Genomic DNA, 71,371 nt, shown 5'->3' with positions numbered 1-71,371 from the left:
GAAAAAAATAGCTCTTTTGTTGACTGTATCATCATTAAATTTCCAATTTTCCATGACCCTACACACATATGGTTGAATTCTCTCTTTCATAGCAATTGGGACCTTAATTTTTAGAATTGACTAGAGGGATTCCTTGAAGGAAATTTTGTGTTAATTTCTACGTAAATAAGCTGATTCAATTATATAAGAAAGTAGTTTCTTGGTGTAGGTATTGAAGAGTTTGGAATGGACTTTGTTTTCATTAATTTCTATGAAAGCAACTAAACATGCATATGTTTTTTTTTTTTTTTGGGTAATACAATTAGCGATATTTTCAACTTTTATCTAAAATTAATCTCTTTTAGGTCGATCTTAAAGATGTATATTTCATAAAATATTTAAGATTTTACTTTCAGTATTTGCATAAAAATGATAATTATTAAAAATGCACTACTTAATTTTAGGTTTGTTATGCATACAAGTCAAGCTAAGGGCCAATATCAAGTAAGTCAACCTAAGGGCCAATATCAAGTAAGTCAAGCATTTAGACTGACCGTATATAGCCAAATTATCTTATAGAGGTCACTCTCCAATCTCTTTTTTGGTAAGAAGAAATCTCGAAGAAAATAAGCTTTTTAATTTTTTAAATTAAGATAAAATATATCATATCTGATAATTTAAAATAAGTAATTGTAAGTCGTACATTCGAGATGATTTCAAGAAAAAATTATCGACAAAACTCGAGTCTAAAATTTTTTTATAAAAAAAAATAACTTTAACTAATTGAATCAATCACTTATCAATCACTCTCCAATATTTACTTCTACAAAAGTCAACGCAAGTAAAGTAGCATGTTCTTAAAAAAAAAAAAAGAAGTAGTGGGATTTATACTTCTTCATCCTTCCCAACAATAAATTTGACCTAGTGTCACTATCATGGTAAGTGTTATATTAGGGTGGTGCATCTTTTTCTGTGAAGTATGATTTCTTTGATACATAAAAATCTAATTTAAGAATAGAAAAAGATATCACATTAACAAAAATTTAAGTCTCATACTTATCGAATAACTATTCAATCATTTCATAGGGAAAAAAAAAGATTGAGATAGTGTATATGCATAGGAACTTGTTACTTCTATTTTTCTTGGGCATTAATAGGGAAGAAGGTGTAATACTATGGTGAAGGAATTAATAGCAAATAACGTACGCCTTCTATTTCGCTAGATGTGTATTACAGATTTAAATGTATAGTTAAAAATCCAGTAATCTCAAATCTCTAACCCAAATATAGAAAAAGAATTAGTCTATAAATGTCTATCACTTCCTATACTTCTTATCTACTACTATTTATAATTTTTCTTTGAGTAAAATATTTTTTTATGAAAATATAAGTTATCCAATTTTTTTAAATCAAAATATATCATATATGAACTCATATCTTAATCTAGTTTGTTCAGGTAACCGTTTTTAAAAATAACATTTAATAGCTTTGGAGTTCAAATCTTAGTAATTGCATCCCTTCTCGTATAGAGGTGTAAATAATACATTATTACTCAAAAATTATTCGAATTCGATTTAAATTCAGTTTGATTATTATCGAGTCAAACTCGAATAGCTCGACTTATTAATCGAATTAAATTCAAATATTTTTATACTCGACTCGAGTAACTTGCGAGTCTAATCGAATTTTTATATTTTAATTAGTAAAATATCTCGAATTTGAATTCAAGCACAAATAATCAAGTTTTTATCAAATATAAAAATCGAATTTATTTTTACATGTTAATCGAGTCTAATCGAGCAAATTAGAATAGTTTGATTTTTATCTCAAGTTGAATTTGAGTTAAAAAGATAAAACTTGATCGAGCTTGAATTGAGTTTTGAGCATCGAATTTGGAGTCTAATTCAAGCTTGAGCTTAATGATGAATCGGCTCAAACTCGATCGATTACATCCCTATACTTATATTTTTAAATTGTGATTTCATTTGTACAATAAAATTATCATATATATCTTATAGGGTTATGAATTTCAAAATTAATACCAATTAGATTCGAATTTAATTAAGACTAATTATTAGTATATCAAAATGAAACACTAATTCAAACAATCTCTCCAATTTTGGCGAGTTTTATTCCTTGTTCTAATGATATATGGTAATGTTAAATTACCTTATAAGCCAAAGCTCAAACAAGAGATTTCAAGCTTCCTTGAATTTTTAATTGTATATTTTATATTTTGATCTAAAATTTTAAATAATTAAATATTTTAATGAATTCGAATATTAAAAAATAATATTTATTTAAACGGATTCAGATTTTAATAATAATGATAATTTTAAGCAAAAAAATCAAACGAATTTAGATAAAAATATCTAAAAATAATTGATATACGTTTCATTATCATCTCTACTCACAACATGGCCAATTATTTTTAGATGATTTTGAAGTTTTGTAGACACCTTATTTAGTCCGAACTTGAACCAGTTGGGCCTGGCTCAATAGAGTTCAAGCAGTTAGGCCCCAACTACTTATTATTTTATGTTTTATATTTATTTAGGTATTTTTAATTTTTTTAGATTTTTTTTATTATTTACTTATTTATTTTGATGTTTAGTTGAGAAATTTTTTTTTCTTTTTTCATTTTTAGTTGATTTATCTTTAGGTTAGGATAATTAGATAAAAAACAATGAAGATTTCTGTCGGTGGAAAAGTTATAATTTGCAATAAGATAAATCCATGTTTGGTGATAATATTAAAACCTTGTTAGCGATGGATTCTTGGTTAATTAGGAACTATTCTATAAGGCCCTATAAATACACAGAGAAATCAACAAAAAAAATTTGAAACAGAAACAAACAAAAAGCAAAAAAATACACATGAAGATAGGCAAGAAAATATACAACAGAAAGCAGCAAGATCAACAAAAATCAAAAAATTTTTTTAAAGATTTCTAGAAAAATTTAAAAAATTCCTAAATTCCAATAAAATTTTTCAGATTCTGATGCATTTTTCTATGCTGGTTGAATTTTAAAGTGAATTTTTCATAATTCGATAGAAGTTTTCGACGAAAGTTAAATTTTTTGACTAAATTTCGACAAACGAACCTAGATTCCAGTGAAAATTTTAGAATCCGGTGAAGATTTAACCAATGTTCTTAGAGAGTTAAAGAAAGGGAGAGAAAAATGAAAAAAAAAAAAAGAGAGAGGGGAGAAGGAAAATATGGTGAAAAAGGCCAAATTCTCTTTTATATCAACCCCAAAATGATGTCATTTTTACCTTAATAAACCCATTAGGGTCCGCGTGTTTTTATTCTAGCAACCCGACTTGAGCGCAACCTACTTTTGCTAACCCGCGTTCCAGTCAATTCATGCAGTCGAGCCAAGTCTCTAAGTCATGTCTTCAAGCCGTTTTCTATGCCTATAGTTGAGCCATTTCAGCCGCCAAGCTAAGCCACTTTTGTTTTTTTTTTAATTTTAATTTTGTTTTGTTTATTTATTTATTTATTTTATAAGTTTGTTTTTCTCTTTTTTTTTTTTGCATGATTAATTTTAGGAAAAATAAAAAATATAAAACAAGAATAAAATGTCTTTTGAGCATAAATAATAATTATGCAATGATGAAATTTTTAGAAATTTTAAATGGTAAATTTTTATGTGAGAAATTTTTTCTAAATTTGTCCCAAATGGTAGAATGATTTAGATAAAATTTCAATAATAATAATTAATATTTATTTTCAAAAAAAAAAATTAAAAAATTAAAAACTAAAATAGAAAATTAATTAAAATTAAATACTAATTATCCAAGGAGGATATTCTTATAAATTTCAAATGATAAATTTTTAAGAAATCTCTAAATGAGAAATTTCTCTAAATTTGTCCCAATGGTGAAATAATTTAGATGAAATTTTAATAAAAGGAATTTTATTATTTTTAAAATGTATAAATTTGGTTGAAAATATTTAATAATTATCCAATGATAAGATTTTTAGAAATTTCAAATAGTAAATTCCAAAGAAATCTTCAGATGAAATTTTTTTAAAAATTTATCTTAAATTGTGGAAGAATTTAAATGAAATTTCAAGAAAAATAATTATCATATTATTTTCTTTCCAAAAGAGAAAAAGAAAAATAAAAAAAATTTCTAAATAGATCCAAATGATAAAAAATTTAGAAATTAAAAAAAGAAAATATTTCTAATTTGGCCTAAATGGTAGAATAATCAGATATATTTTCAATAAAAAAAATAAAGAATAAAAAATATAAATTTTTTTTAAAGACGGAGCCTCTTTAAGGAAACAAATGAGATTTTTTATTTTCAATAAAAATAAAAAAATAAAGAATATAAAATATAAAAATTTTTCGAAGACGGAACCTCTTTAAGGAAACAAATGAAATTTTTGAATACTCTTGAGGTGAGGATATAATGTTTAAGAAATCTACCATATTAATGAAAAAGTTTAAGAATTATTTTTAATATTCAATATTAAAATTAAAAATCATTAGAGTTAAGACCTTATGATAAATTTAAAATAAAATGATACCCTCTTTTGAATAGGCATGTGGGGATACTCTAACTTTTCTCATGTGTAACTAAATTTTTGAATCCTATTTTATTAGTAAACTTAAACATATTTTTTTAGAGATCTTTAATTAAGTTTAAGAGTTTTTTAAAATGATAGATTCATTAGATAATCAATCATACTTAGATAAAAAAATATTAATGATTACTCTTTAAATTAAATCTAATTATAAATTTACAAATTTATATGTTATGACAAGCTTTCCATAACTATTATAGACTTCCACTATTTATATGTATGAATAAGACATTGATAGAATAAATTTGACTTTTTTTTATAGATAAGATTGCATAATTCATCAGAGAAGGGGAAGGAAATTTTGGTTTGAATTGAAAATTTCTATGTTTTACTAAGAATTCTTTAATTATTATTATACCAAAGAGCTGAGGATTAATACATTTTTCTTTCGGCCCCAAACGAGAGGGCCATGTCTCAATCAGAGCAAGCATGACGACACACTAATAAATAAGCATTGGGAGATTAGATAGAGACTTTGACAGGTGCGGGAAAACTTGTCTGAAACCTTTATTATATATATATATATATATATATATATATATATATATATATAGTTTAAAGTTGTCAATCTTATTTATATTTAATAAAAAATTTAATTTTTTATTCAAATAAAAAAAAATAATATTACATTTAATGAATACGAGAATAGTTATAATTTTAAATCTTTATTAAATATAAAAATAAAAATGAAGATAAATACTATAGCATCTATTTTGTATTTACATTCGTACCTAACATATATATATATTTATATATTTTAATATATAAAATTTTTATTAAATAATAAAAAATTATTATTTTATATAAATTAAAATTAATATATTTTTATTAAATATATATTAATATACTTTTATAAAATAAAAATTATCTAAATATATAAGATAAAAATTAAAAAAACTAAAAAAGGTTTAATTTTTAGTTTTTTTTTAAGTTATGAGTATGGGTAATGAAAATTACTCGTATCTATTAAATATTTATAAAAATTAAAATAAATTTAAATTTAAAATATTCATTAAATATTAAATATAGATACAAAGATAAAAAAAAAATTCTTTTCTACTCATTAACATCCTTACTGTAGCTAATTAATCCTCTATACATGTGACTAATTGCTTCTTCAAGAAGTTTTAATTCTACTTTGTCTCATTGACTTTTTTTGGATCTGTAGCTTTAACTGCATGATTGTATCGGTGGTTTTTTTCAAATTTGAACACCTAAATGGTTTGTTGAAGGGTTTTGGGACCTTATCTTCCTTCTTCGTGGCATAATTCTTCTCAGGGAATATTAAAAAATAAAGTATGTATCAATCTTTTAATTTTGTATATAAATTAAAAATTTTCATTAACGGTGTATTAAAAATAAACTCATAAATTAATTAGTAAAAAAAAATCGTTCTATTTGAAAGATAAGAACATAAACATGTATTTAACATATAAGATTAAAATAGAATGATAAGATGATATTATAAATAAGATTGAATTAAATAATATCATCTTATTTTGAGTTTGGTGTTTACAAAAATTAAAATAAAATAATTTATTTATTCATCAAAATTTTTTTCTTAAATATATACAACTTAAATTATTGATATAATTTTTAAGGGTATAATAAGATATACAAGTTCAATCTCATGGATTAAAACTAATCATTTTTATTTTGATATGATTGAATCATCTTATACTAAAAGAATAATTAATTTTTCTTGTAATCATATTATTTTCTTTAAATACAAATCAAATATAATATAAAATAATTATCATTCTATTCTATCTGTCATTTTAGACATCAAATATAATCTACGTGTATATTTGATATACTGTCAGTGTAATGTAACTTGTCAAGTAATTATTAAAAATTTTAAAATTTTTAGAATTTTTAAAAATAAATACTTTTAAATTTTAAATATTTACTATGTTAAAATAAATTAATGATATGCCAACTTAAGATAGTGTGTAATATTTAATATTGATAATATATCAAATATAAATTCTAAAAATATTATAAGTTTTTAAATTATTGGTTGAAAAATAAAAGTCTAAGCCTTTATAAGCTGAAAATAACAGCTTGTTTAGTCTCACTCTCATCCTAAAATTTTTAATTAGCTTATTGAAATTTCTAAGTATAAGGTTAATGCAAGTAACCGTATTATTTATAAAATAATCCAAGTCAATGGAAACAAATAGCACAAAGTTGAAAATTGAAATGTGCAGAAAGGGCGGCATTTGGCAGTGACAAGTCCTTTAATATGATTGAAAAGGAAGGCTGCAAGTCAAGAGATAACACCTACTCAACTCAACCCACACACAAACCAAATTCCTCTCATAATTCCTCCCAACCTTTACCTACACCTTTACCACAAATCTTCATGATGCAACCAACCTATCCAAACTCAACCTTCCCTCCTTTTGAAGAATTTCATAAAGACCAATACAAACACATTCCAAAAATCCCCACTCCCACTGACAGAGATGAATATGGAAACCAAAAAAATATTTCTCGTACTGAAGTAGTTTTAAACTGGTAAACTGAAAATTCTCTCCAGCAAAATTCCTACTTGCACAGAATTGAACATAAGTTGGACCAAATCAGTCAACACTTTGATCAGAGTAAATCTGATAATTAATGCAGGGTTTACAGATGTGGATAAGTCCCCTTTAATTAGTTAAGTATTAATTATTAATTTTCATTTGAGTAACACTTCATTTTTAAGCTAAGAATGAATATATTCAATCCTAAAGTAATTAGTGAAATTAAAGTTCACATCTAAAAACATTGGGAACCACACTTTTTTTAAAAAAAAAATTTTATTTACTCTTAATTAAGGATGACATCGAGTTGTGTTAACAAAAGTTTTTGCTCAATCAAATTCGATCCAATTTTATATATTTAATACTCAAGCTTGATTCAATATTAAAATATTATTTTTATATTTGACTTGTATATATTTAAATTTATAATCGATTCGAAATTAATAAAATATTTTTAATATAAATATAAAAAATAAATTTAAATTTAAATAAAAAATAAAATATTTTATATATCAAGTTGTGATGGGTTTGTATAAAATCTAATATCGACCCTACCCAAACATTTTTTTAAGAATACTCGATCCCATCCATAACTCAATTTTAAAAAAAATGACCTTATAAATATGTTATGACTGCCAATATTGGAACCACAATTAAATAACATAGAGAAATTATCATGTATATTGTTCTTGCTGGCAATCACCATTCACATTGCTGGATTGATGCAGAGAGTACTTTGCATGAGACAATAACATGTTGCATGATCTACATACATATATATATATATATGTATGTATGTATATATGTATATTAATATCATGTTAGCAACATGGGACGTACAATATAATATAAAATTCTTTGATTGGATAATATATTGCATCTTAATATTACTTTATATTAATTACATATTATTCGAAATGAACTTATTTTTTACTCTCAAAAAGTGATAATAAATGTAAAAAAAATGTAACATAAGAATCAGACAAGATTTAAGGTAATTCACTTTCAACATTAAAATTACGTCTATTTGTACCTAATGCAAAATTTTTACTGCAATGAAAGAGAATACAAAAAAAATCTCTCTTAAAATATATATACACGAAATTTATTTTAAGAAAAAAGATAAATATTTGTGTGGAGAAATCATATTTATCCATTTATAGAAAATCATGCAGCTTTATTTTTCTTTTCTGTATCAACATTTTTAATTAACACCAATGAAATATAATTAAGACAATGCTAAATGTAATCAAGCTTAACAGTCCAGTTCTTCAAACTTCAAAGTCTATAGGCTCATGGCTTCACACTTGGCCCTTCCAATTAAATTTCTAAGATGTACAACAGTACAAGCAATTTGATGATTTTCGTGCCCATAGGTAGGGTTCTTAATTAATCCCACCATTCTTTGGATTTAAGGAAAATGCCAAATTTTATTTGTACTGCCAAACATACCATGATTCAAAATTATGACAAAAACATCACATCACACGTTAAAAGGATAAGATTAATTTATTATTCATTATAAGAAAGAGAAATATGTTAAAATTTTATTTAAGGATATTAATAGGTAAGGTACAAAAAAAAGTTGAATATTTTTTGTTTTTATTATTAAATTTTTATATTATATTTATTTTCATATCTATATTAATAAATATTTTAAATTTATCTTCGCTTTCGTCCTTATTAGGGTATTCAATGGTAATGAATAATTCTCATGTAACTTTTTTAAAAAAATAATAAAAATTAAATTTGATTTTTTAATTTTTATCTTATATATTTAGATATTTTTTATAAATATATATTATTTAATAAAAAATTAATGCTAATAATTTAAAATAATAATTTATATTATTTAATAAAAAATTATCTCATAAATATATATAAATATATATGTATGATATAAGTACGAGACGAATATTTTATTACTCGTCTCTATTTTTATATCTAATAAAAATTTAAAATCATATTCAACCACCTTACCATTCAAATAAAAAATCAACATCTCTAATTCTATGTACAAATAAAAAAAAATTAAAATAAAAATTGATGAAACCCTCTTACATTAAATGAGTATGAGTACATATTTGAGACTTTGAGTATCTTGTAAATAAAGGTGATTAAAATATACTCATAAATAATTTAAACCACTCATTATTATTTGAAACTTTATTATTACTACTATTTTTACTAATAAATAAATAAGAGATACACTTGAACATTTAGTTCAAAAGCAAGTGCACGTGTCTCATATTCAAAAAATTATATTTGATTTTTTTTTAAATAAAAAAAATTGTTAACGAGTAACCTAAGTTAATGTTATTGTATTAAATACAGTAATTGATAGTTATTCAGCGTACTGAAAAATAAATTACTTAATGTAATAATATTAAAATGTGTTTTTATAATTTGTTAGCAAAATGTAACAAAAAAAATAAAAGATGATAGTGTTTATGGCGCAACAATGTGTATGGTTTGATGGGTCTAGAAAATAACCAACAGGCAGAATTGATAGGGCCACAGCCCATAAGCCGGATCATATTTCAAACAAATGAAGCCTGTAAAGTCAAGTAATTGGTGATTTCGGTTCTGTTAATTGAAGCAATTAGGGCCTTGACCCATAGCTGTGAGCTTTCTTTTGGACGTTTCTCCTACCTACCATTACTACCTACCATTAGTGTATAGCCGAATGGAATGTTTGATGAATTGTTATGAATATGGTTTTGTTCCTTTATATTTATTTATTAAATTTAATAAATATTTTTATATTCGTAGATCATATATTAAATGAATTGAATACGATCAAAATTTTATTTGATTTATTTATATTTATAAATAATTTTTTTAAAATTGTTTATTTATTATTTGTTATTATTCAATAAATAATATTAAATTATATTTTTAACTTTTATCCTATTTCATTTTAGTATTCATTTATATTTGTTTAGTTTAAATTTATTTAATTATAATTTATTTATTGTTTATTAACATATATATTTATGAATATATTTATTAAATATTTATAAAAATATTTATTTAACTTAATCAAATTGAATATAAAAAAAAAAAATATTTTATCATTTAAATAAAAAAAATCGAACAAATGAAATAATTTTTTTTTATCGAAGTTAACCAAACATAAACAACTTTAAAATTAAACGAATAAATTATAGATACATGTTCATTTATTCACGTTAGATTCATTTACATCTGTGCCTGTCATTTCCCGCCATTTTACCCCATATATACAACCTGTAGCCAGAGAAATGAGAACAATAAATCTCGCCTGCTCTCGCCTGCCAACATATTTTGTTGTGATTAACGCTTATGTCTACCAAGCCGCACTTCTTGACCGCCACTGGTGAGAGTCTGTCTTGACCGCCACTAGAAAGATGTCGGGGCGTGGTTGATAACTGATTCCATCAATAATTGAGTCCCGTACACAGTTTCCTTAAGCTTCAACTATACTATAAAGAGTCCTTGATTCCCTCATCCTTTTGGTCGGTCAAACAAAAAGTTTATTTATATGATTTAGCTCAAGTCAATGTTCGGATAAAATGCTTTCAATGCTGCGTGTATTTGAACGGATCTCCAAGACCTAGCAAGAAACGCTTTACTCGTTATAATTTAAGACATAAGTGATATATTAATAATTATAAATTATTTAAATTTAATTTAAATAAATTTAAATTCAATTTATTTATTATCAAATTAAACTCATACTTAAATTTAAATAATTCAATTTATTAATCGAATTGAATTTTAAATTTTAAATTTTAAATTAAATTTAAATTTAAATTTAATATTATATTTTGATTAATTACATTCTTAATTATATTTATTTATATATATATGTTATAAGATATTATTATATTATAAAACCATTTATTTAAAACTTAATTTTTGGAGCTAATTGAAATATTAATAATTTAGATGACATGCATATTTAGTAAAATTTATGAAGATTATTGATTTAAAAGAATTTAATTACATAATATTCTTATCAAGTGAATTAAAAAAAGGTTAAAATTTAAAAAAAAAAAAAACATTTAAATAGGGGGAAAGAAATCCAACACAATTTTTTAATCCAGAGATGAGAGAGAGTATTTGTAATCATTAAGTTAATTGGATAGATGACCAAAACTTTAGTTGTTATAAACCACTTTATCTAATCATAATGATTGCTAAAATTATTCTTTACCTCTTTTCCAACATCTTCTAAATCAATAGAAGCTTTGATCTCGTTGCATTGTCAGAGTATTATAATTAAATTTATCACATTATCAAATAAATTTAAATATTAATTTTAAAAATAATTTATTTAATATAAATAATTAAAAAAATTTTAATTATAATAATAATAATTTTAATTTTAAATTTCATCAAAATTAATATCATCATTCATTCAACTGAATTCTTAAAAGCTTCCATTTAATTTAATTAATTCATTTTATTATTATTTTATTAATAATCCATTTATTCATTCTTCTTACAATCCAAAATTATATAATCAGTTCATCTCAAATTTAAGGAAACTTAAAGCTTAAATTTACTAATTATAATTTTTTATCCTTTTAGATCGTAACTTTCTTATAAAAAAAAAAATTCATAACATTAACCTCTGAAGCTCCCCCCCACATAAAAAAAAAACACATAAAATTAATAAACGAACAAAAAATAAAATATAACACGATACTCCATATTGTAAATCTTGATTACATGCCGAATATGAAGTAATAAATAAATTAAATTATTCTTTTCTCTATACACGTGTCACTCTGGTTTCATTTTGGCCACAGTGTCAATCTGATTCACTCCACGCCTCTTTGTTCATTATTATCCAAAAAACAAAATAAGAAAACACGAGCCTAAAATCCAAAGTGGCCGGCAAATCTATCCACGCCCCAAAAACGATCGGCTCAGCGATTCCTGCCGCCTCGGCTTGAACTAGACGAAACACTCCCTGCACTTCCGCTTCCATAGAACAAATCCGACCAGTAATTTCCCAAATCATCAGGGGTATATCTGACAAGTGAGTCAACCCACATTTCCTTCCTCGGCTGCACTCCACCGTATGTTTCGAAAAACTCCTTGTAGATCGGGACGATCCGTCTCGCCAACGAGATTTTTATATCATCTCGGAGTTTCGGGTCGGGTACGACCCAAGATGATTGCTTCTTGTAAGCTTCTTCGAAAGACAAATTAAATTTTCTGAAATGCTCTTTCACTTGATCAATGGGAATCTCAGCCGTTGGATCTTCAGGCAGTGACGCAAGCACTTTGCTCCATCCCATCCTCTGGTAATTCGAAGCGTACTGTTTCACTTTCAATTCGTGCTTCGCCACCCAGTCGTCGCCGAGAAGGAACTTCAGATTCGATTGTCGGACTTTTCCGACGATGTACTGGAGGTTATTTGCTAAGAACAAATAAGAAAGCGCCACGTCTTTGTACATCGCGGCTTTCCCGTCGAGCTTACATAGCATGACGAGGATAAGCCAAGCTAACCGGACTGAAATCGGCGACAAAATGCTCTCCTCGTTGTCAGGGCTGCCGAAGTAAGACTCTGGTAAAGGAGATGGAATCTTTAACTGCCAATCTGAGACGATGTCAGAGAGAATCCCGCTGTAGTCGGATAGGAAACAGATGTAATTCATGACGTAGCGTGTGAGAGGGTGGATCCCACCGCCGGTAAACTTCGACTTGGATGAATCCCTTTGAATCGCTGTTTCGAAGTCCGTTAACATCGTTCTCACGGCGTCACCGAGCCTGATTAAAGAGTTAACGGCCGCTGATCGGACAGTTGAGGTTGCTTCGAAGCTGAAGATTGATTCTATCTCGGGCCAAAGATCCGAAACCGCTTCATATAAGTCCAAGATGCGGAACATTTTCTCGGTAGTTTTCTTGCACTTTGCTACATTTTCTGGGAACCCAAACAGAGCCAAAGCTCCTTCTTTCGAAATTTCCGAGAAACAAGACTCCCTGATGGCTGGGAAAATGGAAAACACTTGATCACAGAGAATCCTCTCTCCAAAAAACAGCGTTTTAACCGCCATTTTAACAGCGTTTAACCAAATCTTAATTTTAACCTCCAAAACTTCCCATTCCATCTTCTGAATGTGCTGAAAAGTCAGCGTCCTTTCAACTCCGAGATTGTAAAGAGCTTCATCGACGATCGATTTCCGAATAATTTTATAAATTTTGATACATTCCTTGGCGTACCCAGCTGATATCATGGCTTCCGCAATGGCTCTCAAATCCGCCATTGCTGCTAACGAGACTCTCTTGACTTCTGGGATTGACTCATTCTCGTCCCTCGACTCGTTCTCACACTCGTCTTCGTCCGAGTCCGAGAAGCTAGACCTCGAAGCCGATGGTCTGGAAGATGAGTGATTAGAAACAGATTCCGGGTCAAGATAATCCCTGTTGGACTTCAAAATCTGGTAAAACTCCTTCTCGAGCCGTTTCATGGCGGTTTGCATCAGGGTTTGAGCTCGGACAAGCTTTTCTGAACTTGATTGGTGTGAAGCCAAGTATTGCATGGCTTTTTGCAAACCCTTAATGGAACTCAAATACTGCTTTGCTTCCTCCCTATTGTCTTCGGAAAAAAGGGACGCGGTTTTACAGTTGGAGGATTTGTTGTCCGATGAGGAGTCCCATTTAGTGATAATAAATTCTGCAACGTCAATGTTTTCTTCCATTAATGTCTCCGAAAAAGTAGGGTGAAGCGGAGAAGCAGGAGGAGTCATCCTGGTAGGTGATGGGGATTTGAAGAAGATGGTCCTCATTCCTTTTCTAGACATACAACACAACCAGTTCTTCTTCCAAACCAGAGAGTTGATGATGGTGTTCAATGATTAGACAAAAAGAAACTGATAGCAAAGATTCGTGTTATTGCAGAGAACTACTGATGGGGAGAGCATTTGTGGTGTTGGGGGTATATATAGAGAGAGTGGGGGAGATAGCTAGGAAAGTGCGGGGATGGTGAGGAGTCCACGCGGTGGAAAATCAAACTGTAGCGTTCGTTGTTGGATGTGCCTATTGCTTTTTGCGTTGAGAAATTGGATACAACATGTGAGAGGCTGGTATGACCAGTTCTTTTGTCAAAGTACAAGTTAGAGAATCGAAGAATCAGCCAATGGTCTCAGGTTCTTTGCTTGTTTGGGGTAACTAACCAAATCGTTGTTGATAGTTTCTTCGTCGCTTTAGAAAAATTATTTGAAATTCATTACTTTCATATTTTTCAAGGATTTTGAAAGATCCAATATCTTTTAAGTATAGTAGTAGTGTATATATATGTAATGGCCTCGAAACTCTAATTTACCCAAAAATAAAACATCTACTAAAATATTAATTAGCATAATTTAAAATTAATAAAAAATGTTAATCAATGCCTAATGTCTGGCCAAAAAAAATTCAATGCCTAATAACATGGATTAAGATGATATTTCAAGAATATGATAATTCCATATTTAATTACTTTAAATACGCTTTGTAATCATCTTAATTTCTATTATTTAGAACATAATTAATCTTGATTTCTTCCTTGCTAATTTGTTACTAGGTCAAAAACTTTGTTGTTGATTTTTTCAATCAATTCCTTCTTATTTTTGCAGCCATTTGTGCAAACATGGACAAAGCAACTTGGATGAGCCTTCACCATATATGTTGGTGTTTCACTTAGCTCATGGATTAATATGAGGAAAAATTACAATGTGGCAATGGTCGTCCAGCTCATTAAATTTATGTTTGAAAATTTCTTTTGTCCTTCAATGGTCGGAATTCAGAAACCGTTTGATTTATCAGTCAACAAAGATATAAATATTGGACGGAGGGAACATAGTTTTGGGGTACATTTTGCCCACAAGAAATTCAACCACTTTTTCTCGGGAAAAAGGCATTACTCCAGAGAAATGCAAGTTTACCGCTTAAAAATAAATAATGTTACAAGAACAACATAATCACAGTTGTATATGATTAATATTGAAATTAATTGCGCGGGACATTTCCAATTTGTTCCAATTCTATGTTGCTTCTTTCACCTAGCTTGTCTACTTCGATTTTTCAAAATTTTGGGGGCATTTCTTAGACCTATTCAGTCAATAATTTCAGCATTATAATAGTCGGATTCACCCATTTTATATGATTTGGTAAACTAAAATTCAAGAAATAAATTCAATGAATTTTGACATTAACATATATATATATATATAATACTCGTACTAATACCAAAAATTGGACATTTTAAAGCAGGAAAGTCAATACATCACAAGTCGAGACTCAACCTTTAAGTTTATATGACTTCAGGACCTAAACATACATTCATCTGATGTCTTAGATAAATTTATCTATCACGATTTTCATCATTACGAGGTATTATCTATTTTGATCTTATTAGCTTCGCGATTTTGTCTCACAAAAAACGATTATAAGAAAAATATGATGTGATTTCTTTTATATCCCAACGACTCTTTTTTCATGTTTAATGTGAGATTGGAATACTGGCTACTCTCCTTAGAGGACTTGGCATGACATTTTTTCTTATCTAACCTCGTGATGCCCTCGTCACGGAGGTTGTCCATAGGGTTGGCATCGGGTCGGGTTCGGGGCGGGTTTTGCTCGTCCTGAACCCAACCCGACTTAATGCTTAAAAAAACCTGAACTCGACCCGACAATATATAAATCGTATCCGATCCGACCCGAAATCAATAAAATATTATTTTTTAAATATAAATATTTAAAAATATCATTATATAAATATATATATAATTAAAAAAATTATTTTTATATATATCGGGTCGGGTAAGGTCGAGTTTGCCTAAAACCCGACCTCGACTTTATCTTCATGCTATCCGACCCGACCCGACTCCCGATTTTTTTTAAAAAAAAAATCGACCCTAAAAAATCGGGTCAGACCGGAACCCGTCAGGTACGAATTTTTTTGCCTTCCCTAGTTGTCCATCCTGCCTACGTCAATTAGTTAAGTATTAATTATTAATTTTCATTTGAGTAACACTTCATTTTAAGCTAAGAATTAATATATCCAATCCTAAAGTAATTAGTGTAATTAAAGTTCACATCTAAAAAAATTGAGAACCACACTTTTTTTAAAAAAAATTTTAAATTTACTTTTAATTAAGGATGGCATCTAGTTGTGTTAACAAAAGTTTTTGCTCAACTAAATTCGATTCAATTTTATATATTTAATACTCAAGCTTGATTCAATATTAAAATATTATTTTTATATTTGATCTGTATATATTTAAATTTACAATCGATTTAAAATTAATAAAATATTTTTAATATAAATATTAAAAAAATTTAAATTTAAATAAAAAATAAAAAATTATATATATCGAGTTGTAATGGGTTTGTATAAAATCTAATCTCGACCCTACCCAAATATTTTTTCAAGAATACTCGATTTGATCCCATCCAAAACTCAATTTTAAAAAAATGACCTTATAAATATGTTATGACTGCCAATTTTGGAACCACAATTAAATAACATAGAGAAATGATCATGTATATTGTTCTTGCTGGCAATCACCATTCACATTGCTGGATTGATGCAGAGAGTACTTTGCATGAGACAATAACATGTTGCATGATCTAAATACATATATATATATATGTATATATGTATATATATATATTAATATCATGTTAGCAACATGGGATGTACAATATAATATAAAATTCTTTGATTGCACAATATATTGCATCTTAATATTACTATTTATTAATTACATATTATTCGAAATGAACTTATTTTTTACTCTCAAAAAGTGATAATAAATGTAAAAAAATGTAACATAAGAATCAGATAAGATTTAAGGTAATTCACTTTCAACATTAAAATTACGTCTATTTGTACCTAATGCAAAATTTTTACTACAATGAAAATATAACACAAAAAAAATCTCTCTCAAAATATATAGACGAAATTTATTTTAAGAAAAAAGATAAATATTTGTGTGGAGAAATAATATTTATCCATTTATAGAAAATCATGCAGCTTTATTTTTCTTTTCTGTATCAACATTTTAATTAACACCAATGAAATATAATTAAGACAATGCTAAATGTAATTAAGCTTAACAGTCCAGTTCTTCAAACTTCAAAATCTATAGGCTTATGGCTTCACACTTAGCCCTTCCAATTAAATTTCTAAGATGTACAACAGTACAAGCAATTTGATGATTTCGTGCCCATAGGTTAATTAATCCCACCATTCTTTGGATTTAAGGAAAATGCCAAATTTTATTTGTACTGCCAAACATACCATGATTCAAAGTTATGACAAAAACATCACATCACACGTTAATAGGATAAGATTAATTTATTATTCATCCTATAAGAAAGAGAAATATGTTAAAATTTTATTTAAGGATGTTAACGTGTAAGGTACAAAAAAAGTTGAATATTTTTTTTTTATTATTATATTTTTTTTTATATTTATATCAATAAATATTTTAAATTTATCATCACTTCCGTCCTCCAAGATATTCAATGGTAATGAATAATTCTCATGTAACTTTTTAAAAAATAATAATAAAAATCAAATTTGATTTTTTAATTTTTATCTTATATATTTAGATAATTTTTTACAAATATATATTATTTAATAAAAAATTAATGCTAATAATTTAAAATAATAATTTATATTATTTAATAAAAAATTATCTCATAAATATATATAAATATATATGTATGATATGAGTACGAGACGAATATTATATTATCCATCTCGATTCTTATATCTAATAAAAATTTAAAATCATATTCAACCACATTACCATTCAAATAAAAAATCAACATCCCTAATTTTATGTACAGATAAAAAAAAATTTAAAAGAAAATTGATGGAACCCTCTTACATTAAATGAGTAACATGGTATGATTAAGTATGAGTACATATTTGAGACTTTGAGTATCTTGTAAATAAAGGTCATTAAAAACCCATATCTATTTATTACTCATAAATAATTTAAACCACTCATTATTATTTGAAACTTTATTATTACTACTATTTTTACTAATAAATAAATAAGAGATACACTTGAACATTTAGTTCAAAAGCAAGTGCACGTGTCTCATATTGAAAAAATTATATTTGATTTTTTTTTAAATAAAAAAAATTGTTAACGAGTAACCTAAGTTAATGTTATTGTATTAAATACAGTAATTGATAGTTATTCAGCGTACTGAAAAATAAATTACTTAATGTAATAATATTAAAATGTGTTTTTATAATTTGTTAGCAAAATGTAACATAAAAAATAAACGATGATAGTGTTTATGGCGCAACAATGTGTATGGTTTGATGGGTCTAGAAAATAACCAACAGGCAGAATTGATAGGGCCACAGCCCATAAGCCGGATCATATTTCAAACAAATGAAGCCTGTAAAGTCAAGTAATTGGTGATTTTGGTTCTGTTAATTGAAGCAATTAGGGCCTTGACCCATAGCTGTGAGCTTTCTTTTGGACGTTTCTCCTACCTACCATTATTAGAGGTGTAATCGAGCCGTCCAGTCGAATAGCTCGAACTCGAGTTCGACTCATAAGTCGAGATTCGATACTCGGTTCGAGCTCGATCGAATTTTATTTTTCAAGCTCGAGTTCGATTCATGATTGAAAATAAAGTTACTCGAATTCGCTCGATTAAGCTCGATTAATATATAAAAATAAGCTCGATTCGTATGCTTGACAAAAAGTTCGATTACTCATACTCGAACTCGAACTCAGACTCGAAATATTTTATTAATTAAAACAATAAAAATATATTTAAATATAAAAGCTCAATTATGCTCACGAGTTACTCGAATGAGATATAAGAATACTCGAATTCGACTCGATCGATAAGTCGAGTTACTCGAGCTCAAGCTCGAATCGAGAATAATCAAACCGAATTTGAGTTTTTTTCGAATCGAACTCAAGTAATTTATGAGTACTAATGTATCATTTACACTCTTAACTATTACTACCTACCATTAATGTATGAATGGAATGTTTGATGAATTGTTATGAATATGGTTTTGTTCCTTTATATTTATTTATTAAATTTAATAAATATTTTTATATTATATTTTTATATTCGTAGATCATATATTAAATGAATTGAATACGATCAAAAATTTATTTGATTTATTTATATTTATAAATAGTTTTTTTAAAATTGTTTATTTATTATTTGTTATTATTCAATAAATAATATTAAATTATATTTTTAACTTTTATCCTATTTTATTTTAGTATTCATTTATATTTGTTTAGTTTAAATTTATTTAATTATAATTTATTTATTGTTTATTAACATATTTGTTTTTATATATTTATGAATATATTTATTAAATATTTATAAAAATATTTATTTAACTTAATCAAATTGAATATAAATAAAAAAATATATTTGATCATTTAAATAAAAAAATCGAACAAATGAAATAATTTTTTTTTATCGAAGTTAACCAAACATAAACAACTTTAAAATTAAACGAATAAATTATAGATATATGTTCATTTATTCACGTTAGATTCATTTACATCTCTGCTTGTCATTTCCCGCCATTTGACCCCATATATATATAGCCAGAGAAATGAGAACAATAAATCTCGCCTGCTCTGGCCCGCCAACATATTTTGTTGTGATTAACGCTTATGTCTACCAAGCCGCACTTCTTGACTGCCACTGGTAAGAGTCTGTCTTGACCGCCACTAGAAAGATGTCGGGGCTTGGTTGATAACTGATTCCATCGACAATTGAGTCCCGTACACAGTTTCCTTAACCTTCAACTATACTATAAAGAGTCCTTAATTCCCCTCGTCCTTTTGGTCGGTCAAACAAAAAGTTTATATATGTGATTTAGCCCAAGTCAATGTTCGGATAAAATGCTTTCAATGCTACGTATATTTGAACGGATCTCCAAGACCTAGCAATAAACGCTTTACTCGTTATAATTTAAGATATAAATAATATATTAATAATTATAAATTATTTAAATTTAATTTAAATTTAATTCTCGAATTTAAATTTAAATAATTTGATTTATTAATTAAATTAAATTTTAAATTAAATTTAAACTTAAATTTAATATTATATCAATTTTCAATCGATTAATTACATTTTTAATTATATTTTTTATTTATATATTTATGTTATAAGATATTATTATATTCTAAAACTATTTATTTAAAACTTAATTTTTGGAGCCAATTGAAATATTAATAATTTAGATGACATGCATATTTAGTAAAATTTATGAAGATTATTGATTTAAAAGAATTTAATTACATAATATTCTTATCAAGTGAATTAAAAAAAGCTTAAAAAAAAAAAAAACACTTAAATAGGGGGAAAGAAATCCAACACAATTTTTTAATCCAGAGATGCGAGACAGTATTTGTAATCATTAAGTTAATTGGATAGATGACCAAAACTTTAGTTGTTATAAACCACTTTATCTAATCATAATGATTGCTAAAATCATTCTTTACCTCTTTTGCAACATCTTCTAAATCAATAGAAGCTTTGATCTCATTACATTGTCGGAGTATTATAATTAAATTTATCACATTATCAGATAAATTTAAATATTAATTTTAATATAATATATTCAATATAAATAATTTTATAATTTTTTTAATTATAATTATAATAATAATAATAATTTTTTTTAATTTTATCAAAATTAATATCATCATTCATTCAACTGAACCCTTAAAAGCTTTCTTTTAACTTAATTAATTCATCTTATTATTATTTTATTAATAATCCATTTACTCATTCTCCTTACAATCCAAAATTATATAATCAATTCATCTCAAATTTAAGGAAACTTAAAACTTAAATTTTACTAATTATAATTTTTTTATCATTTTAGATCGTAACTTTCTTATAACATTAACCTCTGAAGCTCCCCCCACATAAAAAAAGAACACATAAAATTAATAAACGAACAAAAAATAAAATATAACACGATACTCCATAAATCGAAGAATTTTGTATTGTAAATCTTGATTACATGCCGAATATGAAGTAATAAATAAATTAAATTATTCTTTTCTCTATACACGTGTCACTCTGTTTCATTTTGGCCACAGTGTCAATCTGAGTCACTCCACGCGTCCTTGTTCATTGTTATCCAAAAAAAAAAAAACACGAGCCTAAAATCCAAACTGGCCGGCAAATCTATCCACACCCCAAAAACGATCGGCTTAACGATTCCTGCCGCCTCGGCTTGAACTAGACGAAACACTCTCTGCACTTCCGCTTCCATAGAACAAATCCGACCAGTAATTTCCCAAATCATCAGGGGTATATCTGACAAGTGAGTCAACCCACATTTCCTTCCTCAGCTGCACTCCACCGTATGTTTCGAAAAACTCCTTGTAGATCGGGACGATCCGTCTCGCCAACGAGATTTTTATATCATCTCGGAGTTTCGGGTCGGGTACGACCCAAGATGATTGCTTCTTGTAAGCTTCTTCGAAAGAAAAATTAAATTTTCTGAAATGCTCTTTCACTTGATCAATGGGAATCTCAGCCGTTGGATCTTCAGGCAGTGACGCAAGCACTTTGCTCCATCCCATCCTCTGGTAATTCGAAGCGTACTGTTTCACTTTCAATTCGTGCTTCGCCACCCAGTCGTCGCCGAGAAGGAACTTCAGATTCGATTGTCGGACTTTTCCGACGACGTATTGGAGGTTATTTGCTAAGAACAAATAAGAAAGCGCCACGTCTTTGTACATCGCGGCTTTCCCGTCGAGTTTACATAGCATGACGAGGATAAGCCAAGCTAACCGGACTGAAATCGGCGACAAAATGCTCTCCTCGTTGTCAGGGCTGCCGAAGTAAGACTCTGGTAAAGGAGATGGAATCGTTAACTGCCAATCTGAGACGATGTCAGAGAGAATCCCGCTGTAGTCGGATAGGAAACAGATGTAATTCATGACATAGCGTGTGAGAGGGTGGATCCCACCGCCGGCAAACTTCGACTTGGATGAATCCTTTTGAATCGCAGTTTCGAAGTCCGTTAACATCGTTCTCACGGCGTCACCGAGCCTGATTAACGAGTTAACGGCCGCTGATCGGACAGTTGAGGTTGCTTCGAAGCTGAAGATTGATTCTATCTCGGGCCAAAGATCCGAAACCGCTTCATATAAGTCCAAGATGCGGAACATTTTCTCGGTAGTTTTCTTGCACTTTGCTACATTTTCTGGGAACCCAAACAGAGCCAAAGCTCCTTCTTTCGAAATTTCCGAGAAACAAGACTCCCTGATGGCTGGGAAAATGGAAAACACTTGATCACAGAGAATCCTCTCTCCAAAAAACAGCGTTTTAACCGCCATTTTAACAGCGTTTAACCAAATCTTAATTTTAACCTCCAAAACTTCCCATTCCATCTTCTGAATGTGCTGAAAAGTCAGCGTCCTTTCAACTCCGAGATTGTAAAGAGCTTCATCGACGATCGATTTCCGAATAATTTTATAAATTTTAATACATTCCTTGGCGTACCCAGCTGATATCATGGCTTCCGCAATGGCTCTTAAATCCGCCATGCCGCTCTTAAACCCGCCAAGCCGTCACCCCGAGCCGTTTTCTCTTTCTTGAGCCGAGCCGCGATTCGAGCAAATTCAAGTTTTTTTTTTTTTTTTGTTTGAATGTTTTTTATTTATTTTTTTTTAGTATATTAAGTTTATTTAATATTCTTTTTATCTTAGTTTTATTTTTATTTTTGTTTTACTTTTCTTTATTTTTTATTATTTATTTATATTTTTTATTATTATTTTATTTTCTTCAAATAAAAATCAAATTTTTCAAAAAAATATATTTTTAGGGAAAAGTTGAAAGTATCAATTTTCCTTAAGATCAAAGTTTCAAAAAAAAAAATATTTTTGAAAAAAAGTTGAAAGTATCAATTTTCCTTAGAAATAAATTTCCAAAAAATATTTTTGGGGAAAAGTTGAAAGTATTAATTTTCCTTGGAAATCAAAGTTTCAAAAAAAATATTTTTAAAGAAAAGTTGAAAGTATCAATTTTTTTAAAAAATAAATTTTCAAAAAATATTTTTGGAGAAAAGTTGAAAGTATCAATTTTTCTCAGAAATAAATTTTCAAAAAATATTTTTGGAGAAAAGTTGAAAGTATCAATTTTCTTCAGAAATAAATTTCAAAAAAAATATTTTTAGGGAAAAGTTGAAAGTATCAATTTTCTTTAGAAATAAATTTCCAAAAAATATTTTTGGGAAAAAGTTGAAAGTATCAATTTTTCCTACACAAAAACGATCATTCTTTCCTTCCTTTCTATTCTGATTTCTATTTTGATTTTTATTTTGATTTTTCTTTAACTAATCCGACGACGGAGCCTCTGCAAGTGAAACAGTAGTTTTTCTTGCATACTCTTGAGGTGCGAGAATTTTCTTAATTTTCTGCTAAAAGTATTAGAATCAATTGAGAATAATTTCTAATAATTAATTACTTGGTAAAATTTTAAGGCTTTTGGATAACACAAATTTAAGCTGGTACCATCTTCTGATGGGCGTTGTGAGGGTGCTATAACCTTCCTCACACGTAACCGAACTCCCGAATCCTGTTCTGATTTGTAGACCTGAACCTATTCTTTTAGGGGCCCTTAAACTTAGGTGTTCCTTGAAATGACAGATTCCATAGGTGGCCAATCGCACCTAGATAAAAAAGATTAGTGGCGACTCCCTAAAAGTCAATGTCTAGCGATAGATCCCCGGATCTAGACGTTACGACAATTAATATTGAAATTAATTGCGCGGGACATTTCCAATTTGTTCCAATTCTATGTTGCTTCTTTCACCTAGCTAGTCTACTTCGATTTTTCAAAAATTTTGGGGGCATTTCTTAGACCTATTCAGTCAATAATTTCAGCATTATAATAGTCGGATTCACCCATTTTATATGATTTGGTAAACTAAAATTCAAGAAATAAATTCAATGAATTTTGGCATTAATATATATATATATATAATACTCATATTAATACAAAAAATTGGACATTTTAAAGTCTAGGGAAGTCAATGCATCACAGGTCGAGACTTAACCTCTAGGTTTATATGACTTCAAGACCCAGACATACATTCATCTGACGTCCAGATCAATATATTTATTATGATTTTCATCCTTATGAGGTATTATCCGTTCTGACCCCTCTAGCTTCGTGATTTTATCTCATAAAAAATGATTTATAAGAAAAATGTGATGCGAACTCTTTTATATCCCAACGACCTCCTTTTCATGTTCAATGTGAGATTGGAGTACTGTTTACTAACCTCGTGATGCCTTCGTCACGAAGGTTGTTCATCTTGTCTACTTCTTTCAAGGAGCTTGACATGAGTCGAACAATCTAAGATCTATTCTAATATCACTTATCATAGGTCGAGACTCAACCTCTAGGGTCGTACGGTTTTAAGACTCGGATATACATTCATTTGATATTTCAGTTCAATATAATTATCACGATTCATATTTTTGTGAGGTATTATTCTTTTTGATTTCTCTAACATCATAATTTTATCCGATAAAAAATATCTTATAAAAAAAATGATGTAAATCATTTTATACCTCAATAACTATCTTTTCATATTCTATGTGAGATTGAAATATCTTATTTACTCTTATTAGAGAGCTTAGCGTGACACATGCACATCAGATAATAGGTAAATAGAGAATATTATAGCAAAAAGGTTCAGCAAGTGGCAAAAGGAAAATTGCTGTCGTCCTTGTCAAAATTATTGTAGCTTAATTTGTTTTACATCACCAAATATATACGTTATTGCCAATTGCGGTCGTGGGTCATGGCGATGGTGACTTAGCTCTCACTTTCTCATCTATTTCTTCTTTTTTTCTTGGGGGTATTTTTGGATTCGAAAGGTAAATCAATTTTTTTATTAAAAATTATCAATATATAATTAAATGTATTTTTAAATTTTAAATTGATTTGACATATATAATGTTATATTAATTTAATTATATTATTATTTTATTTTATAAATTTTTAACTTTTTATATATAAATAGAGTTATCTTATTATTTATTTATTTATTTATTGTTTTTTACTCTTTTACTTTTCTCTCCTTTTCACTTTATATTTTGACTTCTAAGTTAAACGTTAGGATATAAACATAAAAAATATCCTTTATCTTTATTTTTAATCGTCCATTTTTTATTTTATAATTTCAAAATTCTGACCCTCGACTCGGAGTTTAGCATGGACATCTCTTTTGCGGGTTGGCCATGCAGAAGCTTATCATCAAACAGACAGCATGATGCATTCGCTGATGCAGAGTTGGTGGCTAGCTTGAAAGGCGATCACAAAGAGGATTTATCACATGTAACCATTAATCATTCAAAAATAATTACTATTTCATAACTGGTGAGAAGAGTGCTCATGATTACAAAGAGGAATTATCACATGTAACACTCAAGTAAAATGTGTTTACGGAATTGGATTATCCGTCGAGCCTTAACATAGTTTTTTTAATTAGATTTGATTAAAAAAATATTATAAATTAATAAATAATATATTTTAAATACAATTTAATTTTAAAATATTTTATAATTGCATTCAAAATGGATTGGGTTGATCAGGTCAAAAGTTGAGACCATGGTATTATTTTACTCTATGCCAACATAATTTATTAGATAATGTAATCAGTTGAATATTCTTTCTCACTTTTTTTTTTTTTTGGTTGAAGCTACCCTTCTTGTTTGATTTTGATCAGTTCCTTGATGAGAGGAGAGGAGTTAGTAGTGTACAAACAAACAAAAATTAAAATGCAAGGGTTTCTTTATTACATAAACCTAATCATTTTGACTTTTGACTTGATTTCAACAATGTGGTTTTGAGTAATGATAAACAAAAGTGGATTTAAATCTATTAGATTGATTAAAATAGAATAAATTTAGTTGATTTTATTCAGTTTATTTGATTTTATTTATAATTGATTTTTTAAATCGATTAAATTAATTAATTCAATCAATTTTTAATTTTTAAAATTAATAATCGAATTGATCGAATTAATCAATTTTTTAATAAGTAAAAGTAAAAAAATTAAAATAATTATTTTTATTTATTTATTTATTAAATATTGTTAAAATTATTAAATTCTTTAGTGATTTAGTTTGAATGATATTTAAATTTGAGTTTTATTGAATTGAATTTATGATTAAATAATTATTTATAATAAATAAAAAATAAAAAAATTTGATTATTTAACCAAACTGATCAAATCAAATTGATTTTGATCAGTTCGATTATAATCGATTATTTAAAAATTTTCAATCAATTTGATTATTTGTTGAATAAAAATCAATTATTGATTTTTTTAAACCAAATCACTAAACCAATCAATTGCTTACCTATAACTTTGAGCTATTGGCTCATGAGGTTGCTTTCTTTTAAATTGAAATTATAAAATAATAATAATTATATATATAAATTTTTTAAATTTTTTAAAAATATATTTTATATTTTTGTTTTTATATAAATTTTGAAACATAATTTTTATATAAAACACGACATAAATACATAAATTTTTAATATTTTATATAATAAAAATATACAAATAATTAAATTGACTTGTCTATATTTTATTTTAACTTTACGTTTGACGGTAAATGATAAATTAAAAGAAAAACAAATAACGTTTTAAAGTGCAGGCCTCCAACGCCCACCGGTGCTGTCAGTTTTCAGTTTTTGACAGACCAAACAAATAAGAATATAATTAACTGTTTCATGATTGGTGTGCGACCCATTAAACAAATCAGAAAAAGATTAATATATTATATATATAATCTTCTTCTTATTCTTCTTAATTCAAACTGATTACGCCCAAATGATCAAAGTCAAAAGCATTGACATTTGACCCAAGAGTTCATTCGAAATGGGTCTAATTGAGAACTGTTCAAATAATGAAGATTGCAAGGATTGTTTTATTGGAAGATTTCATTAAAAAAAATTCTTTAAAATATGTTTGAGAGCTTCATTTCTATTGCTCTTTACTTTCCATAGCTTCATTTCTGATTGATATTGTTCAGATTGTTGCAATGTCAACAGTTTCAACTTTATATTAATATTTAGAACTATTCAACCAAAGTTTCAGCCTTTGAATGATTCACTTTTGGTGGCCCAGGTTTTAATTTCAAGAAATTTATGAATTTTATTCGGTTTAATTGTATTCCTGTTGAAAAAGCATGCATTAGTTGCAAGTGGTTTGAAGCATGCTTGACATATTACGTTACTGGTCAAACCTAGAGGTCAAAATAGATCAGATTTTTTTCAATTTTTTAAATAATGTATGATATTATAAATTTTTAAATTTTAAATTAATATTTTTTAAAGTCAATTCATCTGAACTAAATTTTATCAATTCGGTTTATTAATTTTTAAATTTTTATATATTATTTAAATAGATTTATATATAAAATAATTATTTTTATTTTACAAAAATTTAAAAAATATATAAAAATTAATAAAAATATATAATTTGATTCAGTTCGATTTTTTTTTATATTTCGATCCGAAATTTTATCCAAACTTAATATATATTTAATATTTAAATTTGATCAAACCAAATAAAAAAGAAACTCGATCTAAACTAAATAATACTATTTCAAATCAATTTTTGATTTTTTTCAAAATTTTTCACAACTAGTCATTCCTTTTTCATGTATACAGCCAACCCCCCCCCCCCAAAAAAAAAGTCTTCCCCATCCTTTTCTTTTTTTGAGAAATTAAACGTAATTTCTTAAATTTGGAATTTGATTTTTTATTTATGAATGATTGACATAAATCAAGTACCATATGTAAATGATAGGATGCTTCTAAGAAGAAAAGGATCGATCTCACAAAAGGGAGATTATTTGAAACCCTCGAGTCTTGGGTCATTTATTTGTCAAAATCGATTTGAAATTAATCCTCTAAGAATAATGGCATATATGGAGCTCCATATTATAATTAAGGACTCTTGCGCTTAAGAAAGTTTACCAGTTCTAAATGATTCAACTTAAACTACTTAAGACATTGTCTAAAATGTCCACAAATGTGAACATTAAAGTCATATATATATATGTCAAAACCAAGTTAGAACAATCTCTCCCAAGATTTGTAAACCCTAAATGAAAGCCATTGAATATAAATATATGAAGTCTTTTTTTTTTTTGCAAATGTAGTTAAAACACAATCTTGTTGTGAATCTTTGCGTGCCTTCCTTCATTAATTATTTTCCTTTTTTTTTAACTTTTTAATTTATTCTTGAATCTTTCTCATATTTTTTAAATATCAACTTTAATAATACTTCAACTGATATGATTATTTTTTGTTGTTGTTTACATTGAAAAGATGCATTGTTACTAGGAAAAGTATACTGATTGTTGCCTAAAATCTAAGCTTCCGAATTTAGCAAAAGGAAAAGGAAAAGGACATGATCGTTACTCAAAAGGCTTAGATCCACTATAAGAAAAATCATATTTGCTTGTACTTGTAAGTGTCTGTAAAAAGATCAGAGAAATGTTGTTAAAATTATTATCAATAATTTTTTGACCTCCGTTTAAGTGAATATTGATAAAAAATTTTCATTAATCAAACCATGTGTAAGAATAATATCTATGCTTACTATGGCATACATGCAGCAAATAATGACCGCATAGCGCAGTGGATTAGCGCGTTTGACTTCGGATCAAAAGGTCGTGGGTTCGACTCCCACTGTGGTCGGCTCATTTTGCTTTCTTGGGTTTTTTCGGTCCCATTTTGATCGTTTGGCTTAATCTTTGACTCATCTTCTTGCTTTCTGTACTTTGTTCTCTTTTGGAGTGAAATGTTGTCAAAAAAGAATTGGATCGACCCAAAGCGATCCATAATGATACCAACCAAACTGGTTTCCAGTCAAAGAAGTAGGCAGGTCTCAGGAGCATTAACGATACCAGATTGTTGTTACAATCATGATGGTTCATTGATTAAGCTCGTCCACTTTAATTTTGTCGTTCATATTCTTGTTCATTTGCTAGCCATTAGCCAACTCCCAGTTTCCATGAGATTTTAAATGTAAAGAACATAGAACTGCAAGAGGGCTCTGGCCATCTTGCTCTTTGGCTCTGGCCATCTTGCTCTTTGACTCTTTATTCCTCTTGTGAACACATTTTACCACATATAATCCTCTTCACCTACAGGAATCTTTCAAGACTGGAAAACTTGGATAATATTTTCTACTTGAAGTTGACTAGAACACAGCCAGACAGTAAGAGTTAGGATTAAGATCTTAGGTTTTCCCTGTGTGTGTTTAACATTACTCATTAACCCTTCAATTTGCCTCAACCAAGCATGATAAAACCCTAAACTCTAAAAGAAAAACCAGATCAAAATTCCTTAAATTACAATAATTCTTAATAGTAAGAAAGTTGGAAGGTAAAATGGAATGTTATGAAGGAAATGAAAATTCAACAACACAAAATTTAAACAATATCCTGGAGCAGGCACTTCGAATCTAACACAAAAGTATCCCCTCCTAAGTCAAATCTCAAGATTACACTTTAATGGCATACTTCCTCATGGGAAAGTACATCTCCCTCTTCTTCTCCCGCTCTGTTTTTAAAGATTGCTGCATAAAACAAAATGCAAGAGGTCAACATCAGAAGCAACAGAATTAAATTAACCATCATGGAGCCTTGTGCCCAAAGAACAAAAGAGTAATTAAATGTAGCAAGGAAGATAGAAAAATATGTTCTAGGAGAAAGCAGAGAGCATTTATAAAATTTTACACATAGTTAGAAAATACAAACAAGTCCTCAACAAAATATGACCCAAAGTTGATGAGTATTAAACTTAAACTGGTGGCAAGATTCATCAAACAGCTTTCCAGTTCAACAAGTAGCTATTATTTGAACAATTCATCATCCATGTGGTTGTTCCACTTATTCTATTTCATTGGGTCTTTCAAACTTTTGCTATCTAGACCATTAGCCAAGCCAGATGAACTCAAGAACCTCATGTTCCTAAAACATTATCCTGATAAAATCCACAAATTTAAGAGAGATCAATGAGGTGGCACACAAAAGAAGCCGATAGACCCATTTGGAGTTTCATCAACTTGAAAGCTTGATCAAGGTGGTAAAAGGGGTAGACTGTTTAGTAGAATATGGACAACTTGAGAAATAGAATTTATTCCAATCTAAGAGCAGAAATCAACATTTTTTTTTTTTTTGAATATGAGAAACTATTAGAGACAAGCTCAACCTCTGTAGGGAAATAGAGGAAGATATCTTAAAAAGTATCATTACAATTGCACTTTTATTCCTGAACACGTCCTAAACAAAAACATAACTATGATAGGAACTCTTAATAAAAGGCGTGTTATACATAAATTTATATCCTGGGTAAGTTCAACTTTTCTCCATAGAAAAGAAAGCATTAATTAAGACCACTCACTAGCTGACTAGAAAAAGTTAGATGCTTCATACAAGGCATTGAGCCTTCAGAATAGCCAAAGTTTGAATTAAGTTCAAGAATGTTCTGGTGATGGATAAATGAAACTAATTAGAGTAAGTCAAGGCTGGAAAAGGTAGCAGCAAGGTGACTGAGCCTCAAGGGAAGCGAGTTAGATTAACAGCTTTGGCAACATCTCAAAAAATGAAAGCTTTTAATTTGATCATCAGCATAGTGCAAATCAAGATTATTTCACTTTTATACATACTCCCTCATTTGTAAGAGATTACAAAAAATTCCAAATTGAAATACTATTCACTTAAATAAAAGCATCTAGAAATGTTCATAACAACAAAAATAGTAACTTTTGAGTTTCATATACAAAATAAACATAGTTAAATCATAACATGCCAATAAATTAAATAAAAAAAGCTGCCATACTACAACAAAGGTAAAATGGAAATGATCCATAGCTAACCTGGTGCTTGGTAAGGCGGCGGCGAATAGCTCTGGTCTTCTTGGGACGGAGATCAAGAGGCAAAAACTTCTTCTTCCTATAGGCTTCCCTCAATGCAGCCTTCTGCTTCTGGGATATCACCGTCAAAACTTGAGCAATGGATAGCCTCACCACCTTACTAAAAACCCAACACCAAAAAAATCAAAATCCATGCCAATAAAAAATGGAAACCCAACAAGGAAAAGAAGAAATTGAGTTACATCTTGGAGAGCTTGTTGGGGGCACCACCAGTGACCTTGGCTACACGAAGGAGAGAAAGTTCAGCTTTTAAGTCCTTGAGCTGACTCAACAGCTCTGTCTTTGATTTGTTCCTTAACTCGTGTACCTTGATCCTTGCTATAAACATGCACAAAATAAAAAAAGAGATTAACAAAATTAACAATAACAAAAAAAAAAGGGCTTTCGATTCGTTTTGTCGTTACCCATTGCTGTCTGCCTATTTACTCTCTCTGTACTAAAGATGGTCTGAAGAGAGCAAAGGTGAAGGCTTTGCTGTTTTAATAGCAGTTTGCCACAACCCTAATTTGCAACAGAGGTGAGAATTGGACTTTCATTTGTCTTGGGCCGAGTTCTTGAAGGGTTTTGAAAGTGTTCTGGTTTCATGGAAGCCCACTCTTTTTTGGGTTTAATTAGGAATTAAACCAAACCTTTAACTTTAATAGCAAATACATCATTACTTTGTTTGGTCCCCATTCCAATTGGTTTTGGTTGCGCCGTCGAAAAATATGTTGACAGGATCCTGCTGATCCTTCCGCTCAGCTTCGTGCTTTCTTGTTGCCATGGATTGCGCAGGTTTTAGCTTGAGATGGTAACATGAGGACACCTGGGTCACCAACCCTGACCTTTAGGCAAGCCAAGATCTATCTGATATGCAAATCAACCTTTTCAATTCTACTTCTGATATCATCTTAGGTTAATAATATACGGGTCTCCAGGATGAGATGTTTGACATGCTATTCCAACCATGACGGTGATTGAAGCAATTAAAGTTGTAAATGATATATTAATATTAAAAAATTATTTAGATTCGATTCAAATAAAATTTGAATTCGATTGAATTATTATCGATTCGAGTTCAGGTTTGAATAGTTTTATTCATCGAATTAATCGAATTTGAGCATTCTTATACTTAGTTCGAATTGTTTGCAAACCTAATCGAGTTTTTTTATTTAAATATATTTTTATTATTTTAATTAATAAATTATTTCAACTCAAGTTTGAGTTCAAACACAAATAATCGAATTTTTGTCGAATATAAAAATTAAACTTATTTTTATTGAAATATGGTTTACATGTGATTAAAAACTCTCATATTATTAGAAAATTTGAATGAAATGTCCTATATATACATGAAAGACTTAAAAACTTAATAGTTTAAAATTACTCAAGAACCTAATAGCTTAAAATTTTAGCCCCAAGTGGTGTCTAATATATATGTATGGGCTTTGATGTGCTCTCATGTGTGGTTTATCTCTCAGTAAGTGATATCAGAGCCAAAGTTACTAGTTCGAGTCCCAAAAATGTTGCTGGGCAATATATTAAGTTAACTTGATTAATTGAGTCTAATATATATGTATGGGCTTTGATGTGCTCTCATGTGTGGTTTATCTTTCAGTAAGTGATATCAGAGCCAAAGTTACTAGTTCGAGTCTCAAAAATGTTGCTGGGCAATATATTAAGTTAACTTGATTAATTGAGTCTAATGAAACGAGTTCGAGTAACTCGATTTTTATCTTGAGTCGAGTTTGAGTAAAAAAAATAAATTTTGATCGAATTTGAGTTGAATTTCAAACCAAACTTAAGCTCAAACGTGATATTATATTAGCTCAAACTTGATCGATTACACCTGTAAATACAACCAATTCCTTGCTAAAGCACTTACCGGTTGATCGTATTATTAAATTATAAACCAGCAAATGCATATGGGATCGGTGATTCTTTTCAGTATTGATATATATAGGGAAAGTTTACCAAGAAAAAGGCTAAACGTTATCATAAACAAAAGAACTGCTTTGTAAAGAAAAAGAAAGATTTATAAATTTAACTGAATTCTTTTGCAGGAGTAACAGGACTGTGAGTATGAGGCAACTGCTTGGAAACATTAAACATGTAGCCAGTTCTCTGCTTTTATTTCGTAGATGTAGTCAATGGTACGAAAAAGAAGAAAATAAATTTAAAAAATGAGTAAAGAAAGAGAAAAGAGAGCTGAGAAAAAGAAGAAAACTGACTAATTAAAGCCCCACATCTTTAAACGCGTGATTATTAAAAAATGGTTTGAATTAGGGAGCCCCATAGAATTGCTATGGATAAGGGTTTGAAAAGAAATAAAACAAGAGAGAGAGAGAGGAATCAGGGCTAACTTAAAAGTTTGTATAAAATGGATATACAGCTATATTCATTTATCTGTTTATATACAAGCAAAGTGTTCATCATAATTGTTTATGGAGTTTTCATGTTGAGTGTTATCTGGAAAGCTTGGGATCATTACTCTTTTAGCTAAACCAGATTCCATGTTTATTGGATATACAACTTGGGTTTAAGTTTCATTAATTGCTTGTAAAAGAAACATTCTTAAAACCCCAAAATGATATGGTAATAATGCAAATTAAGTCGATGTTGTTTCACATTTTTGGGGCTCACTGCCATCATTTATTTATAATTTGGTCCAGATGAGTCCCCATGAAAAACTTTTTATGATCAAGAAGCTGTAATTTTGTGGGGTTATTCTTTCAAGTGAAAAAAGTACCTTTTCTATCAAAAACCAAGGGCAGTTAAAAAGGATATCAGGCTTCCTAGAATGCAGTGGCAGCAGAGTGGGAAAGGGTCCAGTTGATAAAAGTGGTTGGCTCTAATGCCAATCAGTTTGCAATTTATGATGCTACTTGGGATTTCAACATCTTCAAATCCACTCATTGTCTAGCAAAAGGGACCTTCGACCCTCAAGGCTGCAGCCTTCTGATGGAAAACACTTCAGCCATTTCCTAGGCATAATCATTACAACAATCTAATTTTAACACTGTTGATTGACTTAACTTCATAGTTATTGTGAGCAGCTCATAACAGTAATGCTATATTAACATAAAAATGCAAGAGATGAATTGATCTGGATCCAATGTCAAATATATGTGTATGACATGTTTTTGACAACTTCCCCGCCACTCTTATCAAAAACTTAACCTGTGCAACAAGTTTTCGAAATAGATATGTGAAGAGTTATGCCAGTTTAATCAAATATATAACTCTGCAAGGCTGAAATTCATTTTTTTATAAGAGGTCAAGTTCAACACTGTTAAGAGCTGATCACATTTCTAGCAGCAATCTGGATTCTTATGCATAAGAAAATGACCATTCAGTTGTATTTATTACCGGTTAACGTGAGAACTGCATGTGCTCTCTGGTTTTTTTTGCACGAAAACTTGTCCTAATGCATGAAGATCTTCGTAAATTACTGGTTTTTTAGACCGTTGCTTTGTCTTGTCTTAATTGAAATCCCTGAATTTAGGCACTAGAAAGAACAACTTCCTGAACTGTGGTTACTTAGAATATTAGCTAATGTTTTATATTTCATGTACAAAAAGTTCAGCGAAAGTTATCAATCTTTGTTTTAATCTCAAAGTTATGATTTTCCCATAATTATACAGGAAAACTATATCAGTTTTCTAGTTCATGATTGGGAATGCAACACTAAAGATTTCACAGATGGATGTAGCCAAACATAGCTGTGAATGCATGCTCTCAATGAACCCAATGATATGTTAATAATAAGAGCAGCTAGATTAGTTTCAAAATCTTTAGCCCCCCATGATAATAGTAGTGGTAGTAATTATATCACACAAAGTTGAATCCAGCCTTTTTAACCCCACCTAAAATAAAAATTTTGGAACTAAAATAATCTAAAGCTAATCACAACTTTGAAATTATATCCAAATTTAAGCACATTTCCCAGGGTATGATTAATCAACACTTCAAGTGGGACCTAGCTGCTTCTTTTCTTTTATTTATTTATTTTTTTACAAAAGAAGGTAAGATAAAGAGATATATGTACTAATATTCGAATCTTAAATATGTTAGATATCACTTTTGATTACATAAATTATTTTAAGATCAGTTTATTTATCCCCTCTTTCCCCCCCTCTCTCTCTCTCTCTCTCTAATCAACTTATTTTAAAAGCAGATTAGTTGGGCTTATTAGGAAGATCCTTATTTCCCTAACTCTATTTCAGTTTTTCTTCCTCAAAACTATAACATATTCAAGCTAAGCAAAACTTCGCCGGAAGTTATTCCCTCTCTTCTCCAAACATGAAAGGAATGGATCTTTTCTGTGTTTCTTCAGCTTCCACAGCCATCTGCTCTAGCGTGGACCATCGTTCCATGGTCCACCGTGGCCATAGGCCTATTGACCGACAAAATTCTAAGCCTTATGCACCTTGTTCATCACAATTGCCTATAATTCCTAGGCCTTGCCACAATGGAAAGCGTAGAAAGAGCTCTGTTAAGCCAAGTGATGTGCTTCGAAAAAGCTCTGCTGATATTCATGATCTAAATAGTCCTCCTGGTTCCTCTAGATATCTTCTAAGTGATAGACCCTTTACTGATTGGTTATCAGAGTCTAATCGTGTCTCAGCATTGGTTCCTGCTCAGCCTGCAAAGTCTAAGCATGTAAGCTCCAATGATTCTCCTGCCTTAAAGTCTTCTTCATCTGCTCGCTCTGGTGACCAGGTTGGTCTTTGTTCTCTCTTCTTTTCTTTGATCATAAGAAACAGCTATGAAGTTACGGTTCCCAAAAGATATGTGTTACTTGAGAATGCTAAATCACCATCTAACATTTTTATCATACTGTTCTATTTCTTGTTGTGTTTGAAATATCAGGTGGTGGTTTTGAGGGTGTCAATCCATTGCAAAGGATGTGAAGGAAAAGTGAGGAAACATATCTCAAAAATAGAAGGTAAGTCCTTGAGTAGTTTAGTGGTTTTGATCATAAAGAAAATACACTACCATACCTTAAGCCATGGTTTTTTTGCACATTTTGTGCAGGAGTAACATCATTCAGTACAGATTTGGCCACGAAGAAAGTGACAGTAATTGGAGATGTAACTCCCTCAAGCGTGCTAGCAAGCTTGTCCAGAGTGAAAAATGCACAGCTCTGGCCATCTACAGCAGTAACAGCAGCAGCATCTTCATCTTCCCCAATGGGGAAAATGAATTACTGATGAAGAAAAAAACACTAGGGTTTTCTAATCTTTCTTTTTTTAATGGAGTAGACTGCCAACTATGACATATCAGCAGTTTGTGTGTTTTTCCTGTCGGGATGCATGCTTTGATACTAATCAACATTTGAAATGTAATGTAAACTAATCAATGTAAGCTTTTTTGGAGATTGTTGTCATAACCTTTGTTGTTTTTAGAGGCAAGTTAAAGCGGAAGTTTGGTGCTCTTGTGCTTTCTGATCACCTTGATTATTTCTTGGAGCAAGCAAATGGAATCACTACAAAATATTCCTTTTTGCCTTTCTCTAAATTTAAAATCCTTAGCTTAGGCAGGCACCTCTGGCCTCTGAGAATCTTTAATTTCTTGTTTCTCTCCGAGATGATACCCCAGCCCGTGGTGGGGTTGCTCTGCAGCTACCATTTGATTGCAACACTACATTTACCATATGAAATCTTTCAAAATTTTGATAACCATGTTCAATAGTTATGGGAAAATTTTGCAAAACCAAACAACATAATTGGTCCCCAAACAGCAGTGAGAGCATGATAAACAATTTAGGGAGGCAAGTAGTGGAATAGTCCGCAGTCAGACAGAAGAGAATATTTTAGCCTGGGACGAAATTATTGTGCACTTTTTCTTCTCAATGCGAAGAGATGCCAATGGATAAAGCACGAGAAAAATATAGTATTTTTCATTTTTATTTTTAAAATTTTAAATTATATTTATTTTTTATTTATATTTAATGAATATTTTAAATTTATCGCTTATATATCTTTGCTGTTATTTAATGAGTATAAATAATCTCGACATTCGTAATTTTAAAAAAATAAAAAAATATTTTTAAAGTTTTTTTTTATTAATATATGAATAAATATTTATTTAATAAAAATTTTTAATTTTAATTAATTTAAAATAATAATTTATATTATTTAATAAAAAAATTATTTATTATATATATATATATGTAAGATATTGATACAAGATATATATTATATTATTTATTTTTATTTTTATATTAAATAAAAATTTAAAATCATATATATCATTATCTTCATTCCTATAAAGTAATTTTTATTTTTATTTTTATTTAGATAAAAAATTAAATTTTTTATTAACTAAAATCGACATTCTTAATTTTAGACGAATCAAGAATGGTGGTTGTACATTCTTTCGATGGTCAAAAAATCGGATTGTAATTACAACACATTAAAACATCCACACCGCTTTTGCTTTTAGAGGTCAAATTTATGATTTTATAAGGCATCGCTCTGCTATTGGTCAAACTAGGTGTACTACTAAAGATTCATTTTTCTGAATCTTACGTTCATGAAAAACCCCGTATTGGGTAATCATTTAGTAATTAATTAAAAACTTAGATGACAAAAGGGCATTGAGAAATTTCAGTGACCACTTTGATGATTTGAAAATTTTTTTTCTACTATCCTTTTCTTTTCTTTGGTCTTAAATGTTTAGTAACTTCAGCTTTTTTTTTTAACTAATCTTGGACGGCCGGAAAAGAAAAATACTAGAAAAAAGGGTCATGTGTCCTAAAGAAAGAGCCTAACAATTACCGATAAAATGATTGGCTTATTCTCTTTTACGAATAAATTTTGAGTTCGAATTTTATTAATAATTATTTATTAAGATCATTTTAAATATATAATTTATAATTATTTATTTTAAATTATCAGATACGATACATTTAATTTTAATTTAAAAAATTAAATAATTTATTCATCTTTAAATTTTTTTTTAAAAAAATAGATCTAATAAATTAAAATAATATATTATGATACAATATAAATATAATATAAATAAAATATACGAATATGATATAATTTAAAATTTTAATAATAATTATATATAAATTTAATAAAAAAATATATTTCATGTTTTGTATCGATATAAATTATAATATATAATTTTTATATAAAATATGATATAAATATATAAATTTTAATATTTTATATAATATAAATATATGAATCATATTAAATCTAAATTTTTGTCTTGACCATTCTTACCTTTACCCTGTAAGATGGCCTAGTCTCTCTCTAGTCTTCCACACAAATGGGATTAAATGCCCATTTCGAGTAAGCCCTTCTAACCCAGAGTGGGCTACGGTTTGAGTTTCAAACACAACATCAAATTTAAATTGCACCCATTGGGCATATATGTCAAAGTCCAATAGGCTAGTTAGGTCCACTTACAATTTGCAAACCCAAAACAAAATCCAACCAAGTGACATTTAACAACTCCTTTTGCCCAAGCCTAGAACAACAAGAAAAACCTTCGATACTTGTCGCTCCACGTATGGAAATGGTAAGAAGTCGGACGAGGTTTCAATCGTTACGAACTTGATTTAATTTTATATATATATAATTTAAATTTAATTTGATAAAATTTTTTATTTTATATATTTAAATTTTATCTGATTCAATATTATATAAAATTATATTTGATTTTATTTAAAATTAATAAAATATTATTTTTTATATATAATTAAATAAATAAATAATATATATACCTGATTGAATTTGGATGAATTTATTTAAAACTCGACCTCACCGATTCTTACTTTATTCTACTCTTATTCGACTTAGACCCAAAACTTAATTTTTAAAAAATAAAAAAATTGACCTTAAAAATCGGTTCGACGCCGCGGGCTGGCACCCCTATTCACAAAGCTAAATGGTCAAACGGCTGCAAATGAAGGGCACAGGGCATTTACTGCTCTTAGCCATCACCATGAAATATTTCCATGGAGCAAGGGTCCTCACTGATGATGACACACTCCCACCTCTTCCACCGCCAGGTACCATACCAGCCAATCCAGTTCCGACACCTGTAGCCAACGTAGCATCGATAGCAGGTCCCACCTTCATTGCTTGGAACCCCATCAGCCCCCTGGCTGCAACCTCTAGCTCAAGCGATCACCCCACATTATCATTCTTCATGCATGATATATTTGGTGGCTCCGCTCAATAAGAGTTGCTGCTAGGATCATTGCAAATGCCCAAGTCAATGGAATCCCTTCTCGAAACCCAATGGAGGCGTCTTCCCTAAAAGTCGTGGTGTCCCCTCTGATCACTGCAAACAGGGGCATCATCAACAACAAATTTTCCCTTCTCTCCTGGCTTAAATGGTGCAACAGCTAACACTGCAATTAACAATAACGATAACAACAATTTGATAACAAATGGCGAAGCACTCCCATTCGTCACTGCTGGTCAGCTCCCACAAGGAGCTACCTTACAAAAACTCTTGTTTGGAATGACAATCGTGATTGATTATGAGTTAACTGAAGGGCATGAATTAGGCTCTTCCACAGTTGGTAAAGCTCAAGGATTTTATCTGGCTAGTTCAATGGATGGTAGCAGCCATGCAATGGCATTTACTGCTATGTTTCAAGACGGTGATTATGATGAAGCGGATATTGTAAACGTACCGTTATTTAAATTACAGTATCGAAGAAAAAAATTTGCAGAAAATCAAATACTATTAACCCATTATATGAAAACTTAAACCATGTTTGATATCATATCATCCACTGAAATAAAATGAATGAAAGATCTGAAAAAAAGGAAAGGAAAATCTTATTAAGAATCACTAAAAAGCATTTATTAGAATAACTAGTACTAGTAGAGAGCTAAAGGAAAGCTTTGTTTCTTCAGATTGGTGGAGGAAAGAAGATGGCTTCATTGGCTCTCTTGGAGCGGAAAACCTTCTCTGTCTCAGCAGGAACATTGAAAGATGCCTGAAGAACTTCAGGAGATAAAGCCTTCCAAGCCCCAATACTCCCAGCCAAATGGGTGAATACAGGGCTGAAATCATTGGAAGTAAATATCCTAGAATTAGTAAAACTTGATATTAAAGACTAAATTGAACTCTAGGATCACGAAAAAATGACTTACATGGGGGTGGTGATGATGGAGAACCATGACAAACCATCTGGATCAGCAATCTTCGAAACGACAAAGAACCTTGGTACAATCAACAGATTACCTGCCTTAACAATGGTTTCCAGAACCCTTTTGCCATCAACGCCGACAACTTGGAGACGGCCACTACCCCTAACAATGTATGTCACCTGGAGTGCTGAATCACAGGAAAATCCTGGAGAACACATTGCGTTTCCTTCCAACCTAACAAGATCAGCACCAAGCCCAACCTGACCAACAAAAGGAAGCTTTTTGGTATCCAACACCACAACATTGCCAGCATTCTTAATATCAGTATCTAATGGAGCTTCCTCGCAGTTCAAGGCCATTCCTTGTCGGTGTTCTGGCTTTGGTTCAGGCATCTTGACATTGGCATCAAGCTTAACAATGCCTTTGCCTGTTTGGTTCTCAACAAGGGCCTTAGCAGTGTCATCATCCAAATCCCATGCTCGCTTCACAAACTCAATTGTAAAGCCAGTGAAGATACCATTGGAGCCAGTCAAAAAGAAATCAGTAAACTGACCGGCTTTATGGCCTTTTGAGGTATCACCCATAAAGAGCACAACCAACTCAGTGTCCTCCTTGTTATACCACCAGGTAATAACACCAAAAGGAAGAGCAATAGCATCACCCTTCTTAATTGCAATCACTTTCTCTTCTGATTCAGGAAGGACAATTCCAGCAACACCAGCTCCTAAATCAAGTCATAATCAAGGATGTGAGTCAATAAAGAGATCAAACATAAAGAAAGACTAAAGTTAAAGAGATTTGCAGTGAATAATCCTATGCTTAATTGGAAACTGATTGCAATACAATTAGAGAAACAAAGACCGGCACTATTATTTTACAAACACCTCCTCTGGCTCTGATCTATTGCCAGTTGGTATTTCAATCCAAATTATCAAAGCTAGATAAAACAACATCCCTATACATCGACATGAACATCAACATCCCCAAAAACCAGAAGTTCTAGCATAAAATCAACTCCTTTCTTGTCACACCCCCACCCCCAAAAACAAGAAATGAAAGTTCCATCCAAATCCCACCATCAAAACAAACCTTATAATAAAACAGTGTACAAAATTCAGATCATATACACTGAAAAACATGAACAATAAAAAAAAGTCATATTTTGTATTTTTATCATACACCAACTCTGCTCATATATCATAAGATTCAACAAAAAAGATATTGCCACCATAGAATCAGACAAAAACCCAGATACATAAAATGGAAGAGGGAGACAGACAGATTTTTAAAGATATTACCTTGAAGAACATAAGCAACCTTTGAAGAATCAGAGTAACGAGGAAGGGCAAAGCCATTCTTTTCAAGCGCCAACTTTGCTGCACCAATGTTGCCTTCACGCAACATAGGGAGTTCATTGGGACACCAAGCATGGTAGCTTCCACCATTGTCACCATACACTTTCTTAGCCAACTTTGGAGAAAGGTCAAGTTCCATCTTCTTCTTTGCTTCACCCAATAAAATAAAAAACAATCCAAAATCCCTGAACAAAAGAAATACTACTACTATTATCAATCTGCCGGGGTATTTATAGCAGTCAAATGCTGATATTATTATATCCAGATAAGCATTATCTTGGCTGAGTTAGGATTCTGATTAATGGATAATATAACGGAGTTTGAAGTAATTGTAAATAAATATGGAAGAGAATCACTTTTGGCTTATCATATATTCTGAGAATATATTTTCAAGATTGGATCAAAACTGATTACACTATTCTTTCGTATGTGGAAATAAGCAATTAATTATATTAAAATTAAATTCTTATCATTGAAATTATTAGTTCAGTGCCTTATAGATAGATCAAATAAATGTTGATCATTTGATAAATTTTAATTGTTTATTATTGTTTGACAAGTATAATATATATTTGAGTACATATCAAATTATTAATGGAACAACTTAAATCATGGTTTTATTCAATAATATTATTGTAATAACAAGTACAAAATTCAAGTAAAGATTAAAAGTACTTCGATTGGAATCCGATTTATTTTTTTAGTAGGAAAATAAAATAATTAAAATTTACTTAAAAAATAATAAATAATAAAGGAAGAAATTAAAAAAAAATTATTGGCCACTTAATTATGATCTAATTTTTAAAATGATTACTTAATTGTTAAATTTTTTAATTAAATCACTTAAATTTGAGTATTTTTTTTTATTCAATCATTAGTTTCTACCATCATACTGACGTGATAATAACAAGTTAGTGGTCAAGTACAAGTAACATTATCACATCATCTACACATCAACCGTTTGTAAAGTCTACAGATTTATGACTTGATAGTACCATGTGATATTTGATAATTTATATGACATTATCATATTAATACATATTAATACGCGATTAGAGATTAATGGCTAAATGACTAAAAAATAAACTTACTTAAATTTAAATGATTAAATAAAAAAATTAATGATTAAGTAACCATTTTAAAAACACACGTTTATATATTTTACCCAAATAAAAATATTCATAATTAACATGGGCCGGATCTTAATTTCGCCTATTTAAAACGAACCGAGGCCTGTTTTGTAGTTTTTTTTTAAGTAGGCCCGCTATTCAGAGCCCATTAGACATTAGAGTAATTTCGAAAACTCTATATATAAAACCCTAATTTCCTCTTCACCGCCTCCCAGCAAACCCTTGACGGCTCCTCCGCTTCTCCTTCGACAGGTCTTGCTTTCTTTCTGTGTCTTTCTTATTTTTCTCTTTTCTCTTTCGATTTTTTTTAAAAAATATTATTAAGCTTTTATTTTTTTGGTTTAGGGTTTAAAAGGGTTTGAGGCAGCAGCAATCAATGGCTCCAAAAGGTACGTCGATTTGGCGTTATCTTTTACTGATTTTGAACTACTTTGCTTTCACTACCTTTTTCTTTGTAATGCTTGTTCTAGTTTTTGATTTGTTTATTTAGGCCCTGTTTGGTTATTCATAGATGCAACAATAATTTCTTCTTTACTGTTTTGCTTTATGGAAAACCGAAATGAGCTTAAAATTTACTTTATTCTGCGCTTTTTAGAGATTTTAATTGTTGTATTTCTTTTGCTTAGCTCTTGGCCGGTGTTGGATTTATAAGGGAATAGACAATTGCTAGATAACTTGTGTTCTTTTACATGACTGTTCATTTCATAGCTTTGGAAATTTGGATTCTGGATTGGAATTTTTCTCCTTGTTTGATTAACTAGTTTCATTGGAAATGATATGAGGTTGTTGTTGCCTCTCAAGCTAAATGTATGTAGCTTAAAGTTTATATTCTTTGCTTAATTGTTCTATAGTCTGTAGGATTGTGCCTTTGGTTTATTGTGGTTTATGGTTTGTATTTGTAGTATTCTTAATTATGTTGTGAATGTGGTCTGATTGGATATGTAACTGCTGCCCCCCTTGAATATCACTAGAGGCAGTTAATTAGAATTAAGTGACTTGTGTGGGATATGACTTTTGCAATGGTATTGGAGTTGCATTGCTTAAGTTCTTCCTGAATACAACATATTCTAATAATGGTATTTATAGCTTCTGTTCATTAATTATGTTGATTGTTGTATATTATGCAGTTGAGAAGAAAGCAGATCCAAAGGCACAGGCCTTGAAGGCTGCGAAAGCAGTGAAATCTGGGGCCACTTTTAAGAAGAAAGCCAAGAAGATCCGAACAAAGGTTACGTTCCACAGGCCAAAGACCTTGAAGAAAGATAGGAACCCTAAGTATCCACGCATTAGTGCTCCACCAAGGAACAAGCTTGATCATTATCAGATTCTCAAGTTTCCCCTCACAACTGAGTCAGCAATGAAGAAGATTGAAGACAACAACACTTTGGTTTTCATTGTTGACATCCGTGCAGACAAGAAGAAGATAAAGGATGCCATCAAGAAGATGTATGATATTCAGGCCAAGAAAGTGAACACCTTGATCAGGTAAAGTTTTATTTGTCTGGTTAACTATTATCATATCCACGAGCTAGTTTATATTCCCATTAGCATTTATTTCATAGCTCAGGATTTTCTATCGTTTGATATAATCATTTCTGCATAAGTTTGTCAACCGGTAGGTTATGTGACATTCATTTGACAACACATTTGATATATCAAAGCTACATCTGAAGAACTGCAAAAGAATGATACACTAGTTAGGCATGTTATTGGATTTCTAATTATTTGTTCCTCTTCCACTTGTCTTGAGACCATATTTTATGTCCCACTTGCTTCAGAACAATGATGTTTTAAATTTGCTACTGAAGTATATATAGTTGCTTATGATTGTATTCTTCAATTGGGTTTCTTGATGATCATTCATTTCATCACTTTATATTCCTCTTTCCACCCTTCTTTTATGCTTTTAATGTTAGGCAGACATTAATCTTGATGGTTATGTTTCTCATGATCCAGGCCTGATGGTACAAAGAAGGCGTACGTTAGGTTGACACCTGATTACGATGCCTTGGATGTGGCAAACAAAATTGGAATTATCTAAGCTAGTTGGTGGCTATCTTGTTTTGTTGCAAAGAGAAAGACGGTTATTTTGAGGCTTCGAGCAGGAAGCTTTAATTTTAGCTTTTAAAGTTAGTAATTTTGCGATATTGCCAGTTAATCTTCTGTGGTTTAACTTGAGACAAGGTGATTTTTTATTTACTTGTTCTGACATTTCTTTAAAATGGTTCAGTGCTCGAACGTAAGCTACTGCTTCCAATATAAATCTCCTCGAGAGCTGCTGATTAATGTGCCCTTTTATACTTATTGTAAAATTTATTCCCCTAGCAGTAATTTATTCAAAATTACTGCACTAGATATGACCCTGCCGGATCCCGGAGCATCAATCACTGTTTAATTTGTATTCTGGTTTGATTGGCAAGATTTCAAATAACAAAGGCAGTCATGGTGAAGGTGTTATGGTTGCAAAAGACACCAATTTGAATAGAGTGTAGATCAAAATGTGTTACCTAAAATGTTTGATCTTTTATGAGAATAGGTTGTTTAATTTTAGTTTGAAATTTTCGGTTTAATGATCCATTCATTAGTCGGTCTTTCCTTTTCTAGACGTAGGTCTTGTTTTGTGGCAACTTTCTCGACGATATAAGGGCACCATGGCCAATATACAGCTGCTTGAGTGGTCTAGTGGCAGAATAGCACAATGATATGTTTCAGGCCTGGGTTTGGTTCCCGGCTGGTGCAATGGTTTTAAATCATTTCATGGCAACTATGAGCCATACCATCTTATTAACCAACAGAGTTCAGTTAGTTAGAACTCAGAAGATCCATAATATTTGGTGTTATTTGATGTTTTATACTTTCGATCGCAGAACCTGCGGTTTTCACGTGGAATTGCTACAAAAATTCAAAGAAAGTTTTTGCAAGAAATCATATCCATTTATCCTACAGGATCTTAATATTATCTTGGTAAAGATAGTGACCACGAGGTTCAAAGGTTTTAAAGAAGTTTTTGCTGTAAACTCATCTCCGTTAGTTGATTCATTGCATCCCTGGCATCTTAAACTGACCCTGGGTGGGAGATTTCTTGATTACATGACAAAACTATCATATTTTTTTCTTTCTTGTCTCTTGAAAGTCAGATTCCAATTCTAAATCCTTGGTACAATACAAACTCTAATTTTCTTTACCAGCTACGCTATCTGACACCTTTCGACCATCTGTTTTGTCTACTCAAAATTATCATAGACCAGCTGTTGGTTCAAATCAAATTCTGAATTTCTTTGGGCCACAGAGTGTGGCATTTGGAAATGTGGTGCCCTGTCTTGCAAAAAATCTTCTCTCCCTAAAGTTTTCTATATTGTGAACATAGATACAGAACATCCTGGCCGTATTGTTAGATCAGAAACACTTGATCTGCAAAGCGGGCAGCTTGAGTGTGACTGAAACCAAATGTCAATGCAAGACCTGTGGAAGGCATGAGTGCAATTTGGTAGATATCTTATACATTCTCCTTCTTCAAACTCACCCAAGCAAACTGCACAATCAGTGTTGCTCAGCCGTGGTGGTTCTTTATTTTCCTTCGTGAATTGGGAGATTGGAAGATTGTGTGTAACTGTAGATTCCAATGCATTGCTCTGGTTTTGTGAAGGGGGATTATTATCAAAGTTGCTGTCATCTAGAAGTTGGCTTTGAACCTGGTTTCTAGAGAATAATGCAGCAATAAATGCACAGCATAGTCGTTTTAGTACCTTGTAGTAGCTAAATACCAGGAAGACAATGCAAATGATAGCAACTGAGACAATTACCAATGGACTCGAGGGCTTATGTCGTGAAGTTGAATCTGAAACCGGAGCTGGAGCTGGAGAAGGTCTTGAAGGCATGCTATAATCAATAATATAAAATTAGATGAAACGGGAAATCTGAAAATGGAAAATATGCAAAAGGCCTTTGCATGGAGCTAACTTTCTGAATTTATTGAGGCTAATCCGGCAAACCTGCTTGAGAAAGCCTCTAGAAAAGTCAGCCCTGGCGGTATGCAGAAATGGGGAACGGTTAAATCCAAGGAGAAGCAAGTAAAGACATCTAGGCATTGGTGATAATATCAAGATACCTTATTGCGTCGGCCGCCAAATAGTGCATGAGCCAGTTAGATACTGACAATTTTAAGATTGGAGACAAAACCAAGGATAACTTCTTTCATTGGCTACCAAAAATCAGCTTATTGTTCCATTCTGTAGCATATGCATCCTTCTTTCAACATTTTTCTTATGTAACCAAAATAAACCAAAGTCGCTTTGTAATCCGTTGGTAGAATGCTGGACTCTTAGTTCCAGTGGTTAGGGTTTCTTTCAAGTAATAGAAGCCGCTAGGTTTCGGCTTACTCATCTGAGTTTGACTGTGTCCATCATCAAACCAAGTACGAAGGTTACTCTCCTCTTCTGATATCAAATTTTGCATAGTTATAAACCTTTTCCATTTTTTGGTAACTCTTCTGAAAACAATTGAAGAACAAACATTAAAAAAGTAAAACATCATAAGCTCATGTCTCAAAGCAAATTAAAGAAATAGTCATATATGACGTTATGTCGTTGTCTCAGCAATCTTGGAGCAATACTTTCTGAAGTCTAGTTTGGTCTCAAGATGAGCAAGGTGGAAATTTGCCTTTATTTGCTGCAATTGAAGTCTGAATAGGTTAATAGTAGAACTAAAGGCGTCTACATCACTCTGCCTAACAATCAGAATCTTCGGCCACCATCCGGAGACAAAGTGCTGCATCAACTCACCTACCATTCCATTCCAACCTTTTTCATTTTCAGGGACCGTTAGTTTCTTCTTCAATGAAACTCCCAATTTTCCGTCACCTTGTTCTCCTGGTCTGTTTTAGCTTTCATTTTGTGGCCTTTAGAAACTCATAGCTCTTCCATTTTTGTTCAGTTGAGTAGTCAAGCTGGCTCAATCACTAACAGGTTTCTTCCAATGGCATTAACATTGTTCGTTGAATTTCAATTCAAGACCTTAAAATTAAAATAAACCCGGAGATTGGGCTTGAAATTTGTTCAGACTAGCAAACTGCAATTATTTGACCAGATTTCACCAAAAGAGTGTGAATAACATTTTTTAATTTTAGAACCGTTAAATTATCTCAATTAGTTCATGCAATTATTCTTAAAGGTGACATTCAGCAAGTTTAGAATTCAAATCCTAATGCTTGAAATCCCTTTTCTTGTCCTCCTGCAGCTTCTTTTGTACAAAAAAAAAAAAAAACTCTTTATGATTCAAATAATCAACCAGCTTTTCCTTCGGGTCTTGGATGATTGGTTCATGAATCTTGGTCCCGTTATTTCAACAAATTTTAAAATTTTACTTCAACATGCAATATGCGCTTCTACTGATAGCATTGATTATTATCGGCATAAAGGTTTTAAAAGCCTTTAAACAAAAATTCAATAATCATTTAAACTCTTAATATTTTATTTTAATTAATTAAGCCCTAATCTTCTATTTTAAATTAATTGAACTCTTAAACATCTATTTTCATCCGATTGAACCGTTATACATTTATTTTCATTCAATTAATCCCTCAATTGAACAGAAACTATTAACCATTTTTTCTCCAATAAAAACTCAATTGATGAAAATAAATGTTCGAGAGTTGAGTTTAATAGATTGTAGAAAAACAACAAGGGCTTGGATGATTATTAAATTTTAGTTCAAGGGCCCCTTTTGCCATTATTATTCAATGCTTTTCAAGGTTTAAGAAGTTGAGGCCTCTAGGAAGGAAGATGATCCTGCTGCCAAGTAGTCCCTACTCTCCTGCAAATGATATCTGCAGTCTTTGGAGCTCTCCTTTGATACCGGCAAAACTTCTCAGGTTTAGTCTGGTTTTCATCATTTGACCGATCGATTCCATAATAGTTTGGTTTAGCTAAGCCCTGCGATGGGTGAAAGAACTTTGACATAGTATTTCGAAATTCAACCATCCAACAGATGCTTATACCTGGCGACAAAAGATGATTTAATGAAGGACAGCCTTAAGATGTTTTCATAAACCAAAAGCAAAGTGTTGAACTGCTATGCTATATCATTTAATTCAATCCCCCAAAAAGAGTATCCAATTTACATCATCAACCTCTCACATTTAATCTTTACAAAATGACGCAAAGCTTCTTTTTAACTCATAGAAACCTTTGGCGCTTTCCTGCTGTGATTTGAGAGTTAGCACCAGCACCTGCACTCAACAGCTGTGAATTGGTCGGCCCTGAAGCAGAAGCAGAACTTGCAAAATTCAACATAGCAGCTGAAAACATCTGACGAGACCCGCAAGACATCTCAGGGTATGATGATGAGTTCAATCGTTTTTGAGCAACAGTCCTATTTGGATTGGCAGTTGGTTTTTGGTTAGCACTTTTAGAATCACAACCTTCGATGGAAACAGGTGGGATTTTGAAATTTTGCAAGGGAGGAGGATTTCTCCATCGAGGAAGGGACCCAGCAAGAAGAAGTGTCTGAAGAAGAGGGCCTGCTTCCATAACAGCTTGCAAAAGCTTTCCCTTTTTAGGCAAAGTTTTCCCCTTTGCAAGATTATCAATCACAGTTGCAGCAGGATCAACCTTGGTCACCCCTGAAGAGACTAATCCGGTTGACACAGAACCATTATGCTCTTGAACAAAGGGCTGATTCACAAACCCCAAGCTAACTGAATCAGCCATTTTAATGCTTGAAAAATCTGGTGAAGTAACTGCATCAAAGAAGGAATCTATTGGGGAAGAGCCATGTGACTGGTTATTATATATATCTGATAAACTGTTAGACTCAGTTATGCTTGAGTTTGCTTTTGCTGCTATCATAAGGGGACTTTCAGATTGGAGATGAGGGAGGATTGATTGCAGTTCAGTTGGACTAGAAGGCATTATCTTGTTAAGTAGCTTTTGCGACTGAGCTTTTGCTTCATCTCTTTCTTGGTAGGCAAGCATTAGAAGATTGAGCAAATGCTTCACCTGCTCCCTGTATATCCTTATTTGTTCATTTGCTTCCATTTTGACAGACTCTAACTCAATTGTAGTGTATTGAAGCTTCAGTTTCAGTTCATCAAAATTCTGCTAATTAAGAAAAAGAAGGGGTTAGTTTCAGATTTCATCAAATACAAAGAGGAAAAAGACAAACATCTGCAACTCACTTGAAGGCATGCATCTTGCTGTATCTTCACACATGAAAATAAGACAAAGCATAACAAAGATAAAGATAGAACTGAAATGAATCATTATTGTTTCATCAAAATTGCATTTGCCAAACCCTATAGGCTATGGCTTCAGGGGGGACATGTAGACCAATACGAGTCTTTTAAAATATCAACAATAGTTAGCAAGAGAAACATAAAGCAAATAAGCCCAGTTTAAAGTTAGGGGAAAGAGTGCAACCACTGGCTGGCCCATTTGGATCCCAAAGGATTTCAGTCAAACCAGGATTCATTTTGAAATAACGCACCATTAAACCCTTCAAAAAAAATGAAACCCCAAAAAATTTCCTTGAAAAGATAGTGGACCCCATTTCCTAATCCAATGAAATATCACCAGTTTCCACCAAAACCGGCAAGTTGTTACTCAAAATTTCCATCAATGCATGTTTTGCTCATATCAGGACAGAACAAATGCCATGTGCTGTAAAAGTAAATAATTTTTCTTCAAAAGGACGCTTATCCAAGCAAAAATCCATTTTCATCTCAACAAGAATAAAATGATGTAGCAAATACAACTGTTTAAAAGAAATTTGATTGTGGTAATGTTTTCTTATAAACAAGAAAAAAAAAAAACCTAGGAATTCACAACTTCGAAGTTATTTCATTTCAAGACAAAATAGTTCGGATAGCAATATAACAGATAAGAAAAATAGAAAAAGAAAAGCACCGACCTAACATGAAAACCATTAACTCTGAAATATGAATGACAGAAACCAAGATGAAACCTTTGAATGGAACAAAAACTGATAAAGTGAAAACCAAAATAGCATAAAAAGGTGGAAAAATGACAGAAATAAATGACTTTGATGCGCCAAAACTAAATAAGACCCAGAAAAGGTGAACAAGAAAGAAGACTAGTTAGAGAAAAAAAAGACCCACCTCTTGATAATTCCACAAAGAACCCAACTCTTCCATTTACTGGCACCTACAAGGGTAAAAACAATGGATACAAGAAAAAAAGAAGGAAAAACCAAAAATGCTGAGAGAGGGAGTTAACAGAAGGTCTCTAGTCAGTCATTTATAGAGAAATCAAAGGCAAAAAAGGACAACAGAAAGAGATGGCTCTTCCGTTCTCTCTCCTTTCTCACTCACACAATGTTATAAAGGAACAAGTCCACATCAAAAGATATCAAAAAATCAGGGAAAGCTCTAAACTTTCCAATTAGAAAATGAAAGCCTTGGAGGAAGATTCCTATTTTTTTTTTCCATTAAACTCTTCCCACTCTTTCAGGATTCTTGTCTGTTTCTTAAAATAAAATGCCCTCCCTCCCTCCCTTTCTTTGTTGTTTTACATTTTTTTTTTCATTGTCTAACAATCTCTCAATAATCAAGGACTAAAACCCCAGTAAGATTTTCAATCTCTATAGCATTTTATATGTGGGAATAAACGGTTGTTTCAATTTTTTAATCATTTTCTTTTTCTAGTTTACGCGGTTTAGCCTTAGCTTATGTGAAAGCAAAGCATTATTAGCTATGGTGTCTCCTCATTTCATTGGCTAATGATGGAAGAAATAGGTGATCAACACCGTTAATTTTTTTTCCTTTTTCTTGTTAGTTTCTTTAAAACTATAATAAATGGTGTTTAATAACTTTCTTTAATTGAATGATATCTTTGATTTTAATGCTTTTAAATGCTTAGATTAGATATACTCTAATTTGCAAACAACCTTTTGCTTAACGGAGGGAAATTTAAAATAGACCTCAATTGTTTTATTTAACTACAATTTTTTCGTGAAAAATTATATTTTGAAAATAAAAAAAAAAGTTAAAGACGTTATTTTCGAATTTTAAATTTATTAGATAATATTTTTTAAAAGTGTTTAATGAATCAAATGAATTTTAAATTTATTGATAACCAATTATTCTTCCATGAAGAAAATGAATAATTTCTTATGTGATTTTAATTATTTTCACACATAAAAAATTCCTTTGTCATATATACGACAACCAGGGCAATCTTTTTATTTTTTTTCTCTTAATAAACACCAATATAAAGATGCGTTGAATCTGTACTGAGTGTATCTCATAACGTGAACATGGTTTCAGAACTGTTTTGCTTAAAAATGAAAATGATTTTTGGATAAGAACCGAAGATGTACATGGTTCCCAAATTTTTTTAATATTATCTGCCTAGGAGGTGTCCTAGATTGCATTGTGAACTGCCCAAGAAAACTGAAACTCAATCATATAATGGCTTGACTTATTCTGCTTAACTTTTCCTGCACTTTCTTGTTGTTTCATCCGAAGCTCTCTTCTAGCTAGCTGTCTAGCCATGGCAGATTTCTAACCCTTTTTGCACCTGATTTTCATAGTCTTTGTCAGCATTCCGACCAAGTACAGAACAAATGACAAGAAATCCATCAAAGTTTTCAGTTGATGTCTGTGTTTGGATTCCTCATGTCTTACTTCAACAATTTTTTGTCAGGAAATACAGTGTCTCCTATTATTAAAAGGGACTTTGTCTTGATCTCTATACCAAAAAATTTCACCTATATTTGACGAAGCCTTGATAAAAAAATGGAATAGGCTTCACATTTTTTAGCTAAAATCATGCAGAAATTAATACCTTGTCTTTGACTCCTTAACATTATCCTTAATTTTAGTAACAGAATAACTTTCAATTATACGTTCTCACTTCTTACCTCTTTTAGATAATCAGGAACAGGAAGCAAGCTTTTTTTGTTATTTTTTTTTTCATTTTTGCTTTTTAAATGGATGTAAAAATTCATTGAATTCTTGATTTATTGATAATTTTTCTTTTATTAGAGAAAAAATTTTGAACTATATTCTTCAAATGCATGATAATTTGATAAATTAAAATTAATTATAAAATTTAATTTTAATTAAATTAATTCATATAATCATATTTATTTATAACTTTTTTTTTTATTTATGTCACAACAAAAAATTCATACAAAACAAAATCTTAAATTTTGTATTTATTCTCTGTATTAAAGTACAAAAGCAACATGATGAAACCTGGTTCTGACAAAGCCAATGAACATGGATGGGGAATTATATTAGGAGAAAACCATGAGTTCTTTCTATATCCCGACAAGTAGTTTCGGCACTCTTTCACATGTCATGTAATAGTATATTTCTATTTTGATTTTTGAAGCAATACTAAAATAACTCTATATGGGACCATACCACCATACACCCCATCATTAGCCATTAGATCCCACAATAATGATGCCACATTCTTTATTAATCATGTCATTATTCCTTAATCCAACTGTTAATCTCAAAGCATTACACTTGAACCGTGTACAACTGGGTAATGCTAAGAATAAAAGAGACCTTTTCATAAACTATTATTATATTTTGATTCCTAGCTAATTGTACTATCGTTTCACTTTTGTTTTTTTTGGCTCAAGAAGCAGACAAAAGCTGTTGAATTTTAAATTATTTTTGGTTTAAGACAAAGATGCCAAAAAAAAAAAAAACAGTTTCCCTTGATACAATGAATCTATTGACTTGTGAATGTATGTATATAATTCTCTAATTTGGTAAGTTTATATATTCTTTTTAAAAAACTTGAATCAAGGTTATGAGGTTTAATTTGATAATCATTTACGCTTAATAAAAAAATTGATGACTTTTTTATATATTTAAAGGTCGAATTCACGGACTTAAAAGTCGAATTCACGAACTTACTTATTATGATATTATCAAATAAAAAAAAAAATTTGAACTCTCTTAGACTTCAAACTCTATTATCAAATTTCTTCTAGTTGAATCAAGAATGGATACCCTGCCAAACAAATATAAGACTTATTTGGAAGTTAACTTGAATAAACCTTTTTAAGGTCACAAATAAATCATTAAAAAAAAAAAAAAACACAAAGGTTGCATCAAATTCATGATTAAGCAGTAGAGTATAAAAGTATGAAAAAAAGAAAAATAAAATCAAAGATTAATTTAATTAGTTTGTACGATTATTCTTAAGAGATGATATATAATAAAATTGAAAATTGGATCTTTTCTTATGCTCATGTTATGATTGACTTTATACAAAAAAAAAAAAAAGAAAGTATATCTTTTATTTTGTACATCAACTAATATTTGGGTAGGAAAAAAAATAAGAAGGATTGAAGTATATATATGTTTGAGTTGTTTTTATATGTTATCCTTAAATGGCATATTTCCAATGAGGAAAATTAATATTTGTAATTTTTCTTTCAGAAAAAAAAAAAAAGCAATGTGCTTAAAATTGCATATTGCAAGCATTATTCAATTTAATCTTTAACTTTGTCAATCATGTCTACCTGTGAGTGAGTGAGTGATTAGATATTGAGGGATAAAGTTTAACAGACTTAACAAAGAAAAATATAATTTTAAAGTTTCAACATTTTAAAATTAATAATTCAATACTTAATTCAACTTATTAATTTAATTATTTTTAAAAAATAATATCTAATAAATTATAAATTTATATCTCAACACCCAACTTATTTTCTTATCCCCATACTACAGCAGCCTATTTTCAACAGCTTAATCTTGTTTCTTCTGTACATACTAGCTTAGTTAGAATCCAATGAACTAGATAAGGAAAAATGCAATGTACTTAGCAATAGAAACTAAACCTACAAAAGGGTTAACAGTGGCCTACAGCTAAACTAAATTGATAAGTTTTTCACAACAATTACCCATTTAAATAGATTAAGATGAACAACGGTCCAATAAAGTGGCGACCAATTCCTTCTTTTAGTTTCCTAACGGGTAACGACTTTACCTGTCGACCGAATCATGTGAAACCATGACAATTCAACGATTAAAAATTTCTTAAATAACAATCCAAATTTACTAGTTGTTGGATGGTACCCAATTAACAAATCAAGTTATATTAAATGTATAAATCTGAAATAATAAAAATATAAAAAGTGATAACTAATGTAAATTTGGGTTTTCGAACTTTTTCTTTTTTTTTGTTTTAATTAATTTTTGGCTTTTCGCTTGCTAAGCCAAATGAAATGATATTAAAAATGAAAAGACATAAAAGGTCTAATTCTATATGACAGACAAAAGGGGGGGCTTTCGGTAGCTGCCGTGCTAGCTAATGGAGTTGTCATTTTGTGCAACTCCGCACATGGCGGTTAGGGACTGGTACCTAACCGCCATGTGCTAGCCTTTAGCTCATGACACTTGTACACGGAGATGGAGTAGCCGTGCGAAGCCGCACTCATGTGCCATTTTGGCTTTGTTTGCACGACACTTGGCGTGAGGACCGTGAGGCATGGCACATGCCAATGTTGCTATTCTTTATAAGCTAAAAATGGTAGGTTGCACGTGCTTCAGATTGCTCACTTCAAACTTGACTTGAGACTAATTCGGTATCGCATGTGTTGGCATGGAGTTGTAGTCAGCTTTTAAGGAATGCAGTCTACAAACGGCATTGCCTTGGTTCACAGGAAACAAAATGGTTTTGTTTGCGAGCTATTAAGGAGTCAACATGACGATTTTGATGAGACATTACATACGGATCATTGGATTTTAAGCATTTTTTTCAATGCAATTTTATGTATTTCTTTTCATTTAAATTACAACTTCAAATGTGTTTTTTAAAAAAATATTATAGATTTATTTTATAAGTTATAATTAATTTATGATATTACAATTGAGATAATCTAAAATTTTGTTATAATATATAAATTAAAGTTTAAACTTAAATTTATGACTTTTTTTGGGTGTAAATTTTAAACTGTTATATAACAAAAGTCACTTTTTAAATCTTAATATATGTTGTGATCCTAATTCTGTGCACAATGTAATTCTAGTTCTATCTGTACTTTGTGTTAAGTTTGATCGAAACATTAAATTTTAATTGAAGAAGTTTGTGATATTCGAATCTCTTATTGGAATAATTTGAAATTCTGTTATGAAATATAAATATAAATTTAAATTTAAATTTATCAGGTCTTTTTGTAAGATAATATCATGAGATTTTCAAATTAAGATAAATAATATCTTATAAGTTAAGTGCAAATTTTCATATAACTAATTAACACAATTAAATTATTTAACTAAAAAATGGATGAAAATATGATTACTTCGTATGATTTTATAATAATTTAGTTTAATTATCTTGAAATAAAATTTTGTATATTGGTCATATATGTTGATGTTTTTGTTTTTAACATTCTTTTCTTTTCTCTACTGGTAAGTTACTGCAGTTCTTTGACAAATTAGTGTGTTGTTTTCACCTATTTTCCAAGAAAAGTTCCATGCATGACATAGAAATTTAAAAATCAGAGCATGAAAACTGTAACGCATGCAACTGACTATTGCAACCTCTGCTATCATTTGTTCTTTCAACTATTTGACTATAAGTTCTTCGTTCATCTGATTTCACATGTCATCTCCTGTGGTACTTACTATTCACACCAGAAAGCAGGAACTTGAAAGCCCTCAGTTTCCTTTATTTGTTTAAACCAGCCAACCTCGTGCAACATCATGCTTTGAAAGTAGCCAGGATCTTTAAAATCAAGCCCTCTAGTGGATCCATCCAGGACCACTTGTCAATGAACCATTGGCGAATCTACTAATTTGACCTTTGAAATCAGGCCCTCTCAAAGCTTCCAAGGCTAAGAGCAAGTCGTATTATAAGCACATTTATATGGCAACATTATTTCAGAGCTTAGATCATAGGATTCCACCATCCATTTGGTCGACAGAAGAACTTTCCAATTTCAATACAGATTTGACTGGAGATTTCCAATGAGGACATTCCATTTTCTTCTTTGGCTTTAATTTATTACAGAACTACAAAAGGCAGTCTAAAGTTTGAACAAAGTTCATGATGATCTTTCTGTTGCAAGAAAAATCACTCAAAAGAGAGATCAGCTAGACTCATCATCTGCATTAAATATAAAAATAACAATTAACAGATAAAGAATCATGATTTGGATTTTGCCTTCCCATATTATTTTTTTCCCCCGTTGAATATGATTGTAGATTTGATGGGGTCTATATAAAGAAGTGAAAGAGAAAGATCAATTTGAAAATAGATGATGATGCGGTGGGATTTTTGTTGGTCAGCAAAAGTCATTGACAGGTGATATGCTTTCAACAACATTATTGCAATGATGATGATTTTAGACGCGTTCTTGGCTTGGCTAAATGTGCCACCAGGACTCAAGGAACAGCACACATATTGGAAAAACAAGGAAATTAACAAGTTCCAGAACTTAAATCAAATAAATACGTCAGGTTATTTGAAGTTTATTACTTTTACATTCAGTTGTACTGCTTCTATCTTACAATTTTTAACTAAAACGAAGAAAAAAATGCATAAACAAAACTAAATAAAGAAAATGAGAGAATTAAAATGAAATATTAAAATGGAATGAATGATAAAATTTGGAATTAACCCAATTTGTTTACGTATTTTTTTTTAAAGTAAATTCTTGTAAATTTGGGGTTTGAGATTCGATAGTTTGTTTTTCCCAATCTGTTAAGTTCGGACCTCCCTTGTGCAAATTACAAACCAAGCTCTTTAAGCTGGATCCTGAATAATGTTCTTTCCCATCAACCATATTGTATAAATTAATATTGTTGATAAATTTTGAAGGTGATCTTATTGTATAACCATATAAGAATTAAATCAAAGATTAAAAAAAAATGCCTAAATATATATAGGAGCAAGAGAAACATGCTGAAACAATTTAAGAAAAACATATTATTAGTTACAAGAACTGTAATCTAGGAATGATTTAAGGGAAAGATCCCAAAATAGGAGGGATTCTTATCAGAATTATGGGAGATCTTTTTCCTTTTTTCTTTTTTTGGTTCAAAATACATAGTATGCACTATTTTTCCTGAGAAAACAGAAGGGATAATAAGTTAAAAAATTATTGGGCCTTGTGACATCATTGGGCCTTGTTGAAAACTCAGCTTTTACATAAGAATTTGGGCTCCCTCAGGCCTGTAGCCATTTGGACTTGAACATTTTCAAGCCTAAACATAGGGTCTTGACCAGTAGAAACCCAGCTCACTTTTGCGCTTTTGGCATTATTTTTCATTTTTCGAGAAAAAGCTTCAGCCGTAAAGCTGGTAACTTAATTCGTCTCTGCCAAGTTTTGGCTTGATATGATCTTATAAGATTGATTTTTTTTTTTTGAAAATTGAATTTGTGGTCGAATAATGTTAAGAAAAAAAAATTGAAGTCAGGTCGGGTTCGGATTTTAGGCAAACCTGACTTGATCCGATATTATATAAAAATTATTTTTAATTAATTATCTATATATATTTATATAATTATATTTTAAAAATAATATTTTATATTTTAAAAATAATATTTTATTAATTTCGGATCAAGTCAGATACGGTTCATATAATATCGAGTCGGGTCGAGTTCGGATATAAAAAAAATAAAAAAAATTTTGAGTCAGGTCGAATTCAGGTTTTATGAATATACTAGTTTGAGCGAACAAAAATCTGCCATGACCTGACTAGTTGCCAACTCTAAACAAAAGATGTTATCTCGTTAAAACAAAAAAAAAAATTATGTCTTTTAAAGTTTTTTAAATTTATAAATCATTTATTAATAAAAGATCATAAAAATTTACATTTAAATACTTTACATTTAAATCTTATTCGAATAAATTTTAACCATTTGAGTCGATACTTATTTTGTATTATCTTATTTTTGTTGAAGATCATCACAACTCTGATATCACTTGTTAGACCAAAAAATCTCTAATCAATTAAATCAGTGGAAGCGAAATCAAATAATTAATCAATCACATAAGAGACAACAATTTAACATAATTCAGTTCAATCAGTTTACGTCCACGAATAAAAAAAAATTCATTAGTTATAGATAATTATAAACATATAATTATATAAGATATATCAATTAATATTCATAGATCCACTCAATCTCCTCTAGTCTTACGAAGTATTTTTAACCCAAACAAATACAAACTCATATACACTTATATACTCATATTTATGAAGACAATTTCAGATCCTCTAGTCCACACATAAACATACAAATATACACAACTATAAGACGTAAATCTCCAGTAATCTTATGAGGTGTCTATCCCATAAAATTTTATGATTTTCTTACAATTTTTTCTTATACCTAATCACATAAAGACTTACCCTATTTATAACCCTTAACCAAAGTTTTATACTAACTACTATAACCCGTTAGTAAGGCCAGATGATCATGGTTATGTTAATTACTATAACTTATTAGCCAGGGTCGTAAAATTAATTCTGGTGTCGATGATCTCATTTTTCAAAAATATAATAACGTAGCTATCATAAAATCATTCTTTAAACATAAATCATTTTTCCATTTCATTAATAAGAATCCACAATTTACATAGCAAAAACACAAAATAGTCATATGTTTGATAATATTTTCATATATCAAAAATAAAGAAATAAAATATTTACTCATTTAAAAACATACTTATATATATATATATATATATTCAAAAATAAGTAAAATGTGTGAGATTCTACTTACCTTCTTTCGATTTCACTACTTAATTTTTTCTCCAAAATAATTCACGGTCTATTCAAGATCATTTCAACATATCAAAAATTAATCAATTCTTTTTTAGATCATTTATACTAAAAACAACTAAGTTATATAAAGGTTAATTCAACTAACTTATTCTGGCAGCTTGTGCTACTTTCACTAAAATGACTATGTCTTAAGATATATAACTCAGAATTAAGATCTTTATTGTATGTTAGGAACTAGACTTGATAAGCTTTCTAACCATATATGGCCCACCTTTTAATTTCTTGTAATTAATTGTAATAATTTTTATAATCCACGACAACATGTATACTTTCTAATAAAAATTATATATTTATTCATAAGATACTCGAAATTCAATTATGCTTATTTCATTGGAAAGTAAATTTAATAAACTTTTCAAACATGTATGGCTCAATTCGTAATTCATTGTATAAAATTTAAGATAATTTTTGTAATTCAACCCTGATGCTGCTATCATGCAGCCTACCATTCCTTAAATAACAATTAGAAAACTCTTCATAGAAATCTCAAAATCGATTTCCATTTGTTTAATTAAAAAGTAGATTCAACAAACTTTCCAACAATGTATAATACTTATAGTAAGATTTTCATTTTAATTCACTGTTATAGATAATAGCATCTCATTCAAAAATAAAATTTTTTCTTCAATCTTTAAAAATCTAAATCCTCACTTTCAGCCTTTAAAATCCATTCAATAATCATTATTAAGTCTTAATAGCATGAATAAAACAAAAGCCTAATAGTTTTCCTAAATAGATCATGAAGATTAATGAAATATTTCATAATATTTCATAATTTTTCTCTCATAATTTTAACTTCAAATAACAGTAAGTAACATTATATTTTTTTTTAAATAAAAGAAAGGTATATATTTACCTTTAAGAGAGTAATCCGATTGTAATTTCTGATTTTAAATATCCATTTTAATTTTTCATACTCTCTAATCCTAACCAAGATGAAGAAGAAGAGCTTTGCTTTTCATTTTTATCTTACCATAACTAAGTTTTTTATGTTAAAATGCCTCTCTCACTTTTCTTTAATAATTAATATCTTAATAAACTAATGAGTTTTGGTAATAATCTAATTGGATATTACAAAAAGTATTATATAGTTTGGCAGAGATACAATGTCCTGGAAATAAACAAGAAGCTGCAAACATTAAAAACCTGAATATCTAAACATGTAAATTGCAGAATAGAAGGATATGATATGATTTATCTTCTTAAAATAGGGGCACATTTCATCCAAGGAAGTACACACTAAAAGTTGCTTCGGAAAAAGATATAGTAATTGGCGTTGTTTGCCTTGTGGGGCTCATTCCTTGTTTTCGAGCACGGAATATTTCAAAAGCTTTTTGAGAAAGATATGTTGATGTACAAAGTCAAGTAAGGTCCTCAAAAGGCTTGACTTTTTGAGAAACAAGCCAAATGTACATTGTTTTTGGCCAACGTTGATGTATGTAGTTGGGAGAGTAGAGAATAAAATGTCGTCGCTTGTCTAGACATGAGAAAATAGTCCAAAAATTCCCAGAATAGCATAACTTCCTTTTCTGAAAAATACAAAAGGAGAAAAAGAGAAAGAGAAGCGAATTCAATGGTTTCAAATCTTCGACCCTGGATCACAGATTTGACATCTCTTTCCAATTGCCGTTTCCAACCCACACCTTTTCACGTAGTAAAGAATATTTGCACAGACTATAATAAGATGTTAAAAAGATTTGAAATTAAACTTTAGTAGTAATAGAATCATTTGACATGTCAAAGTCCTCAGCCCTTGGGGTAATTTTATTGAATTTATTCAACTTTGTCTGAGACTGGGTGGTCATGAATCACGATTCAGATCAGTTTCAGTGCGCAGTACCTGTTATATGATTGGCAGCCTTAGTTAAAATTGCATGTCATTTTCCTACTAGATGAAATAAGAGTGTTTTACCCGAATTCGAATTCGTTGAAAAAATACATGAATGCAATAAGAATTTGTTCGAACCAACTTAAAATTTTAAAATATTAAACAAAACTCAAAAACCCTTTACTACTAAATAAAAAATTTGATAGCGGCCGTTCGTATTAGTTTCTTTTGTCCTCTCTAACTTGGACCAATTGGAACCATTTTCTGGTTTTTGGTTCCGATAAGAAATTGGGTAAAATACCCAACTTTTAGAAAAAGTAAACATATAAATAAATCTAGTGCAAGCCACTAGATTAGCATATGAATTTAGGAAGATTTCTGATAACAATACAATTAGGACCACGTTATACAAGGCCATAAGCTTTTCACATTCGTGGAAGTAGCCTACACATTGATGCGTGTCTAACTTGCTTTTTTGCCACCAAACCTGTCCCAATTAATTCACTATCACTAATGTTGCCTTTTCTTTTTCCTGTAATGGATAACTGTTTGCTAAAATGTATGATTGGAGTTCTGCCAATGGTTTTAACGACACATCAAGAAGCCAACCATTATTGTTCTCTTCCAAGACAGGTCACCTAAATTTCAGTGTTTGATCATGAAACCTTTTCATAGAATTTCTGAAAAGAAGGTAAAAGTAATAAGATGGTGTTTGGGGAGCTATAATTTCTTTCCAGGATATGAAAATCATGGAGAAGGCAAGAAGAATAGAAGAAGAAATTTTTTGCTTTTCATTGGAGGACTAGTTCTCACATTCATTCGTGATCAGTTCGGAAGGCAATTAAGCTTATTTTGCATAGTGACAGCGTTTCATTAATAACATTGTGTAAAAGGTTTTTGAGATCATTCATCAACCTTGGACTTTGCTGAAGGCAAACTTTTCGGAAACTTCTGATCGAGTGAATTCAGCTGTCAGAATGTACTTGCTTGTAGCACGGCTATATACACCTTTTTAATAAAGAAGATGAATCTCCAGTGTTACAGAGCATCAAGCTGGTTCAAAATTTAAATTCCAAATGAGTATTATACATTCATTGAACATACATGGTCTCCTCAGGGGGGATTTTGACATAGGTTCTCTCTTCCTCTCTGAGGACTAATTAAACCACACAAAACACCGGGACATAGACTACAGCAACGAGATTATTACAGTGATATGCAGGATGAGATAAGAAAACTGTTTATCATAAAGCTTAAAGAAAACCCAGATATACAGGTTAGAGAGACCCTAGGAAATACTAGTATTACGTATGAACAAATAAATGAATTCTAATTAGCCGGTTAAAGATGCTTTCCCATATTCGGTACAAGAAAGAAATTGATTGGTTGGGAGGAACATCTTACTCTCTTCTTCATCCATCTTCCACAGTGAATCCCACAAGTACTCCCATGGTGGAGAAGCCATTGAAGGACAGGAAAAATTGCAACCTTCACTGTAGTTATCAGACAGAGATATCATTGTGTTTTCTTCATACAGATCAAAATCTTTCCATATTTCATCCATGGGGTAGCCCTTTTCATCTTCGAATTCTGGACTTTTTTTTCCTGCCAAAGATGCCATATCTGGACCTCCAGTGTCATAAAAACTTACCTTTCCAGTACCCGAAAAGGGCAAGGAATCCACTTTAGTAGAAGTTGATGGTGAGGGATGACAAACTGAAGATGATGATGATGGTGACATGGCCCGTTTCTTTTCTTGAGCCTTTTTTCTCATATGAGTTCTCCAATAGTTCTTTATCTCGTTGTCTGTACGTCCTGGTAATTTCCGAGCAATTTTTGACCACCTGCATATGAATATGTTCATGAAACCAAAATTCTGAAGAGAAAATAGTTCAAGCAATCTTCAAAAAAACTAAGATTTTGTTGCATATTCTTAAACCTATTTCCCCATTTGGAATGAAGCTCAAGCACAAGGCGCTCTTCTTGGGGTGTCATCTTTCCCCTTTTGAGACCAGGGTGCAGGTAATTAACCCATCGTAACCTGCAACTCTTTCCTGTTCTATTCAAACCTACAACAAAATCAAAGTGGTCCAAACCTGTAAATCTTCCAGAAAATCTTACCTATCGTTCGTCTCCCGCCACACCTTCAAACCTGAAACTTTAGCAATAAAATCCCATCTTCGATCTCCAAATAGGTGAACAAAGTTGACCAGAAGGATGTCCTCATGTTCTGTCCAGGGACCCTTTCGAATTTCATCTTTCACCATTTTCATTTTTTTTCCCTTTTCTCTCTCTGATTCTTCCTGGAAATGGAATTTAACTCCACTTTAATTGCTGCTGGTTCATGGAAACTTAGGTGTAAACTACTCATATATATACTATAACATACTTGCAATTGTCAAGAGGCTCTGATTGTTTTTTGCTTTTAATTATATAATAATATGATGATTTATTGCATATTAACAATTTCCTGCTGTAATGCGCGCATACTCATTTGTGATAGGAGCCTTGTGCATCTGACGTCAGCCACTATAGCCAAACAATCTGAGTGATAGATTGATCTGCTGACGGAAATTTCAAGTCTTGTTGCTTCAATGTCAACTAATAAAATCATTAGTTTATAGCAAATTGAGTGTCTCAATCCGGAACTTAGTTCAATCGATCATACAATCATCTTTAAGAGATGATATCTAATAAATTTAAAGTTCAAATCTTTGCTCTTATATCCCAGTCCCTTATCTCCATACTGCAGTCTCATTGTATCAAAAAAATAAGTGTCTGATCACAAATACAAATTAAGTGCAAAATAAAGTCTGTCCCATAAAAAATACTGGTAATTCTTTACCCAAATTTGACAGCGGAGATATGGTGTCCTATAATTGGGTTCACTTATGAAAGTTCTAAGGTAAGATGATTATAGGAAATTTTAATGGTGTTCACTTGTTGGCGTTGGCTAAAGTGGCAAAAACAGAATTGCAAAGAAAACACTATAGAAAAGGAGGAAGAAAAAAGAAAGAAAGATTAACTGAGTTGTTACTTGATTGGATAAGGGGAAATAAGGCAATGGAAGCCCCTAGATCATCTTCCTCCATCCATTCAACTTGAGGAATTGACGTTTGTGTCCCTCGACTTTAATAAAGGCCATTGATGCAGAAGCTAAGTAAAGAAAAGTGAAAGAATAGGACAAAACTTGAAAAGCAAGGAATAGGAGGGCAGTGTTTTGGGCCATTGGATTTGAAAAGTGAGCTTTTTTTCTTTAAAGAAGATGGAGTAAGATGTTACTCTAAGAAACCTATTGTTAAATGCTTACAAGGTCAACATTCTACTTGATTTCATTTGTCATCTGCAAAAACAAAAAAAAGAAAAAATTACATCCTACTTCAGGAGGCAGAAAAAGGAGCTGGTCTTTTGTAGTGCCCCTAGCAGCCTAATTTTGGAATCTTGCTGGTCTATTTTAGATCTTTTCCCTTGATTATATGATGAGGACTGGAGCTGTTGAGCAGATACCACCAAATATAGCCACTGCATGACAGTAACTTGAATATTTTGCCCGAAGTTGTTACTGGATAAATGTTTAGCTAATGTTTCATTCATGCTACATAGAAATTTCTTTTGTTTAGCCAATTATAAAGATGATTGCAAAAAGGTTACTGAAAGGTTTTGGCTTCTCATAAAGTTTCTTCACGCATGTGAAAGATATAGCCTATCAGTTGACCTTTTCAGAGATTGCTTCACTTGATCTTTTTATAGCAACTGGTTCTACATCTAGTGTTCCTGAGCCGACAATAACAAGACGAAAAGTAAAGGAGGTGTGACACTTATACTTATCAAATAAACACTATAAATTTTTGTATTAACATCCAAAGTTGAAGAAATCTATTCGATTTGACATTTTATTTTCTCTTTGTGTTGGATAATGCTGATTTTGCACAATTAAGAGTTCAGTTCGACTGACTTGAAAATGCTAAGATTGAACTGATAAATTTTAATTTCTGTAGTAATATCAAACTTGAATACATATGGTTAAGTAAATATAACTAATTAACCTTTTGGTGCTTAAAATTCTAGGAACTTTGTTCAAGAAATATATGGCCTGACAAGAACACCTAAAGCTAGAGGACCTTAGGATATCCTGTGGAAACAAATCTGACCCTTGCATTTATATTTATATTGCAATTGATTAAAGTCAAGTTTGTTATGAAATGAGGATGGTTTCCATGTGTTTAATTGCAGTGTAATTTTCAGGGTTTAATGAAATGATATGGTCAGCTTTCATGTTAACAATTTTGATCAGCTGATAAACCTCCTTTAAAGGTTGATATGTGCCATGAAAAGGTTGGCTTTGTATCTGTAGGTTATTCACTAAAAGCTCCAATGAATGCAGAAATTTGGGTCTACTTTCATTTTCAATTTGATTCACAGCTTAACTGATGGTTACTACAGGTCAAGGCAATATGCTAAATCACTATGAAAAATATGATAAGGAGAGATATATTTAAAGGGAATATGACATCATGCGCCTCTGTTAATTCTAAAAACATCATATTTGTGGTTTTGATGTTAGAACTGTTTCCAGAATGGCACAAAGAGCTAAGATAAAACAGTGAAATTTGACAGGAATTGATCGGCCTGCTGGCTCCTTGCTTTAAGGGCCCTTATAAGTGGAGTGATCCCCTAAAAAATAAATAAATAAATAAAGAATTGAAGGATCATGATGTGGAAACCACCAAAATTGTGGCCACCTCACTTAAAATTATATCCCTCGATCTCTTTCTCTTTGCCAGACGCTTGTTCCCCTGAATATTTTTTACAATGAAAATCAAGGAAAACGTGAGAGAAGATATATATTACAAATTTGTGTCATATTCACAATTGCGTAACTTATCTTTGCTTTCAATTTCTTCTCCAGAAAGCAGTTTTGATGAATCTAATTTGTTTTAGATTGTTGGCTTATGTTCAATCACACACAGGCCATATCCAATCACAAAAGTGAACTTGTCAGCAATTTCTGGTTCTTGGAATTGTCTGAATTTCCAGTAGTAATGCTTGCCTCCATTTGTTCATTTCCCGATGATTGGCCTTTCTTTGTAGGCATGGCTGTACCAACGAATGCTTCACTAGTTACACCGAATGTGTTAGGAAAATGGGGTCAGTCTCATGTAAGTGGTTTTGGACCAAGTAAAGATCATGGGTCTTGATCTTTTATTTTACACAGAGTCCTAGTTACTTAATAAAAAAGAGGTGGGATTGTTTAAGGTGTGTGTCGACAACCAAACAGAGAAAAAAGAAAAGCCAAGAAAAGCAGAGAGAGAAAAAAGAGAAGGGAGAGTTGGTTAAACGGAAGTCGATCCGTGGTCCGATTGAGTTGGAACCTTGTCAGGAGATTTATGATTCAGAGTTATACATTCTGAACGGTGAAGATCGGGTTTGAAGCTCTCTAAGAACAAATCCATGGTGTATTTGTTGAGTCACTTATTTGGTAAGATTTCTCCAATTGTTTCTCTAGTTGTTGATTAGCTCTAGTTTTAGTTAGAGAAGAACTTTGTATAACTATTATTTGATAGTGAAGATTTTTCTGGTGGGCCGTGGTTTTTCCCTCTACACTGGAGGGTTTTTCACGTAAATCTTGGTGTGCTTTATTTTTTCTGCGCATTTGATTATTGATTGTTGTCTATTGCTTCTGTATTATTGTGATTATTGCTTCAGGCGCAACAGAATGTACTTTGAAATTAGCTTCCATTGGTATACCACGTGGAAACTGCAAGGAATCTGATAAAAATGGCATGATAATTTAGATAATGCGAAATGGCAAGATATTTTATTCTTAGATCATGCTGTGTTCATTTAACTGTGTCTACTAATGGGCTACTTTGGCTTCTGGAGTTGCGGTTTGTGCATTTGTGCTCAAGTATCTATATAGTGGAAGATAGGGCTGTTGTTTCATTCCCAATACAAACGTCCCATTCTTTAGGATGGTTGGCGGCACTCCATAGCATTCGGGCCATTACTTTTTTCCCACAAAATCAATTTCTTAAAGTGCGCAGCACCAATGATCCTTTTTTTTTTCCTTTGAAATGTGGGAGTAATGCACTGTTTACTCTTTTTGGCATTTAACATGACATTTTTTTTTACTTAAACTCGTGATAATTTCGTAACTATTATCATCTTTTTTGCTCTTTTTTAGAGTGTTTGATGTGATTAAGCTTTGTTATCGTATCTTACCTAAACACCTTACTAAATTGTCATATTAATTATGATTGTATTTTGTTTTAATATTTTATTAAATGATCAATTAATCAATTTTATTTATCTCATTAAAACGTTATGAAATCAAATAAATCAATTATTAGATTTGATATCACTCGTCACATGTCCATTATCTTTCTTTTTTTGCAAAAACCACTAATTGCAATACACAAAACCAACATTTATATGCCCAACAACTTTTTCTTTTTTATTCTATGTAAAATTAATATATTTTACCTACCGTTTTTTGTGGAGCACTTGACATGACACATTATGCTACCAATTGATTAAGCTTAACTATCTTTTTTTTTAATTTATTTAGGGGCAATAGGTTTCGGGGCTTTTTTGGGATACATCCTCCTCAAGCCTATCCAAGTTGGTTTATTTAAGTTAAACTTAGTGATTACATTCGAACCCAAATAACATGAAGAATGAAAACACGTCTCTTTTTCAATTAAAAGAACCATCCATTGATATATGACAAGAAATTATTAGGCACTGAATTCGTGATTATTACTAATAATAGGAAGAACGGATCAGAAGGTTATAATTTTTATGCGCGAGCCTGATTAGAAACTAATCCGAATATCCTCTCTCCCTCTCTTAATCTTTTTTTCTTTTTTCCTCTTGGGTCGAGGGGTGAGGATTGTAGGAGACACTGCTGATAAGTCAAGGCAAAGTACAAAAGGATTAGGTGCTTTCATGGACCACTTTCCACTTTTATTGAGAGTCATCAGATTATGAAAGTGGGATTAGCATCTTCTAAATTCAGCATTGATATAATATTCTAGTTGACAGAAGCAAAGATAATACCATTGTTTCTATATTGCTTGGATGGGATACCTCTAAAAAAAATCATGGTCACTTCGTAACTTTTTATCTTATTTTTCTTGACCTAGCTCCCTCCTTCCTTTCTTCCTCAGTAGCCCTCCACCCACCCTAGCCTGAACTGCAGCATGAATTCATCACTCTTAAATTTAACAATGGTTAATTCGTTCAAAATTTGATACTTATACGTTTCCTTCTACCAAGTTCCTTTTTCAACTTTCATGGATTACAGCTGCACCACTATCAATTAAAAAAAGAAAGAAAGTAGAGTTTTAAATTGAGATAAGGGTGTTGCATCAGCATAAAACTTGGTGGTGGTGGTGGTGGTGGTGGTGGTGTGTCTTTGTTGATAAAATCGGATTGCTATTCTATTTTTCTATAGCTTGCACTTAATAAGATCGAATCGATCGAAATGCAATGAACATTACACAATATTTTCAGGATATGCAAACTAAATCCCGATCAATGTTTCATAAATTTTCTCTTTGTATATGTTAATAGTTTTAGGATTTGGTATGTCGGATTCTTAATTTCAATTATTAAAGTTTAAATTTTAATAATTTTAAATTAAAAAATGGGGTTGAACTTTAATTTGCTTTCCCATTAAGCTAAGTTTCACTAAACCAGAGTCCCAGATGAATGAACTTTGCAAACCAAAGTAAATTCAATGTTGAATAAGATGAAATTAGAGCAGCTGATTGAAAACCTGTGGCTGAAATTTTAGATGCATACAAAAAATCTGCTGCAATTCGTCAGTATCAACTGGCCCATAGTACTTGGGCCATTTGGTTATCCAGTTGCTGTTTCTGTTCTTCAACTTTTGGTCTATACGGTTTAATCTATGCAATATGCTTATAAAAAAAAATTGTGGTTAAAAACCTCCCATATCATCACAGCGCTCTCCTCGGCCCTCGTCTGTTTCAAAAGCCATATCATTGAACCTTTCCTTCAAAAGCCGCAACATAAACTATTATTTGAATTATTTAAAAAAAATTTATATTTAATATATTATTAATGTATAAATTTTATATATTATCAAAAAATTAAATGATATTATTTTATTAATAAAATAAGTCATATGATATCATTTACTTATTGAGTAAAATTTTTTAAAAAATATTAATTTTTATATATGTATTTTAATAAATTATATTTATTTATTAATAATATATCATCATTTGATTTATTAATAATATATAAAATTTATACATTAATAATATATTAAATATAAATTCTATTAAGAAATATATAATATAATTTTCTTTGATCCACAAAGTTTTGATTTTGTTATTTAAATTTTTTTTTAAAAGAAGAAAGAGATTGCCTTTTAGAAATAAATAAAGGGGTTGATGTTTTAATTTATTAAATGTTATTTTCTAAAAGATAACAGTATAAATTAATATATAATGCAAATCTTTGTAGCTATTTGTTTCCTAAGTCATCAAACAAATATGAAATGAAACTCCAAATTTTAATTAGCATTAATTTTAACAACAGTATAGTAGAATTCATCAATACTCTCACTTTCTTGCGCAAAAGTTTAATTTCAAAATCAACTAAGGAAGTTAAAATCCCTGCATTTAAATAAAGGTTTGACAAATTATACATTTTTTTTATATATTTGAATAGATTTAAATTTTAATTACTAAAAATTAAGAAGTTAACATTCAATCAATAGACCTAACAACTATTGCCAACAAACTATATATTACTGAATATTATATAGTAATAGTAGTCTTTTCTTATTAATTGGTATGGTAACCCCGTTTCACTTGGGATTGGTTGAGGTCAATAATTTTTTTAAAGTGTATCCATTAAACTCAAAAAAATAATAATTATCACGTGTATAAGGTTTATCAATATTAAAGATATAAATGATACAGTAATACTCGTAAGTTACTCCGGTTCGATTAGAAAAAAATTCGAATTCGGTTAGATTATTATCGAGTTGAGTTCGAGCTCGAGTAGCTCGACTTATCGATCAAGCTGAATTCGAATATTCTTATATCCAATTTGAGTAGCTCGCGAGCCTAATCGAGCTTTTATATTTAAATATATTTTTATTATTTTAATTAATAAAATATTTCGAATTCGAGTTCGAGCTCGAACATAAATAATCAAACTTTTATCGAGTATACGAATCGAGCTTATTTTTATATATTAATTGAGTAAGCTCGAGTAATTAAAATTCGATCACGAGTCAAGCTCGAGCTTGAAAAATAAAATTTGATCGAGTTCGAGCCAAGTATCGAACCGCGAGTTACGAGTCGAACTTAAGCTCAAACTTCTCACTGTATTGACTCGACTCGATTCGATTATACCCCTAATTCATATTCCTTAATATCCCAAAGCTCACTAAATTTTAAATAACAATAATTATTATTATTATTATTATTATTATTCTTATTATAATGTGTAGACAACTTATGGGATTCTTTTAATAGTATAGATTTGTGTTTTACATTGATGAAATTAACAGGAGGGATGGATGATTACATTTATGAGAAATAATAATAAATAGAATAAAAGTTGTGGGATTAATTTGATTATATATAATTTGAAGTTAGAACACCCTTAATTTTTATTTGAATTTGAGAAATTATGATGTAAAAATTTAATTTCATATTTGTGAGATATTTTTTATTAAATAAAATTATGAAACTAAATTAACTGAATCAAATAATATCTCACAATATTAATTATGGAAGATTGTTACTCTCATTTTTTTTCTTTAGCTGACTGGCACTTTTCCTAAGGATTTTCCTATGGAATTGGGAATGTAAATCATTGATAAAAACTCTGGCCGAAAGAAAAATCAATGATAAAATTTTTTTCCCTGTCCGACTTCTACGTATTTCTTTGCCAAATTGACTGAAACACTCTCTGATGGAACGGTCCAAAATGCAATAGTTGGCTGAATCATGGGTGCGTTTAAATGATTCCCAAGTCCAACCACTTGGGCCCGTTGGATGGCATATTTTGGATTCGGGGCTCCCCTTTAGGCTTCATAACCCATGATCCA

At 30.5% G+C, this 71,371-nt stretch overlaps 6 protein-coding genes, 1 non-coding gene and 3 pseudogenes across 14 annotated transcripts; 4 read left to right on the top strand and 6 right to left on the bottom strand.

Annotated features, from left to right (window-relative positions):
- Positions 1-11,779: 11,779 nt before the first annotated feature.
- On the bottom strand, positions 11,780-14,254 carry LOC111302174 (exocyst complex component EXO70H1 pseudogene; annotated as a pseudogene). Its single transcript, XR_016328338.1, has one exon. The product of XR_016328338.1 is annotated as an exocyst complex component EXO70H1 pseudogene (transcript).
- A 6,880-nt stretch (positions 14,255-21,134) lies between these two features.
- Positions 21,135-22,688, bottom strand: LOC111301429 (exocyst complex component EXO70H1 pseudogene; annotated as a pseudogene). The gene has a single exon (XR_016328337.1). The product of XR_016328337.1 is annotated as an exocyst complex component EXO70H1 pseudogene (transcript).
- A 6,080-nt stretch (positions 22,689-28,768) lies between these two features.
- On the top strand, positions 28,769-28,842 carry TRNAR-UCG (transfer RNA arginine (anticodon UCG)). Its single transcript has one exon. It is a non-coding gene; the product is annotated as a tRNA-Arg (tRNA).
- A 647-nt stretch (positions 28,843-29,489) lies between these two features.
- On the bottom strand, positions 29,490-31,602 carry LOC111302173 (large ribosomal subunit protein uL29-like). The gene is made up of 4 exons (XM_022898111.2): positions 31,489-31,602; positions 31,267-31,402; positions 31,028-31,184; positions 29,490-29,725 (listed from the first exon to the last, which is right to left on the bottom strand). Exons 1-4 carry the CDS (start codon positions 31,490-31,492, stop codon positions 29,651-29,653), a joined length of 372 nt encoding a protein of 123 aa, XP_022753846.1. The 5' UTR covers positions 31,493-31,602; the 3' UTR covers positions 29,490-29,650.
- Positions 31,603-35,316: 3,714 nt separating this feature from the next.
- LOC111302171 (protein SODIUM POTASSIUM ROOT DEFECTIVE 3-like) lies at positions 35,317-36,489 on the top strand. The gene is made up of 3 exons (XM_022898110.2): positions 35,317-35,785; positions 35,936-36,011; positions 36,101-36,489. The coding sequence occupies exons 1-3, from the start codon at positions 35,366-35,368 to the stop codon at positions 36,274-36,276; spliced, it is 672 nt and encodes a 223-aa protein (XP_022753845.2). The 5' UTR covers positions 35,317-35,365; the 3' UTR covers positions 36,277-36,489.
- Positions 36,490-38,965: 2,476 nt separating this feature from the next.
- On the top strand, positions 38,966-39,899 carry LOC111302170 (dirigent protein 10-like; annotated as a pseudogene).
- Positions 39,785-41,746, bottom strand: LOC111302169 (glutelin type-D 1-like). Its single transcript, XM_022898109.2, has 3 exons — positions 41,484-41,746; positions 40,189-40,909; positions 39,785-40,098 (listed from the first exon to the last, which is right to left on the bottom strand). Exons 1-3 carry the CDS (start codon positions 41,677-41,679, stop codon positions 39,945-39,947), a joined length of 1,071 nt encoding a protein of 356 aa, XP_022753844.2. The 5' UTR covers positions 41,680-41,746; the 3' UTR covers positions 39,785-39,944.
- Positions 41,747-42,819: 1,073 nt separating this feature from the next.
- LOC111301428 (large ribosomal subunit protein uL23) lies at positions 42,820-44,956 on the top strand. 2 transcript variants are annotated; one of them, XM_022897055.2, is made up of 4 exons: positions 42,820-42,922; positions 43,016-43,059; positions 43,798-44,155; positions 44,627-44,956. In XM_022897055.2, the coding sequence occupies exons 2-4, from the start codon at positions 43,047-43,049 to the stop codon at positions 44,709-44,711; spliced, it is 456 nt and encodes a 151-aa protein (XP_022752790.1). In that variant the 5' UTR covers positions 42,820-42,922; positions 43,016-43,046; the 3' UTR covers positions 44,712-44,956. The 2 variants fall into 2 exon arrangements, with proteins under 2 accessions (XP_022752790.1, XP_089600980.1); XM_089744854.1 differs by lacking the exons at positions 42,820-42,922; positions 43,016-43,059 and having other exon boundaries at positions 43,758-44,155.
- A 3,776-nt stretch (positions 44,957-48,732) lies between these two features.
- On the bottom strand, positions 48,733-51,143 carry LOC111302168 (uncharacterized). Of its 3 annotated transcripts, none has more exons than XM_022898107.2 (2): positions 50,784-51,143; positions 48,733-49,764 (listed from the first exon to the last, which is right to left on the bottom strand). In XM_022898107.2, exons 1-2 carry the CDS (start codon positions 50,817-50,819, stop codon positions 48,844-48,846), a joined length of 957 nt encoding a protein of 318 aa, XP_022753842.2. In that variant the 5' UTR covers positions 50,820-51,143; the 3' UTR covers positions 48,733-48,843. The 3 variants fall into 3 exon arrangements, with proteins under 3 accessions (XP_022753842.2, XP_022753843.2, XP_089600979.1); XM_022898108.2 differs by lacking the exon at positions 50,784-51,143 and adding an exon at positions 49,845-49,980; XM_089744853.1 differs by lacking the exon at positions 50,784-51,143 and adding an exon at positions 49,845-49,969 and having other exon boundaries at positions 48,733-49,767.
- Positions 51,144-62,329: 11,186 nt separating this feature from the next.
- LOC111302167 (transcription factor MYB59-like) lies at positions 62,330-63,698 on the bottom strand. Of its 3 annotated transcripts, none has more exons than XM_089744852.1 (3): positions 63,428-63,698; positions 63,215-63,344; positions 62,330-63,119 (listed from the first exon to the last, which is right to left on the bottom strand). In XM_089744852.1, the coding sequence occupies exons 1-3, from the start codon at positions 63,546-63,548 to the stop codon at positions 62,609-62,611; spliced, it is 762 nt and encodes a 253-aa protein (XP_089600978.1). In that variant the 5' UTR covers positions 63,549-63,698; the 3' UTR covers positions 62,330-62,608. The 3 variants fall into 3 exon arrangements, with proteins under 3 accessions (XP_089600978.1, XP_022753840.1, XP_022753841.1); XM_022898105.2 differs by having other exon boundaries at positions 63,215-63,316; positions 63,397-63,696; XM_022898106.2 differs by lacking the exon at positions 63,215-63,344 and having other exon boundaries at positions 63,397-63,688.
- Between the last annotated feature and the right edge of the window lie 7,673 nt (positions 63,699-71,371).

This window comes from Durio zibethinus, chromosome 15, assembly GCF_047325235.1.
Source record: "Durio zibethinus cultivar Kanyao isolate XHJ-2024 chromosome 15, ASM4732523v1, whole genome shotgun sequence".
NCBI lineage: Eukaryota > Viridiplantae > Streptophyta > Magnoliopsida > Malvales > Malvaceae > Durio > Durio zibethinus.
Note: the sequence above shows the minus strand (reverse complement) of the source record. Positions and strands in the feature narration are given on the sequence as shown.

What these genes read in the sequence shown, in the direction of transcription:
- LOC111302173 (XM_022898111.2), bottom strand. An exon ending in CCCAACAAGCTCTCCAAGAT is followed by an intron (nt 31,185 to 31,266) that starts GTAACTCAATTT and finishes TTGGGTTTTTAG; the next exon opens with TAAGGTGGTGAGGCTATCCA. An exon ending in GCCGCCTTACCAAGCACCAG is followed by an intron (nt 29,726 to 31,027) that starts GTTAGCTATGGA and finishes TGTTTTATGCAG; the next exon opens with CAATCTTTAAAAACAGAGCG.
- LOC111302171 (XM_022898110.2), top strand. Translation starts at nt 35,366, where the DNA reads ATGAAAGGAATGGATCTTTTCTGTGTTTCTTCAGCTTCCACAGCCATC. An exon ending in CTGCTCGCTCTGGTGACCAG is followed by an intron (nt 35,786 to 35,935) that starts GTTGGTCTTTGT and finishes TTGAAATATCAG; the next exon opens with GTGGTGGTTTTGAGGGTGTC. An exon ending in ACATATCTCAAAAATAGAAG is followed by an intron (nt 36,012 to 36,100) that starts GTAAGTCCTTGA and finishes CATTTTGTGCAG; the next exon opens with GAGTAACATCATTCAGTACA.
- LOC111302169 (XM_022898109.2), bottom strand. Translation starts at nt 41,679, where the DNA reads ATGGAACTTGACCTTTCTCCAAAGTTGGCTAAGAAAGTGTATGGTGAC. An exon ending in GGTTGCTTATGTTCTTCAAG is followed by an intron (nt 40,910 to 41,483) that starts GTAATATCTTTA and finishes GACTTGATTTAG; the next exon opens with GAGCTGGTGTTGCTGGAATT. An exon ending in TCCATCATCACCACCCCCAT is followed by an intron (nt 40,099 to 40,188) that starts GTAAGTCATTTT and finishes CAATGATTTCAG; the next exon opens with CCCTGTATTCACCCATTTGG.
- LOC111301428 (XM_089744854.1), top strand. Translation starts at nt 43,773, where the DNA reads ATGTTGATTGTTGTATATTATGCAGTTGAGAAGAAAGCAGATCCAAAG. An exon ending in AAAGTGAACACCTTGATCAG is followed by an intron (nt 44,156 to 44,626) that starts GTAAAGTTTTAT and finishes CTCATGATCCAG; the next exon opens with GCCTGATGGTACAAAGAAGG.
- LOC111302168 (XM_022898107.2), bottom strand. Translation starts at nt 50,819, where the DNA reads ATGGAAGAGTTGGGTTCTTTGTGGAATTATCAAGAG. An exon ending in CTTTGTGGAATTATCAAGAG is followed by an intron (nt 49,765 to 50,783) that starts GTGGGTCTTTTT and finishes CTTAATTAGCAG; the next exon opens with AATTTTGATGAACTGAAACT.
- LOC111302167 (XM_022898105.2), bottom strand. Translation starts at nt 63,548, where the DNA reads ATGAAAATGGTGAAAGATGAAATTCGAAAGGGTCCCTGGACAGAACAT. An exon ending in TGGCGGGAGACGAACGATAG is followed by an intron (nt 63,317 to 63,396) that starts GTAAGATTTTCT and finishes AAAGAGTTGCAG; the next exon opens with GTTACGATGGGTTAATTACC. An exon ending in CATTCCAAATGGGGAAATAG is followed by an intron (nt 63,120 to 63,214) that starts GTTTAAGAATAT and finishes ATTCATATGCAG; the next exon opens with GTGGTCAAAAATTGCTCGGA.